Raw genomic sequence first — 67,669 nt, 5'->3', positions numbered from 1 at the left:
ACATTTATTTCTAGGCTGCCTGGAAACACATGCAGTGTTTTTCATTTGATATGTGGTCTACACAGTAGCCTGAGAGGCAGGTGTAATTGACATGGAGGTTGAATAACTTGCCCATTGTTATCTGCTGGAAGGAACTCTGACTCGGGTCTGCTGGGTCCCATCACTCCACGCTGCCTCCCGCTGGAGCAGAAGGCTCGAGGCTTCAGCCTTAGTCCTGGCTCCCATGGCCGAGCTGGGAAACCGGGCAGATCTTTAAGAGAATGGCACTTAACCAACTTAGCACAGAGACTGCCTTGGAAAGTGTAGAGCTCAAATGCCTCAGACCTCCATGTGCTTCTTTTCTGGTTCCAACCTCCTTTCCCACCCCACCTCCTCTGCGTGGTCCTCCCCTCTGGCCAGATCTCCTCACTTCATTTTCCACCTGACACATCACGTTGATTCCTCTCTCCCCCTCCCCCTCTACCCATCCAGATCTCACCAATCCTTTGAAGCCTAGATTAGGGGCCTCCTCCTCCTTGAAGCCTTGCCTACCACCAAAAGTGGCAATAAGCATAGACTTCCTCAACTTACTAGTCACTTTTTATGAATGTGTCCTGATTCCCCAAGGGAGTCCCCAACGGATTCTCCGAGGGCACAGACTATGTGTCCTGCCTCTTTCTAATCTTGGGGCTTGCCTAGACTCTGGTACATATTGGGTGTTAAAAAGACTTTTGTAGCTGAAGGTGATGATTGTGGTGATGGTGCTTATGACAGAATTCACATTTGAGTTTAAAGTAGAGGTGGGGGGACTCCCCTGGTGGCGCAGTGGTTAAGAATGCGTCTGCCAATGCAGGGGACACAAGTTCAAGCCCTGATCCAGGAAGATCCCGCATGCTGCAGGGCAACTAAGCCCGTGCACCACAACTACTGAGTCTGCACTCCAGAGCCCTCGAGCCACAACTACTGAAGTCCACGCACCTAGAGCCTGTGCTCCACAACAAGAGAAGCCACCGCAATGAGAAACCCACACCACAATGAAGAGCAGCCCCCGTTCGCCGCAACTAGAGAAGGTCCGCGTGCAGAAACGAAGACCCAATGCAGCCCAAAATTAATTAATTAATTTTAAAAAATAATAATAAAGTAGAGGTGGGGATAATTGTGACAGTGGTGATGACTGTGACGGCAGTCATGGTGGTGAGTTTGAGAGCGTGGTGGTGTTGGTAAGTGACGGTGGTGATATTGATGATTTGAAGATGGTGGTAGTGATGGTGACAGTGGCTGTACTAATTATCTATCGCTGCATAGCAAATTACTCGCAAAACTTAACAGTTCAAACAACACATTTATTATCTCATAGTTTCTGTGGATCAGGAATCCGGGCATGGCTTAGCCGGGTACCTCTGGCTCCAAGTCTCTCACAAGACTGCAACCAAGTTGTTAGCATGGGTTGCAATCTCATCTATAATCTCTACCGGCGGAGAATCTGCTTCCAAGTTCACTCATGATTTTTGGCAGGATTCAGTTCCTCTTGGGCTCTTGGATCTTGCCGGGTGTTGGCCTGAGGCCTCCCTCAGTTCCTTGCCATGTGGGCCTCTCCACAGGGCAGCTGGCTTTCCTCAGTGCAAGAGGGAAGCCACATCTTTTTGTAGCCTCATCTTGAAATAACCTTCCATCACCCCTGCTGAGTCCACTAGACTCAGAAGTGAGTCATTGAATACAGCCCACACTTGAGGGCTGGGATTACACAAGGGCATGAACACTAGGAGGCAGGGGTCACTGGGAGTCACCTTAGAGGCTGCCTACCATGATGGCTACGGAGGTGATGATGATAGTGGAGGAGGAGGGTTGGAGAGTGGTAGTACTGATGATGGAGAACGCGATTGGATCAGGATGGCAAGGTATCTGAGAGTGGAAGTATTGGTGTCCAGTCCATATCAGAGTTGGAAAGTAGTTCCTCCAAACTAGATCTGAGCAGAGGGGTCCAGCTGACTAGAGCCAGTTATACAAGACCCCTCTCCTCCACCACACTGCAGTCCATTCCAGGTCCAGGTCCATGTCCATTCCCCTAGAGTCCTCCTTCGCCATGACTTTCTTTGCCAATCACCCCACCCTAGGCTGATGTCCTTCTTTAGGCAATTAATGAGCTAAGTAATTGTCAAATGGAGAGCAATAACCACTAGCAATCGAAGGGAGGAGGGAAAAGAGAGTGGTCAGAGGCCCAAGGGAGACAGAGAGGTGCTGCCAGTTTGGGGACTGGGCTGTGGTTCTTTCAAGTTGGATAAAGCATCCACCCCATCCTGTACTGAGTCCTCACGTCCTTGGTCTCCAGCTTCACATCCCCATAGGTCACAACCCACCACCACCACCACTTTATCTTCTCTCTCTCAATCCTTCACATAGGCTTTAGGCCACAGCTTCCCTGAGCCCAGGGCAGCCCATCCCCCTGCCTCCAACTCCTGCCTCTAATCTCTCCCTACTTCTGACTACCTGCTGTTTCTTAAAATCCCCCCAACATCACTCCTGTTCTTTAATAAGCACAGAAGGAGCTCACCTTTTTTTTTTTTTTCTTGACCTCGCCACGTGGTGAGGCTTGAGGGATCTTAGTTCCCCGACCAGGGATCAAACCTGGGGCCCTGGCAGTGAGAGCACAGAGTCCTAACCACTGGACCACCAGGGAATTCCCAGAGCTCACCTTTTCTGATGCTTCGTACCTTCAACGACCACCACCAAGCCCCCTAATCCAATGCCAATGCCAGGGTTTTCGGGTCTGGCAAGGCAAAATAAAGCTTACTTCTCTGGAAAAGTCTCTTTAGGCAGCCATGTGATACTGGGTGTCATGGGACCAAGTCCTCCTCCAGTAGGATCACCAGGTTGAGTGACAGGGATAAAATAGATTAGCTTGGGAGTCAGGAGACCGGGACTCTAATCCCAGCTTTGTCACTCACTAATCATTTATGCCACTTGGGCTTTCTGGTCTCAGTGTCCTCATCTGTTTCCTGGTGGTAGTTGAAGGTGAGGGGTGGATTAGGTGACATCTAAAGACCCTGTCGGTTCTAAACTTTGATGCTTCCCATGAGAAGGGCGGAGGGTGAATGGATGGTGACAGCTATGCTGGAAAGCCTAGGGCCACACGGCTGAAAAGTAGTTTCAGTTTGCAGAGGCTCATCAAACCTGGTCACAGTGGAGAACCTTCATCCTGTGCATTGTAGGAACCCAAGGCAACCCCAACCTTCCTTTTCTGCCTCTTCCCAGACTCCCCACCCCCAAGTGCACACCCTCTGCATCGCCAGCTTCCCCTCTGGTCCCTCTTCAGTACAACCAGGGAGTAGCCATCCACCAACCCTTTCTATAACTCACCTCTTTTGTTTCCTCTCCCGCTCCAGACACACCTGTACTCTCCCCACCCTTATTCAGTCCTTTGCTTCTTCTCTCCTGGACCTCCGTAAGACACCTCCCACCCCCTTGGTCTATGTGACCTCTCTCTCTCCCGGTTCTTCCCTTTGACCAATCTTTCTCAGTTCCCTTTGTCTTTCAGCCTCCTTTCCTGCCTCCGGTCCTCCGTTCACCCCTTAAACTTGTGTGAATTCCCTAAGGCTTCGTCCTTAGCCATCTCATAAAGGTACCACAATAACAAAAGCAAAAACAACTAGGATTTAATGGTGCTTATACTGTTCAAAAGGGCTTTCACATGTATTTTCATTTGATTCTCCGAGGTAAGCCATTCTCTCCCATTTAATAGAAGTCAGTTTTGCCTTCACAGAGTGTCTGAAAACTGTCCTTTCTTTTTTATTCTCTTTGCCACTGCCCTAATTCAAGCCCTTAATGCCTCTTCTTAGACCCTCGCTTCAGCACCTAGCTGACAATAGTGTAGGTCTTAGCAGCTGATGAGAAGGAAAGGATGTAGTCCCAGTTAAACAACTGACCAAGGGCTTTAGACTTAACTGAACCAGACCAGGCCCCACTCAGAACACAGTGGGCTGTACTGTAAAGATAAGGCAGTCAGAACCAGAGTCATTTTGGGGAAGAGATTAGGGTCACACACGAAAATTCAAAATCTATGGTTGGCCCAAGTGTAAAGAGGAAAGTTCCTGATGAAACAAGCAAAGGGCTGCATAATGAAGTCTAGGAGAATCTCCCTGGAAGCCCCACCTCGCCAGGACCTTTGTGCCCGGTCCCAAATCATCTCTAATCAACCCAATCTGTGGCTTCAGCCTGCTGGAGCAGGTAAACCTTGACTCTCTAGTTTAAGTCAGGAAAATCCTACCCCGGGAAGGAAAAAGAATAAGAATAAAGAAAATAATCTCAGAAATATTGAACAAAGAAATTTAAATGCATGATATTGTTTTTGTAATGGCTTTTTGGGGCAATTGTTGTAATACTCTTCTTTTTGTCTGCTTTTAAAGATGTTTAAAGCTTTTAGGAAAGCCTGATTTATGAAGAGTTTGATTTCGTTTGCAATCAAGGTTTAAATATTTGGGGAAAGATAATTTGCCAAATTTATAAGTTTTTGGTATATTGGTTGTATAAGTAGTAGGAGAATATTTAGGGGAATGTTAATAATTGAATAAAGATTAACAAATTGGACATCAAAGTAGAAAAAATAATGAGTATTTCTCTCCACGCCCCAAAGTGCCTAAGATATTAAAGAATTTATCATCTTAAACTTCCCATCTGTGATTTCTGCTGTCTTCAATCAATTCCCATTCTATAGCAAACACCTCTGTGACCCCATTTCCTCATCTATAAAATGGGATGGTATCATTACCTACTAAGAGAGTGGTTGTGAGGATTTAATGAGAGAATTCCTTCCATAGGCTTAGAACAACACCCAGTACACAAACTCAGTAACGTTGGCTGTCTTTATCTTTCCCCAATACCACTTTGATCTTGCCACCTCCTGCTGAAAACACTTTAGTTGCTCCCCAGTCACCCCAGACAAATGTAAGCTCCTCTACATGATGTCAGGAACCTCTATGTCCTTGCCTCTCCCTGCTTTGCTATTCCCCCTCACCTAACAGACAGACAAAGTTATCATCTCTTTGCTTCACCCTGGTCCCTGTCATCATTTCTTCCATACTGTTCCTATTCCTGAAATGCCATGCCTCCCTCCCATGCCATTACAGCCAATTCAGACTCCTACCCATCCTTCAAAACCCATCTCAAATGCTACATCTCTCAAGACACTTTCCTGGTCATCATCAACTCTCTCCCTGCTTGGAACACTTTATTTATTGTTTTCTGGCAAACATCACATTCAGTGTCATGCATCAGAGTCAATTACCTATGTGTCTGGTCATCCCAGTTGGGCCAGAAGCTCCTAGAAGGCAAGATCCACTTCTAGGTGATCTTGGGGAACACATGGCTGCCCTGCCCAGGTCCTGGTGTGTAATAGGTGCTCAACTAACTAGAGGTGGATTCCTCTAGTTCTCGGTAGTTGTGTCAGCTAAGCAGAAGCGGCAGGGACCTTGGGGGACAGGAAACGGAGGCAGCCAGCAGTCTTCGTGGGCCAGGGCCCATGGGGCAGATGGAAAGATGGCAGAGCCAGATTCCAGGAGCATGTGGAGCTGTGTCTGCTTAGTTCATCAACATTTCCCCAGACATTCAGCCCCTCAGTCAGTCAACATTTTTTTTAGACTCCTCTGTACCAGGCCCTGTGTGAGGTGTGGCACAGCCAAGACTGTTGCCACTTCCTGAAGCGGTACGCGCATGTGCCCGAGCTCCTGTGTGTACACACACATGTGCCCATGTGTGCACCGCACGCGGCCTGAGTCCTTCCTTGCTCCTGACCAACCCAGCGTCTGTGAGCCCAGGCTGAGGGCCGCTTTCCCCCTGTTTCCAAACAACCCCCCTTTCAGCGCCAGCGCCTACCTCCTCCCCCTGTTGGGGCTGCCGCTGATGATGAAATCTGGCTTGCAGCACCCTCTTCCCCCCCCCTTTCTCGCAGGCCTGGGAGAGGATTAAGCCGCTGGAGTCTGAAATCGGAAAGATCCCAGCTTCTGCTCCCCAGCACCTCACACGCCCCCTCCCCTCCCTGCCCATGCAAAACCAGAAAATTAATCTCCCCCTCTGCCTGTGATATGGCGGGCTGCATTACAAGCTGGGCGTCGAGATAAAGCGAGGAGCTGCGGGACGGCGGACCAGTGCTGGGGCCCCGGGTGGGGCCGGCCTGGGAGATAAGGGCCTCCCAGCCCCATGAATTATTCACCGGCACTGCCTCCTCCGGCTCGCAGGCTGCCCGGGGCGCTGAGATTGCGCCTTCCAGAGAAGCCTGGTTAAGGTGGGAGGAGGGTGGGGGGCAAGAGGGGAGAGAGGAAGACTGTTGTAAGCTGGGGACAGCTCAGAGACACAAGCGCCCTGCAGGACCAAGTGATGCAGAGAGAGGAAGATGTCTCCAGCCTAGGGAACCCCCAGACCCAGCCATGACCCCCAGGAGTGCTCCTCATTCACGCAACTCACTAAACACTATTGAGCAGCTGCAACGGCCAGGCTCCGGCCAGGTGCCGACATCCCAGAGCTCGAGATGCAGTCCCTGCCCTCAAGGTGCCCAGGACCCAAAGCACCTACTGCGTGTGGGCAGAGCACAGTCTATGGCCGATTGCCTGGTCCACAATCCTTCCCCTTCCCCTCTTCTGGAGGTCAAAAAAGCCGCTGCCCACTATGGGGGAGCACCCTGCCTTGGGAAGATGGTGTCAGGGGAGGACAGAGGACAGACCTGCTCCCAGAGTAACCAGAGCCCACAAAACAGAGAGAAGGCAGCTGGTGCAGGAGGGAACTGGAGATCAGGGGTGGGTAAAGGACTAACCCGGGAAGTTACCTGGAAGAAGAAAACCCCAGGTCCTCTGTGGGTCTTTTGTTTCTCCTTTGTTCACTCTTCTCAAAGGCCCAGAATTTTAAAGCAGTGAGGGATCTTAGCAGCCTCTTCCTTATTTCCAATTCTCTATTTCTCCGTCTCGTTACCTTTACTCTCTGTCTTAATCTCTCTCATCCTCCCTCCCCACATCTGCCCTTTTAATCTCTGCCTTGGCTCCAGTTTCTCTCCCTCCTTCTTGCTCTCTGCCTTTCTCTGTCTCCTAATCTATGTTTTCTCTTTGATCATCCCTTCCTTCTGAAGCCATGACTCCCCAAATGACATGATGACACACCATTTGGGACGTGTGATGGGAGAAAGGTGGCCATCTGCTGGACCCCCAGGGAGGAAAAAGAAGTGTCCATCGTAGTCCTGGATGTGCAGATGAACTGCCAAGACCCTGAGAGAGAGGCAACAGTAGAAGTATGGGGAGAGAGCCCCCAAAGGTGTACTTGTACAGGAAAGAGACTAGGCTACCCAGAGAACTGGGAGTGAGAGGTGCTGGGAGTGGATGAGGATCAGAGGAGACCCCTGCCGGACAGCAGTGGTGGGACCCAGCGTAGCAGGCAACCTTGAACCCACTGATTCCTGTAGCAGATATGGTGCCCAGTGAACAAAGCACTACGTTCTGAGACCCATATTATTCTGGAGAGAGAGGGGTGATGTGGGGAGAGGGGGAAGGTGTGGAGAGTGAAGAGGGGCCAGAATGAGAGGAGAACATGGAGAGGAGAAAAGGGTGAGCCCCCAAAAGATGAAGAAAGCAGTGATTTGGGGGGGGAAGGGAGGAAAAGCTAAGTGGGGCACGGGAGAGATTAGCGAGAGGAATGGGGAAGAAGAGAGGACAGGATAGGATAGGCGGGGGGTGGGGGGTAGGGTAAAGGCAAGGGTAGCAGAGAAATGAGGGAGGAGGTGACATGACCGCGTGGACCAGGGTGAGAAGATGAGGGTCAAGGGGCAAAGTGGAGTCCGGAGGGGTGGGGGAGAGGTGTGTTGATGGGTCTCATCAGCCTCAGGTCCACAGCCCCTTCCCACTGTCTGCTAATTAACTCCTTAACTGTCTCTGCATTTGCTGAGCTCACAGATGTAGTGGTTGCAGACAGATGGGGGTATGTGTGATTTCAAGCACGGGGAGCAGAGAAGAGCTGACTAGGAGTCCCAGGGGGCCTTGCCCCCCCCTTTGCCCTCCCCCTTATCCCCCTGTCTCTGAGAGGCTGGAGGGTGCTTCTGCACCTAGAGCAGATGGGGCCATCTGCCAGGGAAGTGTCCATAGGGAATTTGCCCCATCAGCCTCTCAGGGATTAAAATAATACTTGCCACTATTGATGAAACACCTACTGTTTACCAGGCAGACATTTTTCATCACTGTGGGCATTAACCAGATTTTATGGTCTGTGGAGAAAGGGAGGCTCAGACAGGTTAAGGAACTTGCCCAGGATCACACAGTGCTGGTGTGACAGAGGTGGGATTTGAATCCAGGTCAGCATGATGCCAAAGCCCTGGGTGGGTCCTAGCCAGATGCCTCATGCAGTGGAGGGCGGGAAATCTCCAGGCCTATTTCTCTCTCAGCCCCAGGAGAGAAAGGGTACTGAGGTCTAGGGACTGCAGTGACCAGAGAGGAGGGAAGTGTGGACAAGAAGCTGGGAGGAGGCTGAAGGAGCTAGGATCTGTCAAGGCCTGAATAAGAGGTAGGTGGGCCCAGAGAAGCAGAAAGGAGCAGTGTGACACTAATCACAGCCCTTGGATCCCTCAAGTGTCATCTTACCAAAGCCAACTTCCCCTTTTCCTCATCCCTGTGCTGCAAACCCCTGTCAGTATGACTTGCCCCTCTGCCACTCGATGCTGTCCCATCCCTCAATTTCCCTCGGTTTTTGCTAGACTAAATTCAGGTGGGTGTCAGCATGTTCATCTCTCCTCTGAAACCGAGAGACTTTGGCCCATGTCTCTGGGGCCAATCCTGGGGCTGCACACAGGAAAAGCCTCAGTGGAGGTTTGCCGAAATGCACAGGGCAGGGATGGGGGTGTGTGTGTGCAGGGATCCATCTCACCTCAAATGAAGAGGAAACAATAGCAAAAGGGACTCAGGTTGTACCTGAGAAAGAACTTCTAAAGCTGGGGCCTGACACACCAGGAATCACAACTGAAGCCTCGATTGAGACCCGTGGATTCTGAAGATCAAGGTTTCTCAAGACTGACTGCTCTATATTACGGGTCCTGAAAAGTTGGGAAATCTGGGCCCCACCTCCGGAGATGCTGATTTAATTGGTCTAAAGCAGGGCTACAGCAGCAGCAGTTGAAAAAGCTCCACAGGTGATTCAAATGTGCAGCCTGGGCTGAGAACCGCTGTCAGCTTCTGCCCTGAGTCGGCTGCACTGGTGGCTTTACCACTAGATTCAAACACTAATGCTAATAATGATAATTATTACTTATTGAGGATCTACTAAGTACAAGTTAATGTACTAAGCAGTTTCTATGCATTAGCTCATGTAATTCTCAGAAGTTCCTGTGAAATAAATATTATCCCCATCTTACAGATGAGGAAACTGAGCTCAGAGAGGTCAAGGGACCTGCCCATGCTAATGAATGGCGGGACCAGGTCTGGAATCTGAGATTGCCTGATTCTCTCTTATCTTCCCCCAGACTCCTCCTGAGGCTGCTCCTTGGCCTCAATCAGTCCTTGCCTGCCTCCACCTCATCTCATCACCTTCCTTCCTCCCCCGCTGCTCCCTCAGTAACATCCCAGGTGACTGAAGCAATTTGCAGCCATTTGAAGAAGCTCCATGTGTCATTCAACCTGCAAGGGCGGGGAGTTAGGGGAATTACAGATGCTCCAAAATGGTCCACCCCTCCTCCCGAGGACACTTGGAATTCAGGAATCAGACTCTGCCCAGTGCTTCCTCAGGTCCCCCTGCTTGGGGCCCTCCCAGGCTGAAATCCCACTCCCAAATGCCCCTTTTGGTTGATTCTAAGTACCTGGGAGGGTGCTGCCACCCAGTGGCTACCCAGGGACATGGCAGCCCTCCGGAAAGGCCTGGTGCTGCTGGACAGCTCCCCAATTCAAGAGGAGAACCTAAGATCCTACCTTCCTTTTTTGGTAGCGCCTTGCCCAGGTACCTAGTTAATGGATCCTACTCTCCCTCCTCTGCAGCCCTAAGCCAACCCTCCCTCGAGGGATCTCCAGCTCCCTTCCCTGGCTTCCCATGTGCCCCGTGGCCCCAAGCCCTCACAACTTCTCTTCCAACTTCTTTCTACTGTGCCAGCCCCTTCTCATTACAGGTTCTCATTCTAACTTAAAACCCTGGGAACACACCTCTCACCTTCCTCTCCCTGAGCTGCACCAGCCCGCAAGTGGAGTGAAGGAGTGGTTAGAGATAGAATTCTGGTCCCGCTGCCCCCCCCCATCATCTGACACCATCAGACCTCGACGGTCTTCGTGCCAAGAGCCCCTAATGAGCATCAGCAAATTAACAACTTCCCTTTGATTGCTCCTTCTCTGTTAATTGGATAGGGAGGGCCCCCCAAGACCTCTTAGAGAGGGAGGAGGAGGAGAGAGGTGCGAGCTAGAGGAGAAGCACCCCTACCCCCAGGCCTGGTCTCAGTGTCTCAGAATTCAGCTCCATCCCTGAGTACAGCTCCCCCTTCCATCCCTTCCTCATCCTGTCCACCTCCCCCCAACCCTACGCCCTCCCCCCGCCCCGCGTTCCCTTCCCTTTCCCTGTTTCTCGACTTCAGTCCAATTTCCCTTCACCTCTGGCTGTTTCTCCCTCCTTCTCTCTGCTCCTTCTTTAGAGGTTTGGCAGTGAGGAGCTGCCAACCCGCCCTCCCCAAGGCAAGGCCAAGGCTACAAGGATGGGGTTTGGGTGGCCGAGGCTGCGTGTTTGTTTTTATATGTACATGTGTGTACAGTGTCACATGTAGGTGGGGAGCAGGGATAAGCGCAGGTGAATACTTGTAAGCTCTCGAGCTCCTGCCCTGTGGGCCAGGCTTCTGGGGTGTGTGGGTGTCTGTGGGAGGTGCGTGGGGCTGTGAGTGACGTGGTGTGACTCTGGTCTGTATATGTGTGTGTGTCTCCACACGGGCAAGTGCTTGAATCAGTCAAGTGTGACTCGGAGCTTGCCTCTGTGTGTGTGTGTATATGTGTGTGTGTGTGCGCGCGCGCGCGCGTGCCACCAGAGGAAGCAGCAGCAAGAGGCAGGAGCATCGATCCGAAGGAGACAGCGCAGGGAGGGGGACGCTGGGGGCAGACACCTTCCCCCCCGCGCGCGCGCGCGCACACAGACACACCACACACAGTCACACACAAGCCATAGGGCCTCGCAGGCAGGGGGACGGCTCCGGGACCGAGGGAGGCAGCGCCGCCAAGAGCGGCCGGGAGGAGGGGGCGAGACAGCGGGGGGAGCCCTCGATCCCGTTCCCCGGTCCGGGGGCCCCGCGCGCACACCGGCCCAGAGACAGCCTCGCAGACACTCGTAGGCGCGCACGCGCACCCTCTCCCCTCCCCCTCTGCCTCCCCTCCCGCCGCCTCCCGGCCGGACGATGGATCCCTGCAGATCCCGGGGCTGAGAGCACCGCACACCGCGCACCACGCCAAGCCCGGGCGGACCAAGCCGAGGCGAGCGAGGGAGCGCGCGCGGCGGGCGTACGGAGCCGAGCCGAGCCGGGCCGGGCGGGCCGCTCCCTGCAGGGCTCTGCGCGGCGTGCCGCGGCGGCCGCCGGCTCCCGCTCCGGGCCATGAGCCCCTCCGAGGCTAGCCGCTGAGCCCGCGTCCGGCCCCGCGCCCCAGGACCCGCCGCCGGTTGCCGGGTTCCCGAATCCCCCTCAGGTGGGTCTCCGATTCCCCCTCCTTTGGCTGCGGGACTCCCCAGCGCCCCGAAGCCGGGACTTTCCTCCCCTCTAGCTTTCCCCAGCTTCTGGGGCGGCTCAGTGGCTGGGGAGGGGGGCGGGGGCCGAGCAGGGGATCTGGCTGCGTCGAGAAGCTAGAACGGGGTGGGGGAGCGTCCGGGGCGGGGACAGCTCGCTGTCAGAGGGAACCGCGCCCCCATCTCTGTGCAGCCACCTCGGGTTGCCCTCTGCCCCCCCCACCCCCACCCCAAACATGCACACATACAGCCTGCGCCGTTCAGAGAACCGGAGACACCCGCAGGTGAGGACTCGGGTGGGCCCCTCCCCACCTCCCTGGGCCCCTCCCCACCTGCCTGGGGGGTTTCTGGCCCAGGTCTAGCTCATGGGGGCGAAAGCCCAGTCCTGGGGACACCCTTGACCGGGAACTCTTGACCCCGGGTTCAGCCCATTTGGGGGAGTTTTCCTGTCCAGGATGGGTGGACATTCCCGTCCCAGAGGGACCCCACATCTGGAGGAAACTCCTGTGCCTGCCTGGGGGAGCACTGGGACTTCCCTCTCACCCTCGGGTGACTGCATCTGGGGTCTCCCCTGACCTGGGAGTCTTCCCTGGGAGAGCATTCTCTTGGCCTAGGCTGACTCCCAAACCCCTGCATTTGGAGGAACCCTCTTCTGAGAGTGTGTCCCCCAGCCAGCCACCTCTGGGCTTGCACACCAGAGACAGTGACCTCTGGAGATGGGGATGGACACATCTGGAGGGATGCTGTGTGTACTCTCATCCCAGGACCATGACAGACTCCCCCACCCCCTTCCCCCAGGATCCCCTCGGCCAGGATGGAACTGAAGGCTGAGGAGGAGGAGGTGGGTGGCGTCCAGCCGGTGAGCATCCAGGCCTTCGCCAGCAGCTCCACGTTGCACGGCCTGGCCCACATCTTCTCCTACGAGCGGCTGTCTCTGAAGCGGGCGCTCTGGGCCCTCTGCTTCCTGGGCTCACTGGCTGTGCTGCTGTGTGTGTGCACCGAGCGTGTGCAGTACTACTTCCACTACCACCACGTCACCAAGCTCGACGAGGTGGCTGCCTCCCAGCTCACCTTCCCTGCTGTCACGCTGTGCAACCTCAACGAGTTCCGCTTTAGCCAAGTCTCCAAGAATGACCTGTACCACGCTGGGGAGCTGCTGGCTCTGCTCAACAACAGGTGGGAGGTTCCTACCCATCCCGGCTGCCAGACCCTCTGTCAGGGTGCTTCCTCTCTAAGCCACCATACAGCCCATACCACCCTGCCCTCCAGCCCCCCAAACCTGCCACTCACAGCAAAGAGATCGGGGTACTGCCAAGCACTCAATTAAGGGCACCCAATCTCTGACCCCAGCTGTGAGACATGGCCACACTCCCTGGAGTGATCTCTGCCCACCCTCCCGCCACTATGTCTCGATATTCTCCTCCCTTGGGGGATCCGGGCACACCATCTTTAAAGGGTAGAAACTATGGTATAAAAGCCATAGTTCCTGCCCTGATCTCTCTGCCCACCCATGCTTACCCACATGCTCAGATGCCCAGCCCCTGGGCAGCCACTGCCATCCTCTGCCTTCTCAGACCCCACAGGGCAGATCCTCTAGACACCACCCAGCTCTCCTTTCATGCCTCTGTCCAGGGCTGGATGCTGCCCTCCCCGCAAGGTTGGGCATGGGACACCGGAGGCCAAATGGAGGCAGGAACTGAAGGTCCTGCCGATCCATGCACTGCTCACACCCCCACCACACCCCACCCTGCTCCAGGTATGAGATACCAGACACACAGATGGCAGATGAAAAGCAGCTGGAGATACTGCAGGACAAGGCCAACTTCCGCAGCTTCAAGCCCAAGCCCTTCAACATGCGCGAGTTCTACGACCGCGCGGGGCACGACATTCGAGACATGCTGCTCTCCTGCCACTTCCGGGGGGAGGTCTGCAGCGCTGAGGACTTCAAGGTGGTGAGTGAGCCCCCTGGCTGGTGTGGGGCGTGAGTCAGCCAGGCCCCAGAGGAGGAGGAGACTAGGAGCGGGCGGACCTCTGGGGAGGAAGTTGTGTGTCCCTAGGGTTCGCTTCTGGCAGGGGGGTACTTTGTTCAGCTCAGGGACGCATTTGCTCTTTGTGAGGTCCTCGGCTTCAGCCTTGTGTCCATGATGGCAGGAAAGAGAGCCTAGCGCGCGCGCGCGCGCACACACACACACACACACACACACACACACACACACAGAGCCTGGCAGGGCCCCTGACCCCATCAAGCTTACCTTCTGGGCCACAGGTGTCAGAGCTGGGGGTGGTGATGGGTAAGCTGCAGCCTTGTTACTCAAAATGAGGTCCAAGGACCATCATCTGGGACCTTGAAAGAAATGTAGGACTTTGCCTCCCCACTTCTCAAACCTACTGAATTAGAACCTGCAGTTTACAAAATCCTCAAGTAGTCTGAATTAAAGTCTGAGAAGCACCATGAAACATGGGAAGTAAGGGAAGTTTTCTCTTAAACGACTGGACAGGTAATTCTCTCTGTGCCACCCGTCCCCTACCCCAGCCATTTTACACACACACACACACACACACACACACACACACACACACACTGTCTGATTGGGTTCCCCCCTTGCCAACCCACAGAGTCAGGGTCTGAGGAAGAAGAGATGACTTGGGGTACACAGTCATGGCTGAACTGGAGACTGCGTCTTAAAATGGAGATGCCCCACAGATACTCATGCCCTCCACACACAGATGGGGCTGCCTCAAAGCCAGCACCCCAGGGAGGGTTAGGGGAACTGACTGGCATCTCATGTGCCAGGTGATCATGGGCAAGTCATACAGGTTCTTGGTGGGTTAGAAACAGGCAGGGACTGTGGAAAGGGGCCAGAGGACCTGCAGCCATGTATGCAAAAGTATACCAGATGTGAGGGTGATGCTTGGAACTCTTCCAAATGCTTTCTAGACTGTCCTTCAATCCCCTGGATGAATAGTCATATTATCTCTATTTAACAAGCTGAGACACAGAGGTAGAATGAGTTGCCCGAGCTCGCAGAGCTGGTTAGTGACAGACGCAGGATTAGAACTCATGTCTCATTCAGTCCGAACACAGTGTGCCCTTTGCGTTAATACTGCTGACGCTGGGGTCATCATGTCCACTTCCAGTTCTGGCAATAGCTCTCGAAAACCCAGGCTCCCCTAGGACTCTTTTTCTGTCCATACCTGCCCCCAGTTCTCCACTCTCAGATCCTCCCCTTTTCTCCCACACTTGCTTGCTGCCTCCCTAGCATTATGGGAGCATGAACTGCATTTGTCTGTGTAGAAAGGCTGGAACCACAGTTATGCTTGTTTTTTTCCTGCCGAAGTTACACACGACTTCCCAATCTCTTTAAGCCTTTATCTGAGACCAGTTTCATGGGCCTCTGTCAATACTGCTGGACAAGGTTTACATGGCCACGGTCCTTGCTAAGCGAAGCTCATAGGGAGCTTAGCGTGATGCAAGAACCATTTCCTTCCCACTTTTCCTTCCTCAAAACAGGAGAAGGCTGGATTCCCCAGGGCCCAAGACCAAAGTGCTCTCAGGCTCACCAACTATATTCCCAAGGGTAGTAGAACGGTAGTTGACGGTGGAGGTGAAAGCCAGAGCCCTCCTCCTCTGCAGCATACCCCACACGCAAGCAGAAGGAACCATCAAGAAAGATAGAGAAAACCCATTAGATTGAATGGTTTGTAGTGTTTGGATGAGGAAGGGAATTGCTTGGCTCGACCTGGGAAGGGGCTAAGGAACAAGGTGGAGTTCATAGAAAGTATACAGTTGAGGCTCCATCTGTCCCTCACATCCAGAAAGATTCCAAGTGGTGATGCTAAGATATGTTTGGTTCATGGAAATGGAGACCCTGAAATGTGATTGGTCCATGTTGTCTGAGGGGACAACCCTACACAGTCAGACGGAGATATGATTGGTTCACAAAGTTCTGGAGCAGTGTGAGTTCTTTCTCTTGCTGGGGGAGAAATACATGGCTAGGATCCCACAGGCCCAACACTGGCGCTTCTTGGTTCTGGGTTGTCAGGGACCAGGTTTTTGCTGTCTCTGAGCCCATGTCAAAGGCCTGACCCTGAATGTAGCTGGACCCAAACCTCTCAGACCTTCCTTCTGCCCTCTCAGGTTGACCTCAACAGCCCCTTTCTACTCTGCCCATAAGAGATGTCCCTACACAGATGGGAGTCTCATTGTGAGTCCACGTCTGACATCTCCCTGGTGGAGAAGAAGAGCGCTGGCACTCTCCTCCAGCTCCCTGGTCCTAAGGGGCACAGATACCCCTTCCCTGACGCTTCACCTTCTCCCTCCTCTCCCTGGTCCCATAGTTAACATCTGCCTCTCCATCCTTGCTGGTCTCTGCTAGGACACGAGGCGTGTGTCTAGCCCCTGGACGGATGAGGCACTGACAGAAAACATCTCTCTCTCAGGTCAGAGCTTAGGGGAGACCATCTTGGCATCTTCTGCTGCCTTGAGAGCAGAGGTTCTTAACTGGGGGTCCGAGTCCAGGTCAGCGTGTTTGCAGAATAGAGTGTGCACAGGCACACGTGGACTCTTTTGTGGGTTCCAAGTGCGACCATCATCCAACAATAGGAATCTTGCTCCTGGAGGACAGTGCAGGGGGCGTAGGAAGGGCATCCTCTGGTCCCTTAGACACCTCAGCTCCCATGGTGGGGGTCAGCAGCGACACACATTCCCCGCAGATGTGCTTCTGAATCCAGCTGAACCTCAGGGGATGAACATGGTCCAAGAGGTGTTTGGCCAGGTCCATCCCCCAGCTGTGGCTGGGTCAGCTTGGGAGAGTGGGGGGAACCTGGGCTGAATCTGGGAGAAACTGGCTTGAAAACCCTTTGGGACTGAAGAGGCAGAGGGCAATGGGAAGGGTGTCCCCCCAGCAGCCCAGTTGGGTGGGCCTCAGTAGCTCTCTCCTGAGCTACCAAAAGAGCTACCAAAGGCCCACCCACAGGCCCCCTCTTCCCTCCTCTTTCCCTTCTCGGTGGGGTGCTTGGTTGCCAGGGCAACAGGGTCTGAGGATCCACTCTCCCACCCCGCTTTGAGGCCAGCCAGGCCAAGGCAGGATAGGGGTTCCATGGAGGGGGCCCAGGGGTGCAGCTGTCTGCCGAAGCCTGGGTAGGGGTGGGGTGTCAGGGGGGTGAGCACAGTCGCAGCTGGTGCCAGCCTCCAGCTGCACCTTATCTGTCCCTGGCAGTGGGAGCTCCGATGTGGCTTGAATTCTGAACAGCACCAAGGGGAGGGGGCTGGCAGATGGTGGCCTAGTCTGCCCTGTGCCACCCCCTCTTCCAGCTGAGTCCCAGAGCCTTTGCCTGGGGGAGAGAAGTGGGAATTCATTTCTGAACCCTGGAAGGGATGGAAGGGGAGGGCAGAGAATGGAAATCCTGGGGGTGGGTATGCAGTGGGGATAGGATTCTCTCAGGAGAGGGTGGAATTGGGGGACAAGGGATAGGAGGACAAAAGTCCAGGGGACCCTGGAGTGGGGGCAATCTCCCAGAGGAGAGGTGGGCAAAGAAATCCCCCCAATGTTCTGGAGGTGGACAGGAATCTTCTGGAGCACCTGGAGGAGGTGAGAGATGCTGATAGCAAAGAAGGGTGATCCTGAGACCCAGAAGTTGGAGGGAGAGGTCATCTTAAACAAGAAGAGCCAGGGATGGCAGGTCCCAGGGAGAGCCAGGACTAGCAGTGGGAGCTTCCTTATCACACCACCCCACAGCAGCTCAGACCTGGGGAGGGCCCGACCGCACTACCTGCGTCTGTTCCCTCCAGCTAGGCAGGGAGTGGAGGGGCTGCTGAAGGGAAGGGCTGCCCACACTGCTACACACAGAGAAGAAAGGAGGGTTTGGGGCTACACCACCCAGAAGCCCGGCGGTCTTTGTATGGGGTTGTCGTGGGGTGTGGACGGGGGAGCATGCAGGGGGTGCAGAGGGATAGGAGAGGCTGGAGTGGAGAGGTTAGCGTGGGAAGAGCGGCACCCTGCCCTAGCCGCTCTTGGATACCTCCTCCAGCCTTACCCTTCCCTTCTCTCCCTCCCTCCCTCCCTCCCTCAGAAGTGCCTGAGGTTGGAAGGAGACTGGAGTAGAGCCAGTTGCAAGAATCCAGGGGACCCTGCATTGGGGTCTCACACACACACACACACACACACACACACACACACACACACACACACACCCCTCCCTCAGGTGACTCAGTTTCCTCTCTCACCTCCTCCCTCTCCTCCCCCATCCCTTGCCGTTTCTGACTCTGCCCCTGTCCTAGACTGCTGTCAGCTAAGAGGCTACTCTCAGTTAATTGACCTCCGGCTGTTGGCTAAAGTAATAGGGAATTGATGTAAGTAAGCGGCTCTGGGGGCGGAGCCGGAAGTGGAGGGGTGGGAAGAGTAGTGCTTCGAAGCCTCGGGCTTTCTCCGGTCCCAGCCAGCGGAGAGCTCCGTGGTAGGGCCGCCACTGCACGTGGTGTGCATCCAGGAAGCAGAGGGCGCGCCTGCACAGAGGTCAGAACGTTTCTGCTGTGGGTGGAGCCGGATTGGGAGCATGCTTCAACTTTGTGGAAGGCAGTTTCAATTCCTGGGGGATGGTGAGGGAGACTGAATAGTAGGCACGAGGGGCTGGGGGTGGGAGTGCCGAGCTCCACTTGATTCCTTCTTCCTGTCACCGACAGAGGCCCGTGGAAGTGCCAAGCCTCGTGCTGGGCACCAGGGGGCGGCGGTGAACAGGCGGAGCCTGTCCCTGCCCTCAGGAGCCTCAAGCCACGTGCAGTACTCCCAGGAGGCTCAGAGTGCAGAGGGTGGTACTAAGGGAAGCCGAAGGGCTTCGGAGCAGAGAATCACGTGCCAGGGATGAGAGGACCCTCCACATCTAGATGGGGTCCTTCCAGTCTCCCCAGCCCAGCTCAGCTATTCAGAAACGCCAGTTCTGGGAATTCCCTGGCGGTCCAGTGGTTAGGACCCCACGCTCTCACTGCCGAGGACCCGGGTTCAATCCCTGGTTGGGGAACTAAGATCCCACAAGCCGTGCGGCGCAGCCTAAAAGAAAGAAAGAGAGAAACTTCAGTTCTACAGAATGTGTGGTGTCTCCCCCAGCCCAGCCTCTCCCAGCTGATGACCAGTCTAGTTCTCTCCAGCAAGGGTCATGGTCTTTGGTCAGGTTCCCGAGGCACAAGCCTTCCCTTACTGTATGTCTGTACCCAGTATGTCTGTACCCTCTGGCTGAGAACCTTCTGGTCAGAACTCTGGCGTGGGGATTCTGGGAGGCAAAGCAGGGAAGGAGACAGCTCGAAGGAGAATGGAGCCTGGTTTGGGTGGAGGATGCGTCTGGGACTCCTGGGTTCTATTTTGGGCATAGTTTCCTCTGGCTCCATTTCTCAGCTTCTAGGCTCAATTTCCTGTGAGCAAAGGGGGCTGTAAATAGATTTGTAAATTATTCTTTGCCGAGGGGCAGCCTGTCCTTCAGCCTCTGGGCCACTCTGGCTAAGCCCTCCCGCTGGCCCATGTGTAGAATGGGTGTGCAGTACCGTTTCCTGGACACATGCATCAGACATCTTCCTCGTGGAAAATTTTAAAGCAAACATGAAACTGAGGTGTAGTCACCTTGAGGGAAAGTTCCCTTAAGAAGCTCTAAGGACAGAGACTCTCACTCCAGGCTCTCTAAGGCCACTCCTGAGGGAGAGGGAGGGCAAGTTGTGATTTTTCTGAGCTCCTATGAATTCTTGGAAAGAAAACCCTTTTCCACTCCTCTCTGCACCCCCTTGACGTGGCTGACAGTCCTGGAGGCCTGGGAGGTTGGGCTGTGTAAGCTGAGTATCGAGTGTCTCTGATCGGTGTGTCGGCTCTTCGTGTCTGGCTGGGAACATCCCTCGGGGAGAGACTGCTGCAGTGGCCTTGACCATGGAGAGCAGCCAGCTCAGGCTTCCTCACCACACACTGCACGTGTGCCCCAGGTGTGCAAGCACACATGTGCACCTCCCTGTGCATGTCTGAGAGTGGGAGAATGCAGACGTGGACCAGGGTGTGACGTGGACACAGGGATGGATGTGCACAGGGGCACACACAGCTCTCTTCATGTGTCTGCAGGAGAGAGCTCGTGTGCCCACGAACCTCTGGTCCCACGCAGAGCACATACCCCCCAAATTAAGCTTCTCTTTCTGTCACGCTTTGCAGTTTACAAATTCCCTTTACTTCAGCTCCTGTGATCCTCATAATTCTGGGAGGCAGGAAGATGTTAATATCTTCATTTGAAAGATGAGGAAACTGAGGCTCAGAGGTGTTACATGACTTGCCTGAGGCCACACAGCCAGTAAATGACAGAGTGGGTGCCTTGACCTCAGATCTTCTAAGCCCGGGTTCTTCGTGTGTGTGACCATAGGAGCAGGGATGTGTGGTGGAGGAGGGTGCCCGGCTCCCCAGCTGCCCATGCTCTGTAAAGAGGTGGTGTGATGAGGCAGGAAGGGAAAAAAAAGGATGCGAAAGAGAAGAACCCCAGCCTCAGTTTGAGCACACCATCTTGTAACTTCTCTGCCTCTTCATTGCACCATTTAGCCAAGTCCCAACCTTAGATGGACCCACCACTGGCTTCCTCAGCCACTCTCTACCAGAGGAAGTCACCTGGTTGGAATCACATTGTGTTCATGATCAACATGCCAGTGCTGCCCTGGCAACCCCACTGTGTTTTCCCGTCAACTCGCTCTCCCCAGTGATTACTGTAAATTTTTCTACGCCTCTCAAACCACCACCCTTCCTAGCCCCCTTCTCACCCTCAGCAGATGACCTCACCTCCCACTTTACAGAGAAGATAGAAGTCTCAGACAAGATCTCCCCGCTCCTCTGGGTATCTGCCCCCAGAGGGGAACGTCCATCTTCTCTAGGCTGAAATCTCAACCTGTTCTTACCATCTGATCTCGTTCTATCTTTATGGGAATTTTATCTTAAAGATTCTGCCTCTCCCTCCTCCGTAGTCGGTCTCTCCCTCTCCAGTGGAACCTTCCGATTGACACTGAAACATGCTTAAGATTCTCCCATCTTAAAATGTATAGGTATAGAGACTTCCCTGGTGGCACAGCAGTTAAGAACCCACCTGCCCTGCCGGCCTGGACTGACTGCGCGGAGGCACTTGGCCATGTGGAAATGCCTGATTTTGTTCCCTGCACACAGAGGAGACACAGATACTGAAATCTTACTGGGTAAATTCCCAGGTACTGTGAAGTTCATAGATAAGAATCAGCCCAAGTCAGCTTTAAGGGATTTACCGTGACATTGAGAAGAAAAGACTGGGCTTCTAAAAAAAAAAAAAAAAAAAAGAACCCGCCTGCCAATGCAGGGGACATGGGTTCGAGCCCTGCTTCAGGAAGATCCCACATGCCACAGAGCAACTAAGCCCACGCGCCACAACTACTGAGCCTGTGCTCTAGAGCCCGCGAGCCACAAATACTGAAGCCCACGCGCCTAGAGCCCGTGCTCTGCGACAAGAGAAGCCACTGCAATGAGCAGCCCGCGCACCACAGTGAAGAGTAGCCCGCGCTCGCCGCGACTAGAGAAAGCCCGCGCGCAGCAATGAAGACCCAACGCAGCCAAAGATAAATAAATAAATTTTTAAAAAATGTATAGCTATAATGACAGCTAATATTTATTGAGCACTTACTATGTACCAGGCTTTAGGTTAAGATAAAACCCAATAAACAAACGTCTCTCAACTCCACAGCCCCCTCCAGCTCCCACAGTATCTGTTTCTTTTCCCAGACAAAATTCTTAAAATTGATGTATAGATTCCGCTGTCTCCATTTTTTTCTCATCTCCATCTCACTCTCTAATCCACTCGGGCGGCCTTCCTCCCCCGGCCTCAGCACTCCACCAAAATGGTTCTCGCTAAGGCCGCTAGTGACCTCCATATTTCCAAAACCCACAACCATTTTTTATCCTTGATGTCTCAAAATCATTCAAAATGTTTGACCACCACCTCTGTTCTGCACTATTCTCTTTCCTAACGACGGTACTCTCCCGATTTTCCTCCTTTGTCTAGCCACTCCTGCCTCTGTGCCAGTTCATGCTCTTCCACTTGGCCGTTAAATGTTCGCACTGCTCAAGTCTCAATCCCAAGCTTTCCTCTTCTCTTAAATTGTGCGGCTGTGATTTAATGGGACAGCTTGATGCATGTTTCATTAGCATATTTTTCCATTGGTGTATCTTACACTGTAATGTTTTACATATTACATCGGTATGTATTTACACTGGTATAAAATTGTAAAACATTTCTAGTGTCCTGGAAAGTTCCTTCAGGCCCTTTTCTAGTCAACAGTACCCCACAGGAATTAACCACGTTCAGGCTTCTGTCAGTAGAGATAAGTTTCACCGGTTCTTGAACTTCCTAGATGATATGTATCCTCCGTGCAGTGTATACATGTCTGTGTCTGTCTTTTTTTTGCCCATGACTATGTCTGTGAGATTCAGTCTCGTTTTATATAGCAGTAGTTAGTGCTTTTTCAATGCTGTGTAGTATTGCCTTATGTAAATAGAGCACAATTTGTTTATCCATTCTACTCTTGCTAGACATTTGGGTTGTGACTAGTTTGGGGCTATTACAAATAAATCTACTATGAACATCCCTGTTCATGTCTTTGGGTTGCCATGTGCACTCATGTCTCTTGGGTATGTAACTAGGAGCTGTGGTTAAGTCACAGGTTAGGATTCTGTTTAGCTTGGGTGGATACTGCCATATCAGGCCATTTTTCTTTCTATCTCTTCTAAAAAAACTTTATATTCTATTCCTGAGCAGTCTCATCTTCACTCGTGATTTCAATTACCATCTACACACCGACGACTGCCAAATGTCTGTCTCAGCCCGGCTCTCTCCTCTTAGCATCAGTTCAGTGGCGAATTTCCCACTTAACATCTCCACTTGGATCTCCCCAAGGCTCTAAGAAACCAGCATGTGCCAAACCAAATTCATCTTAGCTCCCAAACTAGTCCTGTACTTGTGTTCCTGATCTAGTGAGCCATTCACCCACTTATGCAAACTAGAAACCATCCCTGACACTCCATCTCCCTCGCCTCCCTTACCAGGTCTGCCGGTGTTGACTCCCAGACATCTCTACTCCATCCCCTTGTTCCAGGCCACCCCAGTGCTCCATGTCTCACCTAGACTGCTGCAGTGGCTTCCTAACAGGACTTCTAGAATCCCTCGGGCTCCTCCAGAGTGGTCTCTTCAAAACACTGCTCTGATCACTTGAAATCCTTCCATGGGGAATGGGACCAGAATCCTTACCCAGCCTTCAAGGCCCTAAGGGCCTGCTCTCCGTCTATATCCTCTTCTTCTCAGCTCTCTCCTCTCAGAGCCTTTGCACTGACTCTGTTCTCTGGAATACCGCCCATCCCCCAACACATACACACACAGACCTTTACCTAATCACTCCTCCTTATTCTTTAGATTGCAATTCAAATATCACTTTCTCAGAGAAACCTTCCTCAGTTTCCAGTCTGGTTCAGATCCCCCTGTCATTCACCTCCATGGAACCGTATTATTTTTTTCATGGCACTTATCATAGTTTGCAATTAAATATTTATTTTTGTGATTTTAAAAAACTCTCCGTTAGATAATAAGCTCCGCAAGGACCCAGTCCCTTATCTGTTCTCCACGTGTCCTCAGCACATGGACACTCAGGAAATATTTGATGGGTAAGTGAAAGAACGGAGAAGAAGGACGGGATTGATTTAGAGAGGGATGACCTACTTCCAGTCTCAAGCCTACTGCTTGCTCTCCGCGAGACTTGAACAGGTCATTGTGCCTCGGTTTCCTCATTTGTCAAATGGGGTGAAATTACTCAAACCTGCTTATTTTGCTGGGTTGTATACGAATCCCCTGAGGCATCAGTTGAAAAGCAGGAGACATTCCACAGATGTGAGGGGTGACCTGAGTTCAGAAAGAGACGTGGAGAAAGTCAGAAAGCACTGGGTGGCCACACACAGCTTAAGAGACGTACTGGGGAGGGAGTGATGTGGGGAGGGGTCGCATCTTTGGATACAGGGTTGTTCTGCGAGCGTGTCTGCTTGGGTACTTCTCCTCTGTGTACGCTCCGGGGTCTGTGTGTGCTGCTTGATCCTTTCCTCACCTCCCCATTACTGTGCAAAATGTGGATTTGTCTACTCGATCGAGATGAGGAGGAGAGAATGTTAGAGGATGGAGGAGGGAGGAAGTGCAGTTGGGGTGTGTGTGTGTGTCTTCGTTGCCCACAAGAGGGCTGTGTGTCTGTGTGTAGTGCTGTGTAGGTGTGCAGTGTAGGTCTTTGTGTCCGTGTGGGGAAGAAGTGTCCAGCCACACCAGATTTGCTGTCCTCTGAAGCTGCTCCGTGTGTGCACACCCTACTCTCTGCTGAAGCACCCGGAGCTTCCCAGCCTTAGTTTCTTCCCTCTGGAAGTCCAATCTACTTCCTCTTCCAGAAAGGCTGCGGGAGGGGAACGATGCCCTCTAGTGGGTGTGGGGACGCATGCTGCAGCTTTCCCAGCCCAAGCCTCAACCTAGGCTGGCCCACCTCCAGCCCAAGTCTGGAACCCACCTCTGAAACGCATCCTGGGGATGCGCAAAGCCCTCCAAGAGCTGAGGTCCCATAGGCAAGAAGAAAATGCACACGGGACAGGAAACAGAAGAAGAACCCACGGATTCATACAGGAGAAGCCTGAGGACAACAGCTGAAGGTGGGAGGTCTCTCCTCATCTCTGCAGTGATTTATCTCTGGTTCCTGTTTCTCCACGTGGCCCCTGGGTCCTGCTCTTTCTTTCTTTCTTTTTAAATTTATTTATTTTTGCTGCGCGCGGGCTTTCTCTAGTTGCGGTGAGCAGGGGCTACTCTTCGTTGAGGTACACGGGCTTCACATTGCAGTGGCTTCTCTTGTTGCGGAGCACGGGCTCTAGGTGCACAGGCTTCAGTAGTTGTGGCTCATGGGCTTAATTGCTCCGTGGCATGTGGGATCTTCCCTGACCAGGGCTCGAACCTGTGTCCCCTGCATTGGCAGGCAGATTCTTAACCACTGCGCCACCAGGGAAGCCCCGGGTCCTGCTCTTTCATTCTCACAGTCCCTGTCCTTAAGGAGCTACTGATCACTACTCATGCTTGAAGGGAGTTGAGCAGAACTGGACCCTGCAGTCTGTTCCCTGAGTGGGCACTAATTATGCCCTGTGGAGTCAGGGAAGGCTTCTCGGAGGAGGTAACCTGTGAGTAAGGTCTTGAGAAATGAGTAGAAATTCTCCAGGTGGAGTCCAGGGAAGGCATGGAACTGTGGATGAGCCTCGTGTGTCTGTGGAATGGGAGAAGGACATGGTGACTGGATGCTGGACCCTGGACTAGGTGGGGTGGAGGGGTGAGGCTGGAGGGTGACTTGCCAAGGCCGTGTAGGTCCCGGGTGGCGGGGGTTGAATTTTACCAAGAGGCACTGGGGAGTGAGAGAAGGTCTTTATGCGGAAGGGTGGTCGGAATTACATAGCATGGACTGAAGGTGGGGAGAAACTGCAGGGAGGCAGGGAGTTAGGGAGACCAGCTGGGAGGCGGTTGTTTAGGTAAAGGAGTGGGAGACCAGTCTGAGGGCAATGGCATAAGGAGGGAGAGGGACCAGATCTCAAAGGCTGCTCTTCTTCCGGGGCCTCTGTGTCCCTGGCAGCAAAGCTGAGGCCAGAGGTCCCACATCAGCCAGTTCTGCTAGAACCTGGCACCCTGCCTGCCATCCCCAACACACTCCAGGCTCTCTGTATGCAAACGGAGGAGGGAAGAGATGTGGGAGCAGGGAGGGGGGAGAGAAAGGGGGGCAGGAGCCTGGGGCTGTGGGATGGTTAAGGAATGGAAAGGCCCAAGTAGACTTGTCTGACCCCCACTGGTCCTCCTCTGGCTCTGTGGAGGAAGGGTTAATAGTTTCCCCTCCCTCCCTCCCCTCCTCTCCTCCCCTCAGGTCACCTTCTAGGCCCTGGAGACTTGGCTGCTGGCTCAAGTTCCTCAACCAGTGGCCCTGAGTAATCAGAGTACACAGAGGGGCCAGGGGCCTGGGGGCAGGGACTGATCAACTGGGAGCGAGAGGGGCCTCAGAGACTGAGGGGCTGGGGGGTATCTGCGAGGCTGAGGGTTTGGGGGTACCTCAGGTTATTCCCAACACTCTCCACCTGACCCAGGACCCTGTACCGGTTCGGAGCTCAGTTTCTTCCACCCACCAGAAGAGAATTCCTCCGCCTGCTCTCCTGGACTGTTAGGGAATGGGCAAGATGGGAGGGGGAGCGGTGATCTACCAGGAAGCTTTTCAGCTGCAAGAGACAGGGTGCCTCCCCCCAGTGCCAGGAACTGGCCATAAGTGAGTCTGTGGTCAGTGAGAGGCCTCTGCTAATGGAACCTGGGCTGCCCCCCAAGCCACAGAAGGGAGTGCAGCTCAGCGTGGTGGTGGTGGTGGGTGCTGACTGAAGTAGAGTGGGGGGTGGGGGTCAGGGGAGGATCGATGGCCTCAGGGATGGCTGGAGGGAAACCAGAGGTCAAGGGAGAGAGTAGGGGTTCGGGGCAGCCAGGGGTTCAGGAAGTAACTGAAAGTAAGTTGTGTCAGCCCAGTGATCAGAAGGGAACTGAGGACCAGAGGAATATTTCGAGGGGAACTGCAGTGTAAGGGTGTATGGGGAGAAGTGGGGGGGCTCCATAAAATAATTGGGGAGATTCCAAGTCAGGGGGAATTAGAGAAGAATTAGAGGCTAATTAGAGGTGCCTAGAGAGTGTGGGGCTCAGATAACTCAGAAGAATGACTGGACCAGGTGGGAATGAGGGCAGAGGACTCAGAATTGGGGTGGGAAGGCGAGGGGCAGGTGGACTGGAGGGTGAGAGGGAGCCTGAGGGTGTGTGTCTTGGGGGATGGGCAGAGACCCTTGCTGGCCCACGTCGTGGCAGTGAGATCAGAGGACTCTGCTAGGTCCCATCTCCCCTGGAGCCCTCGGGCTTTTCAGGCGTTTCCACTCTGTCCTCGACCCTGTCTGTCCTGCTGGAGTTGGTGACGGGGAAAGGGGCTCCGGCCCGCTCCTCTCCATCTCCATCGGCCTCCCTTTCCCACAGCCATCAATTATTCATCGGCTCAGACAGCCGCCTCCCTGACAGGGCAGGCTGGTCCTCCTCTCCTCTCTAAGCCCCTCCCCACCTCAGCCACACTGCCACAGAGGCCCTGGCAAGGGAGGACGGCCATCCAGGCAGCACAGACCTGGCAAGAGGACTGCCGGACCCTGCCTAGGATCACGCCTCCTCCCCCGTTCTCCTGCCCACCTCCCGGTGCCAGGAAGCCCCTGGAGAAGATGCCCATCCAGATCTTCTGCTCTGTGTCCTTCTCCTCTGGAGAGGAGGCCCCAGGGCCCTTGGGAGATGTTTGGGGTCCCCACCAGCGGCAACAGCGGGACAACTCAGAATCAGAAGAGGAGGGAGAAGAGAAGGAAAAGGAGGCAGAGAGGAAGGGGGCCAGAGAGGGGGACTTACCGATGGACTTGGTGGCCTTTGCCAACAGCTGCACCCTTCATGGAGCCAGCCACATCTTTGTGGAAGGGGGTCCAGGGCCACGGCAGGCCCTGTGGGCAGCGGCCTTTATCCTGGCACTGGGTGCCTTCTTGTGCCAGGTCGGGGATCGAGTTGCCTATTACCTCAGCTACCCACATGTGACTCTGCTAGATGAAGTGGCCACGACGGAGCTGGCCTTCCCGGCGGTCACCCTCTGCAACACCAATGCCGTGCGGCTGTCCCAGCTCAGCTACCCCGACTTGCTCTACCTGGCCCCCATGCTGGGGCTGGATGAAAGCGATGACCCCGGGGTGCCCCTCGCCCCACCGGGGCCCGAGGCCTTCTCTGGGGAGCCCTTTAACCTGCACCGCTTCTACAATCGCTCCTGCCACCGGCTGGAGGACATGCTGCTCTATTGCTCCTACTGCGGGGGGCCCTGTGGCCCTCACAACTTCTCAGTGGTGAGTGGGTGCCCAACAGTGTCTGCCATGGCTCACCCTGACCATCACCTCCTGGGGCTGGTAACCATCCTGCCTCCCCCCCACCTCACCTGGACCACCCACCCTCTGTGAGAGAGGCCTGGCCAGAGCTTGCCTGGGAGCCCCAGGGTCTGCAGCTGGGCTCTATTTCCAGGGCTGTGCCAGTACTGCCCTCCCTGTTAGACTCTTGAAACACATAGTTGGTAATTAGTTGCTGCCCTGAGGCCCCTGGTGTCTCCCTGAATATCCTCCAGCATGTCCAGCCCTTTCCCAGACCTCTCTGCGATCCAGCAGGGTCAGCACCTTAATCTTTCGCTGAGGTCAACCTTTGATCTGGTGGTGGGTGCCTATGCTTGGCCTTAACAATGTTGACTATCACCCCTGGACTGGAGCTGGGGCAGGCGCCCCCTGGTCTCTGGAGGTGCAAGAGAAGGGTGTGGAAGGGAGGCAGAGGGCTGGGGATATCCCCCCTCCACCCCAGCATGCCTGTTAGCAGCGTCCTCATGTGGTCTTCCTGTGCTCCTCCTAGTGTGTGTGTGTGTGTGTGTGTGTGTGTGTGTGTGTGTGTGTGTGTGTGTGTGGTGAGGGAGAATAACAGGCCTCCTCTAAATCCTCCCCACTCCCCCTCCAGCTCTAAGTGGCCAGGGACCCTCTTCCCAGGGGAAGCCCTCACTAGGAGAGTCTAGGGCCTTCCCTGCTGAGGGACCAAGCAGCACCCCATCCTTTCCCCAGTTCAGCTTCCAGTTCCGTCTGGCCCAACAGGTCCCCTTCTGTCCCCTACAAGTGCCAGATGCCAGGCCTTCCCTTCCCATACACCCATCTCTCACTCCCCCACCTTTTCCCTAGTGCAGGGGCAGGTGGGTGTCATCATATCAGTGCATCTTGGACTGACTACAGACAGACAGGAACATGGAAGTTTTGGCCACTGGGCCTCGGACAGGCCAGGAGGTAGAGGAACATGGACCAAGGAAGGGGTCAACCTGGCTTTCTCGGGATCTAAGGCTAGAGCAGGCACTTCTCAGGCAGCACCACCAGGTGGCAGCACAGCCCACCGACCAGCAGCACAGCCCTCCGAGCCAGCTCAAGGTTGCAGCTCCCAGCTGGCCTCAGCCACCAGGAGTCCCTCACATCCCCAGGAGGCGGGTAGGCAGGGATGCGTGTCCAGCCTGGACCCTGCGGCTGAAAGCCACAAAGCCTGGTAGTGGAGCTGGGGGATTAGGAGTTCTCTCTCTACCTCCTCTCTGGACTTCACCCACAAAATGGGGGATAGCACTGGTTTTCTTTTCCAGAGGGGGAAGGAGGAGGTTGTTCTAGGAAGGGGGAAGGGGGCAAAGACTCTATTGACTAGTAACCCCTACTGCCTCCCTGTTCAGTCTAGCCTGACACTCTGTCTCTCTCTTTCTTTGGGCTGTGTCTGTATTCACCTCATGACTTGCTTGGTGGACTCTGTCACCATCTCTCAGTAGTTGAAGCACACTCACCCCATTTGTGGGAACCTGGAGGCATTCTGGGAAGCTGTGGGGAAAGGGCCATAAAGAATAGGTTCACTTTTCTCTCCATGGCTGTGTACTCAGGGCTGCAATAAGGGCTGCTCTGTGGCATGGAGTCGGGGCCCTGTCCCCAGAGCTGAGATCCCTTCTGCAGCCCTCATAGTTCTGCGCCAGCATTGACGAACATGCCAGGTCCTGGATGTTCAGGTTCTGGTGATAAGGAAACAGTGATGGACGTAAGGGACTACTGGCAGAGGAAACTATAAAGCATAACTTGGTCTTGGGGAGAGCAGGATTCCAGATGCCCGGGGTGAAATCCAGGAGAAGAGAAGAGAAGTCTCAGAAGGCCCTGGGCCTGAGGAGAGGGTCCCAAGGAGGGACCAGGCAGTGAGGGGCTCCAGATTATGGAGGTGTGTATGTTAGGGTCCCAGCGGGAAAAAGGTTAACACTTGGATAGTTTAGTCAGAAAGACTAACAGAGGGACTGTTTATAGAGTTGTGGGCAGAGTTAAGGAAACCAATGAGGGGGACTGAGGCACCTAGAAATAGTGGGACATTGTCATATTCAAGCTAAAGGAACACCAAGAGGCAACAGTGCTATGCAGGGAGCCCTCTTGGCAGAATTTGTGGTCACAGAGGGTCTAAGCCACCTTGAGAACACTTGCAGATAAATACCCTGGTCTCTCCCTCCTTCTGTCCTCTGATCCTTTACTGATACCTCCCATTGGTCAAACCCAACCCGAAGCCCATCCAGGTGGCAAAGGAGCACAGGCAGTGCACCCCACAGGGATCAGCCTTCCAGGGCACACAGCAGGGAAAAGGACAGAATGGGTGAGAAGGAGAACAAATGGAGAGTGGGCTGCTCAGGAGGGGTCATTCCTGAAGGGTTGAAACTCCACCAGGTGGAGGGTCTGGAGACAGTCCCTGGTGGGCAGAGGGTACTGGCAGGACTCTCAGGCTCTCTGCTCTGCTCCCACCAGGTCTTCACACGGTACGGAAAGTGCTACACGTTCAACTCTGGCCGAGATGGGCGTCCCAGGCTGAAGACCATGAAGGGTGGGACGGGCAATGGGCTGGAGATCATGCTGGACATTCAGCAGGACGAGTACCTGCCCGTGTGGGGGGAGACCGGTATGTTGCCTCTCTCAGGGGGGCCCCTCTCCCTGTGGCTCCGGGCCTCAGCCTCCGTTGGGGGGCTCCTGGGCTCTACTGTGGGCCTGAGGCAGGGCGTGGGCTCTCCTTGTGTCCTCCCAACATCTCGCCATCTCCACCTCCACTCTACCTGCCTGCCACACTCACATTACCCTGGCTCCCACTTCCTGGCTCAGTTACTCTCCAAGGTAACCAGCCATCCCTTTCCATTCGTGGCCACCACTCACTCTATAAATAACTCCATCTCTTCTTGGGCTGCCTGCCGTCTGTCTGGTCTCAGGGGCCTTGGGACAGAGAGACGTGGGGGAGAAGGGAGAAAAGGAGGGGGAGAGATGGAGAGCCTCTGAGACAGTGAGAAATAATTTGAAACACCGAGATGCGTAACTGAAGCCAGGTAAGAAAAGAAGTATGTAGGATTCAGGGGTCAACAGGGTAGCACGGGGCTGGTGAACCCAGAAGGAGGCTGGGGATGGGCCAGGGGCCCTTGGACTAACTACCCTCCCCCAGTCTCAGTGTATGTTGTGGTTATTTCAGGAGAGGTAGGGTGCCCCCAGCTCTGAAGGAGGTTAGGGAGTAAGAAGCCCTCCCAACACACAGCGCTCCCATTCCCCTAGATGAGACGTCCTTCGAAGCGGGCATCAAAGTGCAGATCCACAGTCAGGATGAACCTCCCTTCATCGACCAGCTGGGCTTCGGTGTAGCCCCAGGGTTCCAGACCTTCGTGGCCTGTCAAGAGCAGCGGGTGAGAGGGCCACAGGAGGCCAGTCCCAGGGTGGGTGGTTGGAGGCTTATGATGGAGGTGGAGTGGTGGGCAACCAATAATGGGAGGGATGGGGGAGCTAGGGCCTGGGTAGCCATCTGACTAGTCAGAGCATGAATGATCTAACGGATGGGATGCTCCGTAAACTCGGAGACCCTCAGAGGCTGCACAGGGAGAGGGGGCAGGACTCCTGAGTTCTGCATCGTGTCAGACAAGTCCATCAAGGTGACTCGGGGAGAAGTCCCCACACCCCCCAGCTCCCCGGCTCTCCCAGCAGCTCATCTACCTGCCCCCGCCCTGGGGCACCTGCAAAGCTGTTACCATGGACTTGGATTTCTTCGACTCCTACAGCATTACCGCCTGCCGCATCGACTGTGAGACCCGCTACCTGGTGGAGAACTGTAACTGCCGCATGGTGCACATGCCAGGTCAGGCCCCAAAGTTCCCAACACGGTCCTGGGCCCCTCAGCCTGCACTGCCCCTCACCAGCACCCCGTGCATGTTAACCTCCTGCCAACATGCAGGCAAGACCAGCTGGCTTCTCTCCACCCCAGTTCCAGCCCCAGTCCATACCCATAGGGCTCTTGCCTCTCTGACCTCAATTCCTGCCCGGACCCATGGGGATGGGTCAGAAGGGTCCAGGGGGTATGGACTTTGGGGTAGGTCACTTCCAGGACAGACTGGGGGCTGACTATTCCTACCCTCCCACCCTCTCCCAGCTTCCAGCTTTTAGGCCTTCGGTACCACCAGCATCACAAGACCCTTTTAATCTCCATCCTGTACCACTGTCTCTTCTCCTCTCTAGGGGACGCCCCATACTGCACTCCAGAGCAGTACAAGGAGTGTGCAGATCCTGCCCTGGGTGAGCGCCCCTGTCCCAGGGAAGTCTGCGGGAGGGAAGGAGGAGCTGCCAGCCATATGCATAGGGGTTTCAGAGCAAGCTCCCAGAAGCTTCAAATCACTCCTGGATCAGGCTTCACCTGAACTCTCCTGTGTCTGACTTTAGCAAGGCCGGGAATAGCATCTCTAGAGGCCCCTGTGGAAAATGAACAGGGGTCATCTGGGAGGGGTGGCCTTCATCTGCTCCCATAAGCACCTCAGCTGGTTGACCCTGGAGGGCCCCGAGAGGATGAGATATAGGATTAAGGAATATCCATGGAGAGGCCGGGTGAGGACCAGCACAGCTGGGCACAGGGCCGAAGTGAAGGACGAGTCAGAAAAAGAGGAGGGGGCTCAGGCCTCTTTTGGGCAGGGCCAGGACGTGCGTGTCGGGAAGGTGCTGGCAGAAGGGCATCACTCAACTGGCACCTCTCACCTGGCTGGCACAGACTTCCTGGTGGAGAAGGACCAGGAGTACTGTGTGTGTGAAATGCCCTGCAACTTGACTCGCTATGGCAAGGAGCTGTCCATGGTCAAGATCCCCAGCAAAGCGTCAGCCAAGTACCTGGCCAAGAAGTTCAACAAGTCTGAGCAGTACATAGGGTAAGGGCTCTGACTGTGAAGGGTAACGGGCGGGCTCTGATGGGGGCTGGCAGACAGGAGGAAACTGAGATAACATGGGGAAGGCAACCAAAGAGTCTGAGGTGGGCATGGAGGGAAGATCAAGCCAGAACAAGCAGGAGAAGCACCCCTTCCTCTTTCCTCCTCTCTTCATCCTCATTGCTTGTAACTGGGATCACCTCGCAATTGCTGGTGCGTGGAGCGTCTTTTCAATTACACCATCGCGTTTAATCCTCACTCTAAAAGGCAGGTATCCACATCAGCATCTTGTTTTATAGATATTGGAGACTGAGATTCAGAGAGGATAACTTGCGAAGGTCACCCAGCTAGTGAGGGACGGAGATGCGACTTGATCCGAGGTCTCCTCTCCCAACCCCTTTGCAGGGAGAACATCCTGGTGCTGGACATTTTCTTTGAAGTCCTCAACTATGAGACCATTGAGCAGAAGAAGGCCTATGAGATCGCAGGACTCCTGGGTGAGCTGCTGATGGCATCTGTCCCCTTCCCATGCCATGGGCATGGTGTGACACCTTACCACCCGAAGCAGGCTGCTCACCTCCGTCCCACAAGGCCTCCTCCCCTACCAGCCCCAGGGGCCTTCCCCTGCCCCAGTGAGCTCTGCCGCTCCCACTGTGTCCTGACCCCACTGACCTCCCTGTGGGCCCCCCTGCAGGTGACATTGGAGGCCAGATGGGTCTGTTCATCGGGGCCAGCATCCTCACTGTGCTGGAGCTCTTCGACTACGCCTACGAGGTAAGTGGGGGCGGGGCGCCTGCACGGGGCCACGGGAGGGGCGGGGTTCAAGCCCGCCCACCTGCCCACCTCCCCTCCTCCCTCCCAGGTGATAAAACACAAGCTATGCAGACGAGGGAAGTGCCAGAAGGAGGCAAAACGGAGCAGCGCGGACAAGGGCGTGGCCCTCAGCCTGGATGACGTCAAAAGACACGTGAGGGAGCGAGAGAGGGGCGCCCTCCCGCCCCATCCCTTCCCCGACCACCCCAGGACCACCCCCTTGCCACCTTTTCTCCTTTGCCTCCCCCATGCCCCAGCGGCACCTGTGGCCCTTACGATAACCAGTGCCTGTCCTGTGCCGTTCCCCCAGAACCCGTGTGAGAGCCTCCGGGGCCATCCTGCCGGGATGACGTATGCTGCCAACATCCTACCTCACCATCCGGCCCGAGGCACTTTTGAGGACTTTACCTGCTGAGCTCCGCAGGCCGCTGTACCAAAGGCCTAGATGGGGAGGGCTAGGAGAGCAAGGGGGCCCCCAGCTGCCCCGCCCTGGGGACTCACTCCCCCCTCCAAGGCAGCCCCCCACTCCTGGGCGGTCCTTTCCTCTTGTCTGTGGTGAGGAAGGAGTCTTGACCGTAGAGTCCTCTCCCTGCCTCTAACCCATTGTTTTTTTTGTTGTTTTTTTAACAAAACTAATCTAAAACAGAAACTAAAAAGAGAGAATGGGGCGAGTGACCTCAGGCTGCCCCTCTCTGCTCCATGCTGCCTCCCACAGCTCCCAGCCTGAATTCTGTCTGTCTGGCTGTCTGTCATCTGAGTGTCCACCTACATTTTGCTGCCACCAGTCACCAAAGCCCCCTCCCAGTGGGGGGTGGAGGGGATCCTCGGGGTCTGGAATTTGGCCCCACACCAGAGAATGTACCTTGAAGGGGAGGGCTAGTAGGGGGGGCTTCCCCAGCCTTAAGAGACCCTCTCAGCCCAGTGACCGCCCCCAACCCCAAGTCTCCAGGCAGGATCCCGAGTCGTGTCTGTTCCCTCCCCACCACCCCACACAGTGTGAAGTCTCTAGGGAGGTAGGGGTGGGGAATCCCCTGAAGAAGTGGCACTGGGGACAAGCTGTGGCCCTGGTGCTGTAGGCCACATCCTGATACCTACAAGTTCACCCCCACCCAGAGCTGCTGGAGAGATATCCCAAGAGGCGGCCCTCCTCTGCCATCCCATAAAAGATTCAGCTGGTTGGCTTCCAGCTCAGGGAGAGGGGCACTGGTGCCTAACCTCACTGGTCCCTCTCCCAGGGGCCCCTGCAGAGGGCCACATCCATAAATTTTCTTATGGAACTCTCCCAAGTCCTCTCCCGAAACGTCATTTGCTTCTCTCAACAACTTCATCTGCATTTTCTATTTCTATATGATACAGACTCTATATTGCTATATCTCTGTATATACTTTCCCCTGACTCTGTCTCTACTTCATCCCCTCTTGTCTCTAAGAACCACCCTCCGACCCCAAGTTCCCCTTCTGTGTTTCCACCCCCTCCCTGGTCTCTGAATGCCTTCGCCTGTATAAAGAGTTGGATTCTCCCCTGGTGTCTGTACTGTGTACACACATCCCTCTAAGAAGCACAAGGAGACGACACGCGCATTGTAACCTTCGCACTGTCTCGGTGGCGACATAAAGGAAGCTGTGAATTACAAGCTCTGCCTCTTTCTGGCCTCACCTTCTCTCCCCAACCTGGGTACCCTTTGCCCTCCCTGCAGCCTTAACATTCCCACCCCTGCTTCACCCACCCCAATGTCCTTTGCCTAGCTGACTGTGGCCTCCCCATGGAAGGGGGTTGCTACAGAGAGAGCCCCTACCCATGGGATTGAGATCTGCAGAGACAGAGGGAGCTGTGGGTTGATGACTTCTGCAGCTGAAGCAGCGGGGTGCTGACAGGCAGAGGCTGAGGTCTTCAGTCAGTGGCCTTTGCCTCCTTCTGGATGCCCAGGCCTCTTTGCTCACCTAATACCCAAGCCCACCACTTATATTTTCTGGTAAGGTACAGTTTGGTAGTGGGAAGAAAGAGACAGGCCTAGAGGGGAAGTTGAAAGCTCTGCCGTTCTGTCCCTCCCTTCCTACCTTAAAGAGAAACCAGCGAGGTAGAGTACCTGCCATGCCCCCTCCACCAGGCATTCCTCCCAGGCCAGAGCCCTGCCCCTTCACAGGCCTTCTCTGCCCAGCTGTCTCAGTCTCCAACCCCAGAACAAGACCTGTGGCAGGTCACCTGTGCATTGGCCTGCAGTTGGAGAGTGAGGATATAGGATCCTTGGGAATTCTTGGCTCCTAGGAGTTCCTTAGAGATCAGACTTCTCCAGAGGGAAGCAGGAGCAAGGCCAAAGGGTGTGTTCCGGATGGAGAACAGCAGGCAGGGCTATGGGTGACGCATGCCTCTGGTCTAATAAACTGGGTTTTAACTATCTCCTCTTCAGTGTCATTCTTCTCTTTTTTTTTTTTTTTTTTTAGCGGTACGCGGGTCTCTCAGTGTTGTGGCCTCTCCCGTTGCGGAGCACAGGCTCCGGACACGCAGGCTCAGCGGCCACGGCTCACGGGCCCAGCTGCTCCGCGGCATGTGGGATTTTCCCGGACCGGGGCACGAACCCGTGTCTCCTGCATCAGCAGGCGGACTCTCAACCACTGCGCCACCAGGGAAGCCCTCATCCTTCTCTTATTTAAATAGTATTTAGGCCTTCCAACTAAGTGCTTAGAGCCGAGCTTGGCTTGGGGCCAAACAATCAGGGCCGGAGTAAGGAGGCGGGAGCAGGGATGCTCTGGTCTTCCTGGGATAGGACAGGCTGACCATCACACCAGGAATGGTTTGAACCACTGCGCAGGGGAAGAGGAAGAGGTCAAAGGCAACAAAGATCCCAAAGAGAAGTCCTAGCACAAAGGATTCTTTGGAGAGGGGTCAGAGTCAAACTTCAAAATAAATTTAAAATCTAGAAGCAGGTTAGGTTAAAGGTTACGGGGAAAGTTGGGTTTAAGTTCGAACGTGAGGTAGTTATTGAGGCACTTTATCTATGGAATGAGCCCCGGACTATCAACCAGAAGATCTGGATTCTATGTTTCGACTTCTACTGCTAACTTCTTGGTTGACTTTGCCAAGTTATTTACTCTCTGAGTTCATCTCTCCTGTTTGTAAAATGGAGTAAACAGTGCATACTCCTCTTCAGCGCGCTGGGCTTAGAGCAGGAAGAGAAGGAAAGGAAAATCAGCGCTTTGTAAAGTTAAACGCATTGCGCCAAGATGAAGCAGTTACTCCATCACCCTGAGCTGTGGTCCCCCTTTCCAGATCCTTGTCTTCCTCCGTCGGCCTGGGGGCGCCCGCTCGCAGGGCCTCTCTATCCCAGAGCTCCTCTCTATGGTTTTCCCCTCCCGGACCGTGAAGGCTGGAGGGAGTGGTCACACGCCTTTTCCGCTTGTCCCCCCCCTCCCCCTAGCCCACAGTCTCGCTGCCCCGAGCCTCCCGTGCCGGCGGGCCGGCCGGGCGGACGGGCGGGCGCGCGGGGGGCGCGGGGGGCGCGCGGGGGGCGGGGGGAGTTCCGGTTCCGGTTCTTTGTGCAGCTGCAGCAGCGGCTCCGGGAAAGATGGCGGCCCGGGCGGGTTTCCAGTCTGTGGCTCCGAGCGGCGGCGCCGGAGCTTCAGGAGGGGCGGGCGCGGCGGCTGCCCTGGCTCCGGGCGGGACTCCGGGGCCTCCGGTGCGAATGGGCCCGGCGCCGGGTCAAGGGCTGTACCGCTCCCCGATGCCCGGAGCGGCCTATCCGGTGAGTGCGGCAGGAGGAGGGGCGCGCTGGACGGGGGCGGGGCCGTGCGGGGGCCTGGGAGTGACAGGGGTGGGGGGAGGAGTAGGAGGGACTCGCCTGGGAGGGATTCGGGCCGTGAGTTGGGGTGCAGGGAGGTAGTGCGGGGAAGGGAAGGGAGGCAATTAGCATCCTCATCTGCTACCAGGGGCATTGTTTTCTTGGGGAGTCAGGGTGTACAACCAGGGTGGACGAAGAAGTGGGGCGAAGCATGGGCCTGTGAGAGCTTGTGTGCAAAAGGGCCTAGGCAGCTCCAGCGCCCAGAGGAACACAGAAGGTGTAGCTGGCAAATTGAGGTCAGCTTCTGAGGAGACAGTAGCTGGCAGTACTCTCTGAGCAAATGTGGAATTAGAGATGTCCAATGCGCCAGATACAAAATAGACTGGGGAGAATTTGAGTGTAATCTAGCTGTCTTAGCTTTGGGGCTATATTTGAGGAAGCTCCAGTTATCTAGATTTCACAGAGATAGAGGGCTCTCCTCCCAGCCCACCACTGTGCTCCACCCCACCCCCTCAGCCTTGTTTCATTCAAAGAACTCAGGCCTCCCCCACTTTGCCTTTCTTGGTGGGGTTTGCAGGGGAAGCGATGACATCTCTGGGTCCTCTCCCCTGTATAGAGACCAGGTATGCTACCAGGCAGCCGAATGACACCTCAGGGACCTTCCATGGGACCCCCTGGCTATGGGGGGAACCCTTCAGTCCGACCTGGCCTGGCCCAGTCAGGGATGGACCAGTCCCGCAAGAGACCTGCGCCTCAGCAGATCCAGCAGGTCCAGCAGCAGGCGGTCCAAAATCGGAACCACAAGTAAGATGACCCCAGGGTGGAGGGAGGGAGGGAGGGAGGGAGGGAGGGAGGAAGGAGGCCTGTGAGGATGCAGGTGGTGGGAGTCCCTCAACCAAGAAGTGGTGGTGCTGTGTCAGCAGACGGTGCTCATTCTTGAAAATTCTTTGCGTTTTTGGGGGATGGGGGTGTCTGACTTGAGACAGGCTTTGCAGTTCCTTCACTTCACTATAAACGGAGGTGTGGACAGCCTGTCTTCATGTTCTGGCTAGTTCCATCCCATCCTGATAAGAGTGTTTATTCCAAACAGTGCAAAGAAAAAGAAGATGGCTGACAAAATTCTACCTCAAAGGGTGAGTCCAGGCTATATAGGTCTTCTTGAAGGTATGCTGAGCTTGAGAATAGAGGTGGTCAGCTCTAGATCCCAATGATATCTTTCTGCTCCTAAGATTCGTGAACTGGTACCAGAATCCCAGGCCTATATGGATCTCTTGGCTTTTGAAAGGAAACTGGACCAGACTATCATGAGGAAACGGCTAGATATCCAGGAGGCCTTGAAACGTCCCATCAAGGTAACAACGCAGGAGAGTGCAAGGCAGAGAGCCAAAGGAGAGGACGCGGGAACCTTCAGCAGGCTTGGGATGGGAAATCAAAGGCGTAGCACAGCTCTCCTTGGCATTTAAATTACATCTCTCCCTTCTGCCTACGAACTGAGAATTACATTAGAAGCATAAGAACAGAACAGCGAAGGGGGAGGGGCTTTTGATATTTCTTGCACCAGAAATATACCCTGTTGGTGTTTTTGCTACAACTGCTCTGCCACCTTGGGAACCTGGCAGCTTGCATGACTCCGTCCATCTGACATCCTGGTGAATGCACTTGCACTCAGGCCAGTGGCCTGTACTCTTCTTCTAGGTGGAATCTCCATCCACCCACCCCAAGGACTGGGTAGACAGTAAGCCAGTCTGTTAGGAGTCATTTTCAGGTTTGGGGAGACCCTTGTCTTCAACATCAAACCACTGAAGCCCCACTATCAATCCTGTTTCTGCCTTCCTCAGCAAAAACGGAAGCTGCGAATTTTCATTTCTAACACTTTCAATCCGGCTAAGTCAGATGCCGAGGATGGGGAAGGGACGGTGGCTTCCTGGGAGCTTCGGGTAGAAGGACGGCTCCTGGAGGATGTGAGTTCAAGGTCCACTGTGGTCGGCATTTAGGGTGGGAGCTGCTGGGAACAAGCAGTATTGTCTGGTTGGCAGGAAGCCTGACTGGTGCTTACGGCTCCTGTTGGGAACAGCAGGGAGAGGGTCACTGTGTTCCCTGTACTAAAATACAATGGTTCTTTGTTTCTGGCTCCCACGGCTTGGCCCCCTCTGTGGTATCATATCGAGAACCTTATTGTCGTGGGATTTGATTTGTTGTTTACCTCCTTCCTGATGCTGCTAGCCATTGGACTTGGCAGTATCTGCAGATTTTTCAGTTAGTTTTTTTTTTTTTTTAAAACCAAGTGAGTTTGCACTTAGCATTTGGGCCATGCTTTCCTCTCTGAGTCCTTGAGGTCCTCGATCTCCACTGTGGCATCTCCATCTTCCCAGCTTCCATTGGAGACATTTCACAGTTTACGTGGGGTAGATTTCTCTGACAGGCTCTTCGTTGCTTCATGGGAACATCAGCTGACTGGTGATAGCCCCCAAACTTCCCACCCCAGAAGCTCCTTGGAGAAGCTCACCTGCCATTTCCTTATACTCTCTGGCTCTCTATTTTTAGCTGTTCACAGGCGAGCCAGCATGAATGCATTTTTCAGGAGAACCAGGGCTGAGTGTCAGAGCCTCCTTTTTCTCTGTATAGGTCCGGTCCATCTCCCGGTGGTGGCATGTGATCCAAATAAAGCTGTTTTTGTTCTGGCTTTTTATTACCTGTGATTCATTTCCCCTGTAGAGTCAGACTTTTCTCTGTTTAGACTCGCTTTATTATGTGCAGAGGTTTGGCTTAACTTGCCCCATTTCCCTTGGGGAAATGAGGTGGGTACGTCAGTCACCCTGTATGTGTTATAGGCTGCTTCTTCAGGGTTCATTGCTACTGTGACTTGTTCAGTATCCACAGGCAGCTACCTTGCCATCTCCTAAGAGGTTCTCAGAAGACATTTCTGAGTTTTTTTCCCATTGCTTTTGTGGGTTCCTTTATTATGGGACTTTGTTTTGGGGAATTTCTTCTGGCCTTTTCTAACGTGACCTCTCCTCTCTCTCCTCTAGTCAGCCTTGTCCAAATATGATGCCACCAAACAAAAGAGGAAGTTCTCTTCTTTTTTTAAGTCCTTGGTGATCGAACTGGACAAAGACCTGTATGGGCCAGATAACCATCTGGTGGAAGTGAGTAGTTCTGTCCTCTAGGCTTTGCTTTGACTTTATGACTGGAGGATGATGGACTTGGGAGCCAAACATTAATGTCTAGGGAAAGGGGAAGGTATGAATAAAGGGTTACCCCAGGTGTACAATTCCTCCAACGCAGTTTGCACGTTGGCCTCCAGGTGGCACTAGCTGTTCAGTTCTGGTACTGTTTGGACCCAAGAGCTTTTGCAGTCTGACTTGTCCCACCTTTTAAATTTTACTATCTTGGTTGCTGCCCCCACTTTCAAGGGAGATTCTGATGGAGGCGTCTTACAGATGCCAAGCCATCTCTGCATCTTGCTTATTAAAAATGGTGAGATGTAGTTATCCACACACCATTCAACCTTTTTCCTGGTGACAAGTGCTGTGATTAAGGGGGTTAACTAAGGGTTCTAGTCCTTGTGCCAAGGCTACTTTTACAGATCTGGGACTTGCTTTGGGTTCCTGCTCTGTTTAGATTCACATTCCAAATCATCAGAAATTTTTTATGGTAATGCCTGGTTACATAGTGTTCTGAAGACTATGTCAGCAACAGTATTCTTTGGGATATAGTCAAAACCAGAATAAGACAGTCCAGGGCTCCAGGTGAACTTAACCTGCTCCTTTCTTTGCCAGTGTAGCTGCAGCCCCTTAACCTCAACCACTAAGAGACATGGGAAGGTCTTTACCATCTAATAAGGGAAGTAAGTCATAGAATCAATAGAAATTTGTAAATATATTGAACTTAACTTTATAGCAGTAGAGCATGGTGGCTAAGAACGTGGACTGTAGAATCTGACACACCAGAGCTCAGATAGCAGCTCCACCACTTATTGGCTGTTGACGTTAGGCAGCTTACTTCACTCTTCTAAACATTAGTTTTCTCATCTGTAGAATAGGTTTAATGGTGCCTATCTCGTATGGGTGTTTTGGGGATTAAATGTGATAATCCAAGTAAATGTCTTAGAATACTCCTGCACATAGTAAGTACCCAATCGATGATAGCTATGTTATTTTACTATACACATGTATATTATCCATTTTTGTGGATAAAATTATCACTGAAAGATCAGGCTAATTTAAATGTGACCCTGAGCAGTCATAATGAAAAAGTCAATCGACTTATAGACAGGAATCCCAAAGTCATGTGCAGTTTTTTAAAATGTCTCATGCTGTTGCTCTTCTCCAGTAGCTTCAGTAATCAAAGTTGAATATTCAGTCATTACAGAAGCTCTTCCCTCCCACTCCAGCTCTTCCTCTGGGAGAGCACCCCCTGACATCTTCCTCTCTGTAGTGGCACAGGACCGCCACTACCCAGGAGACAGATGGCTTCCAGGTGAAGCGGCCAGGAGACGTGAATGTACGGTGTACTGTCCTGCTGATGCTGGATTACCAGGTATTCTGTGTGATGTGAGGGGGTCCAGCTTTCACAGCCACATCCCATCAGCAGTCTGACATTTAAAGGTTTAAGTCTAGTTGTGGGTAATTTGCCGCCAGACTGTTGCCTCCCTAAATATAGGGATAGGGTCTTGGTCATTTCTGAGTTCCTGTTAGTGTTCTTCTGCCCCAGGGAAAGCACCGCATTAATGCCTGTTGACTGGCTTGAATGTATGGCCATGCCAGGCACCTCATAATGCACATAGACTCAGCTCATTAGCTTCATCCCAAACTCTTTGGTTCTCTGTAGCCTCCTCAGTTTAAATTAGACCCTCGTCTGGCTCGGCTGCTGGGCATCCACACCCAGACCCGTCCAGTGATCATTCAAGCACTGTGGCAATATATCAAGACGCATAAGCTCCAGGACCCACACGAGCGGGAGTTTGTCATCTGTGACAAGTACCTCCAGCAGGTAAGAAAAGGACCCATTCTTTTGCTCAAGTCCACTGGAGCACTAATTGTGCTCTTAGCTGCTTCTCCTCTTTCCCGCAGATCTTTGAGTCTCAGCGTATGAAGTTTTCAGAGATCCCCCAACGGCTCCACGCCTTGCTTATGCCACCAGAGCCCATCATCATTAATCATGTCATCAGGTAAGCATGTGTGTGCAAGGCAGTGGTGTGCTGGAGCTGGCTTGCACCAGCTGCACAAGTCAGTTCTCAAAATCTTCAGGGATTTTGCAAGCAGGTTGTTAAACACAGTCGTTATTTAAGGTTAAATTATACAAACTTGCAGTTAAATACATTATATTAGAAATAAGGGTAATATATAGTCAAAAATTCATCATCTCTGAATTATTATATTAGTTTACTGGTGTTTGTATTATCGAGGTTACTTCTGTCTGTTGTGTCTGTATGGTGGAAATACCATCTAATGATGTGCTACTGCACATCCCTTCCCAGCTCCTTGATCAGTGATGTAATGTTGGCATCTTGAAATCAATCATGTCGAGAATATTTAAAACACAGAAATCAGCAAATGCTACAAGTTAGGGCTTCTTGTTCTTGTTCTTGTTCTTCTTCTCTTTTGGAGAATCAGTTATTAGACATTTACCAGCTCATCACTGATGAGCTACTGTCTTTTCTCTGGGTGGTAGGACATTCCAAGCTGAGACTCCAACTCCATTACCTCCATCTGCTTTCTGCTCAGAAGATGGATGAGCAGGGCATCTCTAGGCAGATATGGAGTGAAGGAAGGCACCTTCTCCTCAAAGCAGCATGTCTTCTGGCTGGATGTAGTCTTTGCCTTCTTTCCCTTATTCCTTATTAATTAGCCTTCCTTTCGTTAGACCCTGAACCATCATCACTCAGCCAATAGTAACTCCTACAACCTATACACTGGGTCAGTAGAAGCTAGTTTGTCCCGTATTCATGGGCTTAAAGTTAGGCCACTTTTTATTTTGCGTGGTATGTGTTTTATTTGAATTCATTTTCAGGGTCAATTTTAGTTTAATAGGGGGAAAGATACAGAAGATACTGTAGTGATGGTCTCCTTGTGGGGAGGGAGAAACTTACTTTTCATTGGATATCTTTTGTAACATTTGAATTTTTACCATTGAGTTTTTAAAAAAAATTAACTCTGTTGAGGTTTATATGCAATATATTACACCCACTTAAAATAAAATTTGATGATTTTTGGCAAATGTATACATCCTGTAGCTGTCACCACAAGGAACGTACAGAACCTTTCCGTCACACCGAAGAGGTCTCTTATGCCCTTTTGCAGTCAGCTCCTTGCCCTTCAGTCTTAGACCATCTTTTTGACCCTGTGTAATTAGGTCTTAGGGGACAAGCCCTTTACCAGGCCCCTTTGGTTTCCTCCCCAGTGTTGACCCGAATGATCAGAAAAAGACAGCTTGTTATGACATTGATGTGGAAGTGGATGATACCTTGAAGACCCAGATGAATTCTTTTCTGCTGTCTACTGCCAGCCAGCAGGAGATTGCTACTCTAGACAACAAGGTAGGGACCATGCCCTGGGTAGTTGGGTGCCACCAGCCCTCTGTCACAGCTTCTTGGCTTCTTTTGATTCTTGATATTCATTCAAAATGTACTGCCACCCAGTAAATGCTAGGCACTCTGTTTGGTGCTGGTTGGAGCCAGACACACATGAGTTCTGATCCTTGGCTATACCTCTTAATAGCTTTGAGCCTCAGTTTCTGATCTGCGAAATAGAGACCATAATACGTATTTTTATAAGGTTGCTATGAGGATTAAATGAGACAGTGTATGCAAAGACATGACATTGTATCTGGCACATAAAAACAAGTGGCAGCTGCTGCTCCTATTGTTATTAGCGATACCATTATCAGACATAGTCCATGCAAGTAAAGCCAGAAAGGCTCTGGGAACACAAAGGAGAACAGGGAGGCCTTCCTGGAAGAGCTGATGCCTCAACTAAATCTTGAAGGACGACATGGGAGTCAATGAAAGGGGAGAAAGGAGGATGGTGCTTAGGGGCTTGGGGGGCAGAGGCCATTCCAGAAAGAGGGAGCAGGGTATATGAAGGCCCAAAGATGAGCAGAGAGCCTGGCATGTTCAAGAAGTACAAGCTGCTTACTGTGTTAGATAAAGCTCGGGGTGCTGGGGAAAAGAAGCTGGATAAGGAAGCAGGATCCTCGTCATGAAGCAGCTTTGCGGGGAAAACTGGCTTAGACTTTGTCCTGAAAACTGGAGGGCCTGGTGCCCTTTGCATTTAGAATGATCACTGGCAGGATGGTGGGGAGTGAACTGTAATGGGGGCAGATGTGGAGGAAGGAAGCCCAGTTAAGTGGCTGGTGCAGTGATGCCTGTGAGATGTGTCGAGGGCCTAAACTTACGGTCCTGACAGTGAGGATGGAAATGAGTAGGTAGATTTGGAAGGTGTTAAGGTGAATTTGCAGGGATTTGGACACTGGATGGAGACAGTGGGGTGAGGTGTGAGGGAGAAGAGGCATTACAATGACCCTCAGGTTTTCAGCTGAGGTGTACAGTTGTAGTTATTCAGATTGGGAACAGGAGGAGAAGCAGGTATTGGGGAAAGGTAGTGAATTTAGTTTTGGAGAGTTTAAGGTGCCTTGAGATGTCAAGCAGGTGGATTGGTTGGAGTTTGGGAAATGGATTCTGGTCTGCAGACTGGGGACTCATTACCTTGTCAGTGGTACTGGAAGACATACAAGTAGATGAAACGGCCAGGAAGAGTATAGAGAATGAGAAGAGGACAAAGAACAAAACCCACGGACCACAGCTTTTGAGACAGCTCTCTGTACCACTTCTTTTCTACCTGAGAGTGTTTCACGACCCATTTATGCTGTGGATTAAATATTTAGCATGTAGCCTCATCCACAGTGGACATTGTGGAGACTAAAAGGAAAACTTCCCTCACGTGGGGTGTATAGAGACACGGTGCATATCACCTGCTAAGCGAATGCCGAGCGCCTGAGCAGGTGGGGCAGCAGTGCCATTTGTGGGCTGCACTCTGTTCTTAGGTTGGTAGCGGCACAAGAAGTCACACACTGCCTGCCATTTAACTTTGCATTTCCCCAGTGTGAAAATGTTACGAGCTTCCTTCTTCCTTTCAGATCCATGAGACGATAGAAACTATCAATCAGCTGAAGACCCAGCGAGAGTTCATGCTGAGCTTTGCCAGAGACCCTCAGGGTTTCATCAATGACTGGCTTCAGTCCCAGTGCCGGGACCTCAAGGTAAAGAACCTGGGACAGGTGTAAAGAGACTTAGATCCGTGAGGCATACATTTGCTCTGTTTCCGTAGCATGAGATGGAGAGCCGGGGGGAAGTGAGGGACCAGACTTTCTTTAGTGTGTTCCAGGCCCCATTTTACAATTAAGTAGGGAAATGGAGGTGGAACCATCAAGTGTTTATCTAGTACTTACTATGTGCTGTCACTGTGCACCGTATTGGAGGCGATACAGAGTGGAAAACTTGATCTATTTCAAAGTAGCACACATTCTGTTCAGAGAAACCATGTTACTGTGATTTAAAAAGTAGTAAATCATGTAAGACATTATTGGAACTCACCAGTATCAAAAAGGTAATACAAAGGAGAACGGAGATTGATGAGGCTAGAATAGCTAGGGAAGGCTTCATGGAGAATTTGGGATTTGAGTTATATCCCAGAGAGGGGAGCGCCAGAAGCTCAGGCAGGAAGGTAGGAAAGAGCGCAGAATGTGTGAGATGTGTCCTCAGTGCTCGCCTGTTCTGTGGTGATTGACTGCAGGTAGCCCGAGAAGAGGAGCAAGGGACAGGGGGTGCCTGAAAGGATCCCTGAACAAGGGAATGACTTGTTGACAGCAGAGGCGACTTTGGGTGTTGTTTTAGTGGTTTGCTAGGGCCGCCATAGTAAAGTACCACAAGCTGAGTGGCTTAAACAAGGGAAACGGTATTGTCTCATGGTTCTGGAGGCTAGAGTCTGAAATCAAGTTGTCAGCAGGGTTTGGTTCCTTCTGAGGGCTGGGAGGGAGAGTCTGTTCCAGGCCTCTCTCCTAGCTTGTGGTAGCTTCAGGCAATCCTTGGTTTGCAGATGGTGTTCTCCATGTGTCTTCATATCATCTTTCCTCTCTGCATGTCTGTCTCTGTGTCTTAAGTTTCCTCTTTTATAAGGACACCAATCATACTGGATTAGGCCCACCCTAATGACCTTATCTTAGCTTGATCATCTGCAGAGACCCTATTCCCAGATAAGGTCACATTCACAGGTACTGGGAGGGCTAGGATTTCAACATCTTTTAGGGGATACAATTCAGTCCATAACAGATGCAAGAAAGGAAACCAGTCTCTTCTGTGTCTTCCCCCTCCCATCTCCCTCAGACCATGACTGATGTGGTGGGTAACCCAGAGGAAGAGCGCCGAGCTGAGTTCTACTTCCAGCCTTGGGCACAGGAGGCCGTGTGCCGATACTTCTACTCCAAGGTAGGCACCTGGGGTGCACAGGAGAAACTGACAAAAGGCAGGGGGTCTGCACCCTTGATGGGGGTCAGTGGTGTTAGGTACCAGCTTCTGGTTTGTCTCATCTTCCGCTCCCTCCACTATTTTCTCCTTAGGTGCAGCAGAGACGACAAGAATTAGAGCAAGCCCTGGGAATCCGAAACACATAGGGCTTCTCCCACAGCCCTGATTGGCTGCACCGATTTCTTTATTGGGGCCCTGTGCTGCCTGCCTCATAGCACCTGCCTTGGTCTTGCTTGGGGCCTTCCAGGGGATGCTGTTGGTTCTAGGACAACACCAGAATGAAGAGGGTCTCACATGATACCTGTTACCCTCTTCTTCTCCCACCCCATCCCTTCCTACCCCCAGCTTCCCTTTGCCCCACAAAGTTCCCATGTGCCTGTACCCTCCCCTGGTCTGCATAGGACCTCTAGATAGTATTAGAGAGAGAGAACCCGTAGTGGTAATCAGTGCATTGAATGGATTGGGCCTAAGGCCAAGTGGTCTTCAAGGGGACCAGCTACACTGATCCTGCCCTTCGGAGACCCAGGAGGTGGGAGCTTTAGCCCCTTCTCCGAGACTCAGGCCTGGGGGCACTCTATAAGCTAGTTGATCTCGGCTTTCCTGATAATAGAATCCAGTTTCCTACCTTCCCTCCACAGGTTTGGAGCAAACTGTCCCTTCACTTGTTGCCCTCTAGCACTAGAGGAATCCTGGTTCTTGGGCTCCACTGAGCCCCAGGTCAGTCCGCAGCCCTCTGGATTGGCCTGCTGACTCAGTGCTTCTCTTACTCCCTCGTAGGGGGTCCACATCAGTATTGGAGTTTGTTCTCTTAGTATTGCTCCCTCTCACCACACTCCCTGTAGCTGCTTCTTAGGATTCCCTCCTACCTGTCCTAACCCAGGGCATTTGAGTGGGGGAATCTTGCCTTTCCCTGTCAGAGCCCCAAGGGCCCTCACCTAGGGTACTGTCATTGCTGGCAGAGGCTGTTCTTTCCTGCTGTTGCTTGGAGGTGTGACTCATTCATTCATTCCACCCTGCCTCCCCCATCCTTTCATGGAGAAACAGGCCTAAAATCAAACGGGTAAAAGCCCTGGGCCATCCCTGTCTTCCTGTCCCTTGTCTGCCCAGTTGACACCCACTGGTGACTTCTAGGGCACTGAGGAGTGAAAGCGCCTAGGGCTGGAGAATAGCTCTGAGTTGGGTTTGTGACTCTTCCCTCTCCCTGCCTCACAGGATTGTGACTACCCAGCCCCTGCCCTCAAAAGCTTCAGACCCCTCAGGTAGCAGCAGGACCTTGTGATCTGGGCCCCTTGCAACTGAGATGGTTTTGCATCTTTCCAGGAGAGCCTCAAATTCTTCTTCCAGGTTGTATCACCCCTGAGTTAGCATGTCCCAGGCTCGCAGACTCAACACAGCAGGGTGGGAGACAGCTGGGCACAGAGGGGGAATTCCGTTCAGCATGGGCTCTAAACCCGCAGAACTGACAAAGCCCCTGCTTCCCCACCCCCTCCTCAGGCTTCTGCGAGCACATGCCCCAGCCCTGTATCCCTGACTGTCCCACACTGGGAACAGCAGAACTTCCTCGCTGTCTTCCCCTTCTGTCATTATCCCATCCCTCCCTTGAAAGGTTCTCCCCAGAGTGACACTGGACAGACAGCCTCTGTCCCTGGGGCTGGAACCATGAGAAGGAAGCTCAGCACTCCTCCACAGTGTCCCTGAAGATAACTTTTTATTAATTGAATTACTATGTTTTTTTCATGGACCAAAATTTTTTTTGTACTGTCTCCTTATCGATGTCACCCAGTTTTAATAAAAGAATCTTCTGAAGGATGGGTCCCCCTACCTACTGATGGAGAGCTCTTCCCTGAGCTTTCTTCTTCGATACCATTAGCCATGCTCATGGTGTTTGTTCATTTTATTTGACAGATATTTGTTGAGCACCTGCTGTATGCCAGCTGTGGTTCTAGGCACTGGGGATATGGTGAAAAACAAGATTTCTACCCTGGGGACCTCAGGTTCTCACCTTAGAGCTTGTTCTGTCAGCCCCAGTGCTCCAAGCAGGCCAGGTGCTGGTTGGGAGTAGTGGGCTTCATCACTGGATCTGAGAGTCCTGTCCTCAGTTCCCGTTAAGGAAGATTCTAACAAGACAGTGGCACTGCCATTCTCTCCCTTGTCCTTCTGAACTCCCCAGGGCACCTGCTGGCTCGAGGGTGCTGTCCTTGGGTACCTGTGGTCCCTTACACTTGATGAACTTGAGCCTCCTCTAGGATTCCCAGGGCTCCTGTCTTCCTGCGGGCCAGCGCTGTGTGAGGACTGAAGACGTTTGTGGTCTGTGTGCCTGCCATTCTTTAAGGTTCCACTTTCTCAACCCCGAGTAAGATTTTAGTTCCTGAGACTGGCGTGGAAGTGCTGCACTGTCATCCTCGTGCTATGGACAACCGAGCCTTCACTGGTAGAGTTGAGAAGACTTTGCTCAGGATTGGGTCCCATTAGCAGAAGCATGAAATTCTGCTGCAGTTTCCATCATATGCCTGCTTCCCACCTGGTAGTTCTTTACTTTCCTCCTTTGTGCCATTATCTAGCTTGGTTCTACTCAAGAAGGGGGTTTAGAACACAGGGTGAAGGCAACTACATTCCAAAGTTGTAGTTAAAAAATTAACTTTTGCCTCCATGCATGTGAACACTCAAGTATTGCGTATATGCAGTCAAACCCACCAAGGATACAACCACTATTCCCAATCTGGAATGTGGGAGTTTATCAGACTTGAGTGGGGAAAGCAGAAGAGTGTGTGTGGGTGATGATAACTTGGGAGTGGAAACAATTGATGTCAAGGACATTGAAATGGCATCTGTTTTCACCCAGGCTAATTACATGTGTAATGAATGGCTGATGAACCATTATTAATTTCAAGCAAATCTGCAGTTTGCTCTTGGGAAAAGAGCCCTAGTGGTACAGATAATTGGCCTGTGACAGGCCAGTTCTGAATCTCTGCACACTCTTTATTCCTATATAAATGAACAAATTCTTTGTCTCCATACTACTTTAAATGATCGTAGGGACAAAAAGATGGAAGCATTTAGGCAAACACAAGAGGTTATTTTATGCACAAACATCCGTTCTTTGGGGTTCTCATCCTGTGTGCCAGGGACAGAAGCATTCTTTCTCTTCCATCACCCATAATCAGTGGTCCCAGCCGGCAGCCTGGCACTGGTGCCTTTGTCGCAGTGCCAGTGCAATAACAGTGGTCGTTGGGGGGGCTGGCTCTGTAGTAGGCATAATTTTGTTCCTAAGAGAAACAATCAACTGCTGATTTCACGTATGTTCCCCTAAGGGAACTCCCTGGCCATGGGAGTAGAGTATGGTGGGCTTTTTACCAGGCAGTCCTTAGAAGTTAGGAAACCATTTCTCCCCAGTCTTGACCTCAGGGCCACTTAACCCTTACCCAGTGATTGCACACAAACTCCCCTCTGGCCCAGTGCTTATCACTGTTTGCAGCCAGCAGCAGCCCAGGGGGATGGAAACACCCACTCAGCAGTTGGCCCGGCCAGGAGGTCAGCACGTGAGCACACAGTGCTATCTGCTTTCCAGGCCAAGGTGCACAGACAGTTGGAGTGTAAGGGGCCTTTGCCCCACTCTCCACATCAGCCTAGAAACTAGAGTTCCCCCTCGTAGTTAAACAGGTTGCTGTGGGCGATGCAGAGCCCTGAACTGCACTGTGCGTCCCTTCCATCCTCCCTCCCCCCAGAAGCGCACACCCCACTTGCTCTTGATTACAGCATCTGAGACCACAAAGCTCTACAGAGGTCACAACTGCCCCAGGTCCTGCCTCCCTTCCCTTCTGGCTTCTGCAAACTAGCCACTAACCTGAAGGCGCCCCTAGTGTGGGGTTAGCCTGGAAACCCAAGAAAGAAGTGAAGGAAGCTCAGTACCTCTCAAGGACAGTGAACACTTGGGCTGCCTTCTTTTCTCTCCTATCCTCCTCCTCAAGCCCAGAGTCTGCAAAACACCTGTGGGCCACTTGGCATCAGAGCCTCCAACTTTGGGCTTTCCTGCCCCCCTTCCTGGGAAACATTCAGGTGAGGAGAGGCCCACTGGTGTGCTTTGTTTCTTGGGCCCTTGGGGTCTTATCCTTGGGCTGGGTTGCCCCCAGAGCAGGTCCTTACCTCTTATGTGCTCTTATTTAAAGGAGCCACACCCACCCACCTCACTCACCCACAGCCCTGCAGTGGGGCAACACGTGACCCGTCATCGCCAGAGGATGAACCCATAGAGCAGCTTTCCGGGTCCTGGGGGGGACAAGTGGGGCGGTTCCTACCTTGGAAAAGAAGGCATGCCTGGATCTGCTGCTGGGACTGAATACAATTTATTCCAGTGCTAGGGGACGGGAGTGGGGGGGGACCGGGCACTCGCTCCTTATCTGGGCCCGGTCTTGGCAGAACTTAAAATGAAACCATTGCGGAGAGGGAGGGGTTGAGGACCTGGGCTGGGGCCGAGGGAAGCAGCGTGCCAGCACCGTCAGCGGGCAAACCTAAGAGGAAAAGCAGGCCTGGTCTCGGCCCCATTCCTGATCCCCACCTGTCTCTACCCTTTTCTTCCCTTTCCCTGGCCCTGCCAGACTCTGTCTCCCTGGGCGCCCGCCTCCCCTCCCCTGGAGGGCGGGGCTTGGCGGCACCCACGTGTGTTGGAGTTATATGCTCCCAGCCGGCAGAGGAGCTGGGGAGAGTGGCACCCAGCTGGTGGCCCAGGCAGCGAAGCGGCACTATGGCCGGCAAGAAAGTGTGCATTGTAGGCTCTGGTAACTGGTAAGCGGCTCTGTCAAGGAGTACTGGGGGGGGGGGGAGGGGGAGGCTCCCTCAAGTATACAGGAGGTTAGGGAGGGAGGTTTGGTGGGCAGGAGGCAGTCGGTGGGGAGCAAATGCCTCCAGCTCCTGGCCCACCCCTGTTGCTGTCTTCTCTGCCTACCCCGGCAGGACAGACAATGCCCAGACCGCTCCTGGCCCTTGCGTCTCGGGCAGCAGCACCTGTTCGCCACGGGAAGGGAGCCTCCAGAGTGCTCCCTGCCTGAAAGGCTGCCTGGGTTAGGGGGTGGGGGGGGAGATCAAGAGGCTGGCCCCCTTCTCCAGCAGCAAAGTGTGAGGGAAAGGAAACTGAGTCTCCTTTCTACTGCTAGGTCAGGAGAGACGCAGCGTCACGGGGAGGGGGTGACAAGGAAGGTGGCAGGTAAATAATCCAGTGGCTTCTGTGACATCCTGAGGGGGAGCACTATCCCCTCCCGCCACTGTTCCTCTCTCACGCCCCCGCTCCTCCACTTTCTGTGCTCCCCCTCCTGCCAGGGGCTCAGCCATCGCCAAGATTGTGGGTGGCAACGCAGCCCAGCTGGCACGCTTTGACCCACGGGTGACCATGTGGGTGTTTGAGGAAGACGTCGGGGGCAGAAAGCTGACAGAGGTCATCAACACACAGCATGAGAATGTCAAATACCTGCCAGGGCACAAGTTGCCCCCCAATGTGGTGAGCCCCAATGCCCCATAAGAAGGGAGAGGGAAGTGGAGGGGGTGCTTCCTGCTGGGAGGGGGCCACTTCACGTGCCACCTGTACTTGAGAAGCATCTCAGGAGGGCTACTCCAGGCACAGGGCGTCCCTGGGCACAGCCCCCAAACTGCTCCCCTGAGCACTTCCTGGGACTGGGGAGAACCTGAATGCATCCCCCTGCATCTCCACCCCACCCCACGGGCTTCCAGGCAGGAGAGGGACGGGGAGAGGATGAGGAAGTTGGTCTCTGTGGCAACCAAAGACAGGTTCTCTGGCCCCCAGACTTGGAGTCTGGGTAGTGCCTGCCTCGGGCTCTAACCCTGTTACTCATTCACTGGGTTATTAGTAGATGTGGAGACTGCTCCTTGGACTTAAGGTCTTTGGTCAGATCCATGTGGCTTACTCCCCACCTGGAAAGGGGGAGCAGGAAAGACAGCAGGAAGACTGGGGCTCTCCCTTCCCAGTTGGGAGCCCTAAGGAGCAGGGTGATGAAATCTTACTTGGCCTCTTCCTCTTGCCAAGCCCAGACCTCCTTTGGCCTCCCTCACTATCCCACAGCCAAGGGCTAGGAGAGTGCTGAGAGGAAGTTTCCAGGAGTCCTCAAGAACCCAGGACAGCTGGAACCTAGAGGGAATGATGGCTAGGCGGAAGGAATAGAAGTGTCTTGTTCCTCCAGGTTCAGCCCTTCCAGATTCAACCCCCAAACTGCCCTCCTTCTTCCCCACCAGCCTCACCCTGTCTCCTAGATCTCCTGCATGGGGCTCCACAGGGGCTAGAAGCAGTCCGTCAGGCCCATGAACACTGGTCACCCCCACAGGTGGCTGTCCCAGATGTGGTCCAGGCTGCAGTGGATGCTGACATCCTGATCTTCGTGGTACCCCATCAGTTCATCGGCAAGATCTGTGATCAGCTCAAGGGCCACCTGAAGGCAGACACCATTGGCATATCTCTTATTAAGGTGCCAAGGACACCCTCCTGTGGATGGGGATGCAGCTAACTGCTGTGGGGCTCAGGGTGGGTGAAGTGTGACAAACAGAAAAGAGCAGAAGTAGGCCAGGAGTTTTCTGAACAGAGGAGCTGGCTTTGGGGAAGCTTGAGAAACAGATGCGGGGGGCCACTGGGAAGGGGAGGTTGGTTGGGGAGTAGATAAGAGATGAGTTTGGAGGCAGATGTCTTGGGGAGTTTAGGAGGTGTACAAGGGATGCCTAGGGGATACAAGAAGTGGGCTTGTTTGAGGAGTTGAGAAGGGAAGCTGGTTTGGAGCAGTGGCTGGGATGGAAGTTGGTTGGGGGTACTCAGGAGTGGGCTGTTTAGGGATGTGGCGGGGATACATTACCTTGGAGAAGTAGGTTGTGGAAGGAGAGTTTTCAGATGGATTCGTTTTCACATGTTATCTGCTCTCCTCACAGCTAGCTTTGGCTGCACTGGAATAGGGGAGGACCTTTGGGGAGGGACATTGATGAACAGTGAATTTGCAATGGGCAGGATTTCTAGGTGGGAAGCCCTCAGTTGGGGATAAAAGGCACCTGGCCTGAGCTCCATCCTGTGCCCAGGGGGTAGACGAGGGCCCCAACGGGCTGAAGCTCATCTCTGAAGTGATTGGGGAGCGCCTTGGCATCCCCATGAGCGTGCTGATGGGGGCCAACATTGCCAGCGAGGTGGCTGATGAGAAGTTCTGTGAGACAACCATTGGTGAGACCCCACCACCCACATAGATAATGCAACTCCAGTTACATCGCCTCCCCAGGCTATATTCCCCACCCACTTAGCCATCTTCTCCCCATAAGGCAGGTGAAGGAAGAAGATCCCAGCATCAAAGGTGAGGGGAGTTGGGGCACCCCTACGGCAAGAGCTGTAGGTCCTGCTTAGGGCAGTTGTGGGAAGAAGAGTCAAGAGTCCCTTCTTAAAGCCTTATCCCCTCCCTACTTTAGGCTGCAAGGACCTGGCCCAGGGACAGCTTCTGAAAGAGCTGATGCAGACACCCAATTTCCGCATCACGGTGGTGCAAGAGGTGGACACAGTAGAGCTCTGTGGGGCCTTAAAGGTGAGAGGGCTTCAGAGGCAGCTATGGGGTGGGGAGAAGGCCCTGAAAGAGGGCCTGGCTTAGCTGTACAAGGTTGCTGGGACTCCAGGCACTCACTGCCCTTCCCCACCAAGTCTCATACACATGGGAAGAAGGGCAGAAGCAAGGCCAGGCTCGCTCAGGTCTGCCGATTACTTACCATCAGACATTGGGCTTCCTTCTTCCTTTCCCCTATAGCCCCTTGTGGGACATCCCTGTCCCTGGCTGCAAAGGTTGGTCCAGGGGGAAGAGGAGATGCCCAGGGGGAGCACTCAGGCTAATGGGAGATAAGACGTCCAGGACACCCAGACGGATTGATGGCCAGAACTCTGGATCCTGGACAGACCTATGGATGGATATCGGGGGCATAGAACAAAATAGCCGTGGTTGGGAGGGCGAGGTAGAAGACTGGTTTTCAGGAAAAGTCCTCAAGGATGGAGTATAGGGCAGGGCTGGGGAGCCGGAAAGCACAAGCCCAGGCTAAAAGAAGGGAGTGCAGCAAGTGGGAAAACCAAGAGGTGAAAATAGTTGAGGAGCCCACCCACCTTCCTTCACTTATTCAGTGAGCGTGTCATGGCTGATGGGAGGGGCATGAGGCAGGTGCCGAAGGCCCCAAGTGGGGCCTGCGGGAGGGGATCCTTTCTCACCCGTGACTTCACTCTTCAAAGAATATAGTGGCCGTGGGGGCTGGCTTCTGTGATGGGCTGGGCTTTGGCGACAACACCAAGGCGGCCGTGATCCGACTGGGGCTCATGGAGATGATCGCTTTCACCAAGCTCTTCTGCAGTGGCCCTGTGTCCCCTGCCACCTTCTTGGAGAGCTGCGGTGTTGCTGATCTCATCACTACCTGCTACGGAGGGCGGAACCGCAAGGTGGCCGAGGCCTTCGCCCGCACAGGAAAGGTGGGCCCTGGGGAGAATGAAGAATGGAGGGTGGGCCCTGTAGGTGTTCAGGGAGAGGAACGTGGCTCGAGGCATCTCTTGAACACAGACATTAAGATTGTTGGGAACATTCGCAGCCTTTCTTTCCTCTTAAGACCCACCTCCTCCCAGAGTCCCAGACTCTCTGTCTCACACTGACAACCCTCCTCTCCCATTTCCATTTGCCTGTCCTGTTTTCTTCACAGTCCATTGAGCAGCTGGAGAAAGAGATGCTGAATGGGCAGAAGCTGCAGGGGCCCCAGACAGCCCGGGAGCTACACAGCATCCTCCAGCGCAAGGGCCTGCTGGACAAGTAAGCGTCTGCCCCAGCCCCACTGATGGAGGGAACCACCGACAGAAGTGCTCTCCCCATTCATCATCTTCCTGAACCCTCCTCAGTCTGTGAAGTGGGCAGACAGAGCCTAGAGCTTGGCCAGGGTCTGGTATGCCCGCTGTCCCCCAGCTCGTTCGTTGTCTTTGAATTCTTTCCAGTCTAGTGCTCTTTATACCACATTGCTTGGACCCCTCTGCGTGGCCGCTCTCTGTCCTTTCCTCCTTGTCCTCTGCTATGGGGGTGGACAGGAATAAGCTCCTCTGACTGTTCTGCCTCTTTGTCCATCACCCTCAGTCTAAGCTGCTCCCCCAAGGCCAACCCTTTTGTTCCGTGAATCCTGTCCTGGGTGCTGAGGTGTGAGGAAAAGGAAAGTCTCTGCTTCAAGGTGCTCCTTTTCAGGGAGCACAAGACAGCAGGGGTGATGGGCTGATCAGAGCAGAACTCGGTTGATCTGGGAAAGAATCCTAGAGCAAGAGAGTACGAAACAGGCTCAGAAGATCGGCTCGCGGCTGGTCAGGGTAAAGCCTCCTGGTAAAGGGAGCGGCCTGGGCAACAGGCTGGGAAGAAGGAAACTGGCATTTATTGAGCACCTTCACATAATTCATAATCACTTCTTCACTACTTTGTTATATTGACCCTGTTTTACAGCTGATGTTACTGAGGCTTGCCTAATTGGAACAAAAAGTTCATGCCAGGGTTCAATACGATAGGGAGCAGGGCAATAGAAACCTGACCCTAAACCCCGGGGCTAGGAAATACACATTCTCAGCGATGGGAAATTGAGAGCCAGAGTCCGCCTGAGCTCCAAGGCGGGAGAGTAGGGAGTGGAGGGTTAGGGGATTTGCCTGGAGGCCCAGCTGGTTCTGTCCTTCCCCATTCTAGGTTCCCTCTGTTCATGGCTGTGTACAAGGTATGCTACGAGAACCAGCCAGTAGGTGAATTCATTCGCTGCCTGCAGAATCATCCAGAACATCTGTGAGCAGGGCTGGGGCCCAGGCCGGGCAGCCTCTTTACCCCAGCGGAGACAGGCAGAAGCTTGGGGTGCCTGGCCACCACGATCTCTGGGACTCCCCACACAGTAGCGTCTTCTCAGCTTTTCACTGGAGGACAGGTGCCTGTGGGCCCGGCCACCTGCCTGGAGATCTTGAAGCACAAGCAGCCCGCAGCCTCCTGCCACCTCATCGCACCAGAAGTGGAGTTGCCTAGTCCCTCTCCATATGTGGGGCTTTCTCCCTGTCCTCTGGGAGGGGTAGAATCAGCCCCAGTGCTGCCTGCTTTGAGTATGTGGGGGGAGGAGGGGAGGGGAGGGAGGCAAGGCAAAGAGGCCTCACACAGACCAGGACTGCTGTCCTCAAGCCCAGTTAATGGCTAAAGAAGTACCTCAGCTGCAAGAGGGATGAGGCGAGGGCTGCAGGGAGGGGTCTGGGCTTTTGGGCTGATGTAGACCTCTGCCAGGCCCCACATGGCATCAATGGATCTCTGTTTGTTCGCAAAATACAACCCCCTTCTAGCTTCTCCTAGAAACCTCAGCTTCTTCTGAGGTTTCCTCAGAAACCTCTGGTCATCCCCTTCCCCCTCCCCCAGGCTGCCTGGCATCAGAGTTGCTGCCACGCTGGCATCTCTGGCCATGGGGCTTGTCATTCTCTCCTGGGACTTCCCAGTTCCTAGTTCTTTGCCAGCTCCACCCCACCATGTGTGACCTTTCCAAGGCTCTCTCACCCTCCCTGCCAGCACCCTCTCTGGGGAGCAGAACTTAATCTGCTGACAGAGCTACACCTCTTCACAGCAGGCTCAGATCACTCTACTCCCTGTGACCTTTGTAATTGCCCTGCCTCCCTTCTCAGGAGCTCTAGTGGGGGGAGGTGTCAGCTGGGTCCCTCCTGCTGCTATCTCCCCAGGACATCTTGGATCCACCCCTTACCTCCTAAACCCTGTCCCTAGTTCTCAGCTACCCCCAGAGCAGCCAGGGCAGCTAACCGGTTCCTGTATCTGCAGGCCAGGGAGCCAGAGAGTGGGTAAGGGAGGATGAGCAGGTCCTCATCTCTGTGGTCTGAATTCCAAGACCGGCTCTCCTTTGTCACCTGAAGGCCTTCTCATGAGGTATTGACTACTTCAGCACCTCAGGAGCTGGGAAACTCAGTGGAGGAGGAAAAAAATTCAAGCCTCCGTACCAGCTGGGGTGAGGGAAGAACAGGAAGGGGAGGAGGGAGAGGAGTGTGCTTTGCAGTGGCCTTGCTCCAGGATGGAATGGCAGCCGGAGAATGTCACCGGTCAGCAGCTTGGACCCCTGGCTATAAATAGAGGCCGAGGGCTCCTGTCACATCCAGCAGAGGGTCTCAGCTTCCTGCGTGGCAGCATCTGGCATGCTGTGGCTCTGGCCAGCATTATGTTAACCCTCCCTTACTCCTGGACAAACCAGGGAGGCAGGCTCCTCTCAGCCCCTAGCCCCTGAGAAGTCAGTCTTACCAGTGAAGGGCGGAGCTGCCTGGATCAGGCAGCGAGAGTGAGGGGCACAGTCACCCCAGATCTGGCTGGGCTCAGGAGCTGCTTCCCCAGGAGGTCAAAGTCGGGGCAGAAAGACAGCTCCCTTCCCTAGGCTGCAGCTGCGACCCTCTTAGATAGTCAAAAACCTTTGCCTACTTTTTTTTTTTTTTGCTGTACGCGGGCGTCTCACTGTTGTGGCCTCTCCCGTTGCGGAGCACAGGCTCCGGACGCGCAGGCTCAGCGGCCATGGCTCACGGGCCTAGCCGCTCCGCGGCATGTGGGATCCTCCAGGACCGGGGCACGAACCCGTGTCCCCTGCATCGGCAGGCGGACTCTCAACCACTGCGCCACCAGGGAGGCCCCCCTTTGCCTACTTTTGCTCACTCCACAATTAACTGAATCTGAGGCTTTCGAACAAGGCTTACTTGTCTACCTAATAAAGCGTGGTTTTTGCATAAACAAATTAGGGAAGGGCGCTTAAGTGCATGTGGTAGGGCGTATGCATGTACATGTTTTCACTAATGCCGGAGGAAAAACGAAAAAAGGAAAAGAAATCCTTCGTCGATCATTCCAGCCACTCCCGGCCCCTTGCAGGGGTGCCCACGCAGTCCCCCTTCCCCCAAATGGCACCCCCTCCCAACCCCTTCCCGGCGCTTCTTTGGGGCTTTATCAAGCCGCCTGCAAGCGGGGAGGTCACATACGGGACAGAAACATTACGGAGATTCGACCCTCGCGCCTACTCCGTGGCCATGGCCAAACCTGCCGCAATCCTCGGCGGTCCAAGCCTCGCAGGGCGGGTCGGGTTCCTGAGCTCGGCTGAAGGCCTGCCCAGGGTAAGAGGGCAGCTCCAGGCTGTAGGGGCCGCGCAGCCCCCTCCAGAGGGCGGACTCCGAGAGAACCTACCCAGCTACCGGAGACGTCACCGCGCCGCAGGCTGGGGATTGGCCGGCTCTCTTCTGTGGTGACTGAGTATCCCAAAATTTCCCGTTCCAGAGTTTGGGTCGCCAAAGGCCCTTTCTCAACGGAGAATGACTACAACCCCCAGAAACCAACGGGCCTCTCCGAGAGGAAGGCTCGTCTGAGGATGCGTAGTAAGGGCGGCTGACCCGGAAGCCGGATGTTCAAAGGCAGCAACCAGTCGGAGCTGCAGCCGGCGCGGGCTCTCGTCTCGGTGGGCGGGGTTATGCTGCGTCTGGCGAGAGGGGCAGTACCTCGCGTCGGGAGCGCAATCCTAGAGCTTTAGCGGAGCGTGGGGGTGCGAGAAAGGGTGGCGTTCCGCACCAATAGCGCCTCAGCGTTCAGGGTTGTCCCTGGGCGGTACCCTCACTCTTCTGGACCCGGGTGCTGCTTCCGGCTGAGCTAGGAGGTCGCGCAGGCAGGAGGCCTCGGTCGGAAGGGAGGGAGCGGCAGCATCCAGGTACGGCGTCTGCCAGGCCCGAGCCTGGGCCGCCTGTCCGCAGAGGCGCGCCCGCTCGGGCCGGCCTTTGCTTTCCGCATCCTCCCACGCCCAGTCTTCGGGCTTCGGCGCCCTTGAGGTTGCCGCGTACCCTGTGCCGCGATCTGCGCCGCTTCCAGCCCAGCTAGCTCCTTGCGGCTGTAGGTTCCTGTCACACCGTGACTGCCACCGCGCATCTCGGCCCTCCACGCTCTGACTCCAGTAGCTCTGACCCTTCCTTGTCTTGCAGTCCGCTGCGCCCTGAAATGCAGCTTTCCCGGGCACCCTTCCTGCTTATCGATTAACTGGATCCGCTCCTTTGCTGCTTTCAATTCCTGGAATGCTCTCCCCCTCCCTCTTCTATACCGGTGTAAATCCTGCCCACCCTTCTAAAACGACAGCGGCCCAACCCCCACACCCCCGTCCCCACCTTTCTGCTGACTTTCCTTGAGCCTCCACCTTGTCTTTGAACTCTCAAAACGCCTCTTCTCTTCTGGTCACCGGCGTCTTCCACTTCGTCTAACAGAATTTTGGGTGCATAGCTTATCCCCATCAGACCATAAGCTCCTTTGAGACACAAGCCATATTCTCTGCAGCCCTTATAGCACGAGTAAAAGGTAGACAGATAAGTGAGTAAATCTAAGCTGAGGTGGATGGATCCATTTGAGGAAATGAGTTTTCCAGAGGAGAGACCTGAGCCTTGAGGTCCTCCCATGTTTAGGGGGCAGAAAAAGAGAAAAGAGCCACAATCTGAAAAGGTTTTTGCAGATTGCACCCCTATGTCATTTCCATTATGGTTCTTGTTTTCTTTTTCCTGTTTTTCTGAAACCTTCAGTCTAACCCCATAAAAGACCCAGCCTTGAGCTTTATTGAGAAAATGGATGTCCCTCAGATGAGAATGTTCTCCTGCTAACCTCAAAAGTTTTCTTCATTTCCAGGGTTAATCCTTCTACCTGGGCTTCTAATTTCATCTTTTCCTGGGCCATCCTAGATTTTGTTCCATCCCATCCACCTCACTTTTATCCTCAGTTTAGCCACGTTTCTTCTCCTCTAAAACATAGTCATATCTCCTTATCAATAAGCAAAACAAAACTAGAATTTACTTGACCTTGTTACCTTTTCAGGCTGCTGCCCTATCACTCCTGTTCGCTTAACCAGCAAATCACAAGAATATCAATTCTTATCTTTGGGGTGAGAGGGAGTTATGATCCTTCTAATAATCTGTATTTCTGCGTCCTAGAAAAAATGCACAGACACGTGAACCTCGCGGGACGGGGTTCATGGGGCCTGCTGGGGCTCTGGCTAAGAATCCATGCTTTTTACTTAATGCCTGTTCCAATTTAGTGCACTAAATTGACTTCTGTCCTAGGTTTACCTGTGATCTGGTCACCTGTTCCCATCCAGTGATCCCATCTGACCAGTTTTCATGGCACTTTACAGTAGTGTTTCCCAATTTTTATTCTGGCCCAGTACACCCAAAGATACAGCATACCTCTGTCAGTGGTAGTGACTTGATACAGCAGTGATTTTCAACCACTGTTGTAGTTAAATGAAAATGCATCCCAGATGTTTCTGGAATTTCCTACCTGTTTTCTTTCCGTAATTGTTTTCTTTCTTCAAACTGGCGTTCCCTTGGCCTCTTTCTCTTGGGTTTTATCATCTGTTTCAGTGACACTTGTTACTTCCATATGTATCCGTAGCCTAGCCTCTCTCCTAGGATTTGTTCCAAATTTGCATATCCATGTGCCTGACAGACATCATCACATGAATATTGTATTGAGCATCTTTTCTTTCTTGTTTTTTTTGGAGGGGGGCTGCGTTCGGTCTTCGTTGCTGCGCGTGGGCTTTCTCTTGTTGCAGAGAGCGGGGGCTTCTCTTCGTTGCAGTATGCGGGCTTCTCATTGCGGTGGCTTCTCTTGTTGCGGAGCACGGGCTCTAGGCGCGTGGGGCTCAGTGGTGGTGGCTCGCGGGCTCTAGAGCGCAGGCTCAGTAGTTGTGGCGCACGGGCTTAGTTGCTCTGCGACATGTGGGATCTTCCCGGACCAGGGATGGAACCCGTGTCCCCTGCATTGGCAGGCGGATTCTTAACCACTGCGCCACCAGGGAAGTCCCTTTATTGAGCATCTTAACTTTAACATGTCCAGTTCATGATCTTCTTGACTGATGCTTATTGACACCACCATCCCCCTACACACATAGTGACACACACCTGTTTCTTCTTTCTTCTATTAGCAGTATCCCACTCCATAAAGTTTCCTCAGTTGTTAACTTGGAGATATTTTCAGCTTTGCCCTAGCCCATTCAGTTAATAAGCCTTGTTCTACCTCTAGAATAACTTCTTCATCTGTCTTCTGTTTTTCCGTTGCCCTGCCTTAGCTCAGGATCTGTGAAAAGTTTTTGTTAATTTGAAAATAGGAGAAATCTCAGGTTGGATTAGACAAGTGAGGAAAATGAGGTTCTAGAAAAATTTCATCTGTCAGTAGATCTGTCAGTCTTCTAGGCAAGATGTACTATCCTGTCCTTCTTCCTCCAGCCCTGAGAAGAGGTGGTCCTATAACTGGTTAGCATCTGGCCAGGGTAATGGGGGATAGGAGGAGAAAGAATAAGTGAGGGGGAGGTTGAAGGCTGCAGGTCTCTTTGCTGGGAGCTTGTTTATTACCTTAGTGTCCTGCTCTGTGTGTATATGTGTGTTCTTTTTGTTTGTTTTTTTTAAATAAATTTATTTATTTTATTTATTTTTGGCTGCATTGGGGTTCTTCGTTGCTGCACCCGGGCTTTCTCTAGTTACCGTGAGCAGGGGCTACTCTTCGTTGCGGTGCGAGGGCTTCTTGTTGCGGAGCACGGGCTCTAGGCACGTGGGCTCTAGAGCGCAGGCTCAGTAGTTGTGGCACACGGGCTTAGTTGCTCCGTGGCACGTGTGTGTTTTCTTACTGTCTCACAGCTTGGGGTCCTTTCAAACCCCAGATAACCTGAATACAACCCTTTCTCATCTTGTCCCTGTGCCATTTGGTTTTCTTCCTCTGACCTTATTTAATGTCACTTTCAATAGTCACTTGGAATTATGATTCAAGGAAGCTGTGCCTCAGTTCAGTGTGGGATCTACCCTCAGGGACTGGCTCAAAGGCAGTGTTCAGCCCATGGGACTTACTCTGAGAAGCACTTAGATGTCACACCCTACCCCTGACCCCCTCAACCAGCTAACCTGAACTTTTCTCCTTTCATATTCTTGACTTTTAAGAAAGAAGTTATTCTCACTAACTTCAGTCTTTTAATTTTAATTCCCTCAACAGAGAGGAGGCTGAGAATATACATTCATAGTCCCAAACTGAGGAACGTTTTGTTCAAGATGAGAGATTCCCATTCTAAACTTTCTCTTGTTCCCTGGCTCAGAATGTCCAGGGAAATGTCCAGGGAACAGTTAAGTTGGAAGTAATTTATCTCATGCAAATGTGAGTTAATTTGCTGGGGACACAGTAAGTTTCATTTTAGCCCTTGGGATAGGTTCTTGGTTTTATGTTTGGAATTCAAGATTAATGCTGTAGAAGGTTATGTCTAACTGAAATAACATAAACATACTGTTGGCACTATTTCAAGTATATTATGGCTTAAACAGATGCTTGAAGACTAACCTGGGAACCTGAGCACCATAAATAAGATGGTTTTATGGGAAAACAAATTGGATATTGCCCAGAAGGCTCCCATTCGGTCCTCCTACAGAGAATAATTCACTGCTAATGTTTAATCTCTGGCTACTTCAATAAATTCCCTACTAGCCAGAAAAACTGATGTATGCCTAAAGTAATATACCAATTAAGAACATTTCTGGGTGGTCCATACCAGTCATGTCTTTCCATAAACATGGAGGGTCAGGTGTTAGCTGTAATGTCATTCAGATACACCTGGTTCCAGCTGTGTTTCTGTATCTCGTATGCAGACTTTATTTGCCCTTTTGAATCTTAAGACTTCCCAAACAATATCTTCCAGTATAAGACTGCATATGTCTAGGGGCCATTCAGAATAGAGGGCAGACAAACTGAGAAGTTATAGAATGGTCTTAAACAGGTAAGTGGGCTGGGCAGATGAGGCCTTATCCTTGGGTCTAAATCTAGTCTGTCTTTGTAGGGGACAACATGCCAACTGCCAGGCAACTAGCCGACATTGGCTACAAGACCTTCTCCACCTCCATGATGCTCCTCACTGTTTACGGGGGCTACCTCTGCAGTGTCCGAGTCTACCACTATTTCCAGCGGCGCAGCTCCCAGCGCCAGGCTGCAGAAGAACAGAAGACCTCAGGAGTCCCGTAGAACTGGGGGGCTTTTTTCCTTGAGCAGAGAGACCTGAGGCATGTTGTGGAAAGACCTCACCTGCAATCATTTCTGAGTCAAGAGGATCAGGGCCTTAATGGTTTTCGAACTCTGCTGGGAAAAAGTGCCCATGTTTTTTCTGGTACAGTCAGTTTGGAGAGGCTATTGAATCATAACAGGAATGGGAGGGTGAGGCACACCTACAGACATTAAATATTTTGCCATGTCTGTGTCTTGGTGTTTTTGTTTACTTGAACAGGGTATGGACTACAGAGGTGGGGTCTTGACTACCAGTTTTCTAGTCACAGACTGGATTTCCATATCTTGAGCTCTTAGCACCCATGAAGTAGGGGATATACAGTTCTAGGAGTAGTAATCTCGGCTCTCCTGATCTCAGAGAAAAGACTGTCCCAGCATCTGTATAAATCTCCTGAGAAGACTCTGTAAAGACCAAAGCTCTTTTGTGGTCAGTGACCATTCCTGGACCAATTAAGCTGTGTCCAGGTAATGGAGTTCTCTGGCCAGCTTGGCCACATGTGCACTTCTGAGCCAAGGAGGCAGAGGCCCTTGTTTAACAGCTGTTAAAATTGCACAAAATGGAGGCGGATAGTTCTTAAAATGTGAAGGGCTTTTGGGCAGCCTACAGTAATGCAGTCCATCTCCTTAAGCATAGTGGGTATAGTATTAGCATCAGGGTTGATTTCTCACTGTGCCACTGCACAAGAATCTACCTGCAGGTCTGATTGCAGAGTTGTGAAGAGGATTTGAAAGAAAACGATGCATTCAAGGTAAAATCCAACTATGAGATATTCTTGCCATCGTTTTTTTTTTTGGCCACGCGGCATGTGGAATCTTAGTTTGAACCCGTGCCCCCTGCAGCGGAAGCCCAGAGTCTTAACCACTAGACCGCCAGGGAAGTCCCACCACCATTTCATTTTGAGCTTTGAGGCTTGCTTGTTCACATCATTCTTGGTGATCGCCCAAAATATCAACCCCTTTGGACACCTGTCCTCTCTCATGTACATACTGCTCTGACCTTTGTCCCCCATTCCTAAACCTTTCACCTGAAGGCCCTCTTCCATGATTTAAAAACTCAGCATTCCTATATCCTCAACTCATTTACTCCCATCCTCTCTTGATGTGTTAACCAGGGACTCCACTGCCTTCTCTGCTTTCTCATTTGCCTGTACAGACAGTAAAGTGACCATGCTCTCAGCTCCCCAGTGCCACTTTCAAACAGTGTAAAATCAGTCCTTTTTGAGGAGCTTTCTTATATTCTCATTTTCACTGTATTCGAGAACTTGAATACTTCAAATCTTTGGATTCCTTTTTTTCCTTCCAATCTTTCACCCCCTTTTTGATCTAAACTGCTTCCCTGTCCAGCCTGTGCCCACAGCTGAGCATCCGAACTGCTGCCCTGCCTCCAGCCTTACCCTTCTCAACCCCAGACCTTGCTCCATTAGTTATCTAACTCACCCTCTTCCTTCTTTGCAGTACATAAACTTGCTTAAGTGGTAGTTTCTAAGTTAGAAGATTGGTCTGAGATTAAATGAGACAATTCATATTAATACTCCGGTACCTGTCAGCTATTAACACCTGCTGCTGACCTCCACATTTGTATCTTCCAGGTTCACCTTTGGAGCTTCAGATATATCCAGTTGCTTGCTATATCCACTCAAATCCTATAGTCCTCTCTAACTTGTCCACGACTAACAGCATTCCTTCATATCTCCCGGACCTACTTGTTTTTTTCCCCTTATTTTCACTATCATTTAAGTCAGGATTATGGGAGTCTCATTACACTATTCTCTGTACCCTACTCCCAACCAAGTAACTGTCTTATTAATTTCTACCATTTAAACATCCATTCAGTCAGTTCTACCCTTGTCATTTCTTGCTTATACTTTTGCAGGAGCCTTTTAGGGGTCTTAGTTCCAATCTTGACCTCATATTTGCCACATTGCTGTCAGAGACATCTATTTGGAACAGATTCGATTATGGCATTCTGCTTTGGATCCCCTCTGAAGCTCAACCACAGACAATAGGTTAAGAATCCCTGACCTATAAGGTCCAGTCCAGACTCCTTGGTATGGTGTATGAGGTCCTTAAGTCTTGACCCACCTTATGTTCCTACCTCACCCTTTGTGTTCTAGTAAAATCAAATGACCTGTGTGGTTGCACGTTGTTTCTTGTCTCCATGCCTGTTCTTTCTTTCTCTCTAAATGGAACATCCTTTCTATCCTCTTTTTCCTAAAAGGTTTCTCTGACTCTTCACGCTCCCATGCTGGGCCAAGTATCTATAGAAGACACCACTTTTTCTCTAAAAAAATCTTTAAAAGCACAGGTATCTAAGACAGTTTTGAAAAGAAACAAAGAAGATGGGTTGGGGTTACCAGATATCAAGACATAGTAGAAAGCTAATAGTAATCTAAATGTTGTGGTACTAGTGCAGGAGCAGACAAACAGATCAATGGCACAGAATAATAAACTCAGACACAGATCAGTGTATCTGTGAGAAATTGAATATGATAGAGGATACATCACAAACCCATGGGGAAATTCATATTCTATGTTGTTATGGATACATATGTGATTATAAAAGTATAAAAAATAGATTGAAAGGACAATAGTAGTCGTTACATTGGGGATGAGGTGAGGTGGAAGAGGGCAGAGGGGGGGTCTTAAATGGAAACTGTTTCCTCTACTCACAACACTTCTACCACCAAATATGTTTTTCCCACACCAAACAATTCTCCAACTCTCCAGACACCAACTATGTCCTGCAGTTCAGTTCTGCCACTAAGCTACGTGGAGTTAGCGCAGACACCACAGGTTAAGGGCTCAATCATTCACAAGTAGTGGGGTGCCCAGGTCACCCAAACTTTGCCTGACAGCTACAGATCCGTTCCCACGACCTCCTACTCAGGTTTGCTGTGATGGCTCACGTGACTGAACTCAGAGAAACTATTTATTATTACTAGTTTATTATAAAGGATACCACTCAGGAACAACCAAATGGAAGAGATGCATAGGGCCCATCCCTGTATCAGCATCTCTATGTGTTCCACCCAGAAGCTCTCTGAACCTCACTGTTTATAGAGTTTTAATGGAGGTTCCATTATATAAGCATGATTAAATCATCAGCCATTCAATGATTAACCCAATCCCCAGCACCTCTCCCCTCCCAGGAGATCGGGAATGTGGGGCTGAAAGTTTCAGCCTTCTAATCTGCCTTGTCTTGTTCCTCTGGCAACCAGCTCCCAACCTGAAACTATCTAGGGGCCCACCAAGAGTAACCTCATTAGCAAATAAAAAGATACATCACTCTGGAGATTCCCAAGGGTCTTAGAAGCTCTGTGCCAAGAACCTGGGACTAAGACCAATTATATATTTATTATATCACAATGTCACAGGTCTCTAATTTTTTATTTCTTTTAAAAATAAGATTTGAAGTAAGACAAAATGTTAGAGGTATTAATTTGGGGTATTGGAAATATGAGAGCATACAGCATTCTTAATGTTTTTCTGTTTTTTTTTTTTTCCGATTTCTCAAAAAGTTGAGGGGAGAAAAAATACTTTTGATAGCTTCTTCTTATTTACTACAGTAGTTCTCAGCAGAAGTGGCACCCCACACACACAACAGAGGTGAAAGTGTTTTGATTGTCACAATGATTGGGAAGCATCTCTGGCGTCTGGTATGGCGTCTGGTATGGCGTCTGGTAGGTGGAGGCCAAGGATGCCAGAATTCTCACAATGTCTGGGATAGTCTTACACAACATACTGTCCCAAGTCCTGCACAACTATCAAATGTCTCTATAAATATTCAAGTGAAAAAATCTATAATTAGCTGAGCCTATAACCTCTTTTACCTATAAATATGAAGTATTTTTTGTACAGTTTTTAGTGTACTGTGAATCCTCTAGGCATGCAATTACTGTATAAATGGAGGGGAGATT

General features: G+C 52.6%; 4 protein-coding genes and 1 long non-coding RNA gene across 13 annotated transcripts; 4 read left to right on the top strand and 1 right to left on the bottom strand.

The window, feature by feature from the left end:
• The first annotated feature begins 10,991 nt into the window (after window positions 1–10,991).
• On the top strand, window positions 10,992–35,761 carry ASIC1 (acid sensing ion channel subunit 1). 4 transcript variants are annotated; one of them, XM_060306061.1, is made up of 12 exons: window positions 10,992–11,645; window positions 12,481–12,858; window positions 13,439–13,634; window positions 30,141–30,291; window positions 30,927–31,054; window positions 31,347–31,500; window positions 31,878–31,934; window positions 32,401–32,554; window positions 32,957–33,048; window positions 33,246–33,325; window positions 33,414–33,518; window positions 33,675–35,761. In XM_060306061.1, exons 2-12 carry the CDS (start codon window positions 12,497–12,499, stop codon window positions 33,777–33,779), a joined length of 1,584 nt encoding a protein of 527 aa, XP_060162044.1. In that variant the 5' UTR covers window positions 10,992–11,645; window positions 12,481–12,496; the 3' UTR covers window positions 33,780–35,761. The 4 variants fall into 4 exon arrangements, with proteins under 4 accessions (XP_060162044.1, XP_030690969.1, XP_060162045.1 ...); XM_030835109.2 differs by having other exon boundaries at window positions 10,995–11,645; window positions 31,350–31,500; XM_060306062.1 differs by lacking the exon at window positions 10,992–11,645 and adding an exon at window positions 11,898–11,966.
• Window positions 35,762–36,865: 1,104 nt separating this feature from the next.
• Window positions 36,866–46,893, top strand: SMARCD1 (SWI/SNF related BAF chromatin remodeling complex subunit D1). 2 transcript variants are annotated; one of them, XM_030835099.2, is made up of 13 exons: window positions 36,866–37,103; window positions 37,756–37,943; window positions 38,230–38,272; window positions 38,369–38,491; window positions 38,978–39,100; window positions 40,169–40,285; window positions 41,577–41,678; window positions 41,970–42,131; window positions 42,212–42,309; window positions 43,542–43,677; window positions 45,276–45,398; window positions 46,522–46,623; window positions 46,755–46,893. In XM_030835099.2, the coding sequence occupies exons 1-13, from the start codon at window positions 36,927–36,929 to the stop codon at window positions 46,806–46,808; spliced, it is 1,548 nt and encodes a 515-aa protein (XP_030690959.1). In that variant the 5' UTR covers window positions 36,866–36,926; the 3' UTR covers window positions 46,809–46,893. The 2 variants fall into 2 exon arrangements, with proteins under 2 accessions (XP_030690959.1, XP_060162504.1); XM_060306521.1 differs by lacking the exon at window positions 36,866–37,103 and adding an exon at window positions 37,212–37,435.
• Window positions 46,894–51,310: 4,417 nt separating this feature from the next.
• Window positions 51,311–58,445, top strand: GPD1 (glycerol-3-phosphate dehydrogenase 1). Of its 3 annotated transcripts, XM_060306523.1 has the most exons (9): window positions 51,355–51,444; window positions 51,813–51,862; window positions 51,976–52,153; window positions 52,992–53,132; window positions 53,728–53,866; window positions 54,106–54,218; window positions 54,905–55,138; window positions 55,363–55,469; window positions 56,373–58,445. In XM_060306523.1, the coding sequence occupies exons 3-9, from the start codon at window positions 52,046–52,048 to the stop codon at window positions 56,467–56,469; spliced, it is 939 nt and encodes a 312-aa protein (XP_060162506.1). In that variant the 5' UTR covers window positions 51,355–51,444; window positions 51,813–51,862; window positions 51,976–52,045; the 3' UTR covers window positions 56,470–58,445. The 3 variants fall into 3 exon arrangements, with proteins under 3 accessions (XP_030690965.1, XP_060162506.1, XP_030690964.1); XM_030835105.2 differs by lacking the exon at window positions 51,813–51,862 and having other exon boundaries at window positions 51,311–51,444; XM_030835104.2 differs by lacking the exon at window positions 51,355–51,444 and having other exon boundaries at window positions 51,511–51,862.
• On the bottom strand, window positions 52,908–59,032 carry LOC115841332 (uncharacterized). 3 transcript variants are annotated; one of them, XR_009565551.2, is made up of 5 exons: window positions 58,878–59,032; window positions 54,884–55,145; window positions 54,397–54,582; window positions 53,511–53,615; window positions 52,908–53,096 (listed from the first exon to the last, which is right to left on the bottom strand). It is a non-coding gene; the product is annotated as an uncharacterized lncRNA (long non-coding RNA). The 3 variants fall into 3 exon arrangements; XR_009565553.2 differs by lacking the exon at window positions 58,878–59,032 and adding an exon at window positions 58,734–58,840; XR_009565552.2 differs by lacking the exon at window positions 58,878–59,032 and adding an exon at window positions 58,676–58,813.
• Window positions 59,033–59,146: 114 nt separating this feature from the next.
• Window positions 59,147–63,941, top strand: COX14 (cytochrome c oxidase assembly factor COX14). The gene is made up of 2 exons (XM_030835106.2): window positions 59,147–59,391; window positions 63,532–63,941. The coding sequence occupies exon 2, from the start codon at window positions 63,540–63,542 to the stop codon at window positions 63,711–63,713; it is 174 nt and encodes a 57-aa protein (XP_030690966.1). The 5' UTR covers window positions 59,147–59,391; window positions 63,532–63,539; the 3' UTR covers window positions 63,714–63,941.
• Window positions 63,942–67,669: the final 3,728 nt, after the last annotated feature.

Source organism: Globicephala melas, chromosome 10 (genome assembly GCF_963455315.2).
Source record: "Globicephala melas chromosome 10, mGloMel1.2, whole genome shotgun sequence".
In the NCBI taxonomy this organism is placed as follows: Eukaryota; Metazoa; Chordata; class Mammalia; order Artiodactyla; family Delphinidae; genus Globicephala; species Globicephala melas.
The sequence above is the reverse complement of the archived record's forward strand: the minus strand, read 5'-3'. Positions and strand labels throughout refer to the sequence as shown.

Excerpts from the sequence above, each read along its gene's own strand:
- ASIC1 (XM_030835108.2), top strand. The coding sequence starts at position 26,997 with ATGCCCATCCAGATCTTCTGCTCTGTGTCCTTCTCCTCTGGAGAGGAG. Across the intron at positions 32,555-32,956 it reads AAGTCTGAGCAGTACATAGG|GGAGAACATCCTGGTGCTGG; the intron begins GTAAGGGCTCTG and ends ACCCCTTTGCAG. Across the intron at positions 33,049-33,245 it reads TGAGATCGCAGGACTCCTGG|GTGACATTGGAGGCCAGATG; the intron begins GTGAGCTGCTGA and ends GCCCCCCTGCAG.
- SMARCD1 (XM_030835099.2), top strand. The coding sequence starts at position 36,927 with ATGGCGGCCCGGGCGGGTTTCCAGTCTGTGGCTCCGAGCGGCGGCGCC. Across the intron at positions 41,679-41,969 it reads TGCTGATGCTGGATTACCAG|CCTCCTCAGTTTAAATTAGA; the intron begins GTATTCTGTGTG and ends GGTTCTCTGTAG. Across the intron at positions 42,310-43,541 it reads ATCATTAATCATGTCATCAG|TGTTGACCCGAATGATCAGA; the intron begins GTAAGCATGTGT and ends TTTCCTCCCCAG.
- GPD1 (XM_030835105.2), top strand. The coding sequence starts at position 51,404 with ATGGCCGGCAAGAAAGTGTGCATTGTAGGCTCTGGTAACTG. Across the intron at positions 52,154-52,991 it reads ACAAGTTGCCCCCCAATGTG|GTGGCTGTCCCAGATGTGGT; the intron begins GTGAGCCCCAAT and ends TCACCCCCACAG. Across the intron at positions 53,867-54,105 it reads GTTCTGTGAGACAACCATTG|GCTGCAAGGACCTGGCCCAG; the intron begins GTGAGACCCCAC and ends TCCCTACTTTAG.
- COX14 (XM_030835106.2), top strand. The coding sequence starts at position 63,540 with ATGCCAACTGCCAGGCAACTAGCCGACATTGGCTACAAGACCTTCTCC.